General features: G+C 35.4%; 1 long non-coding RNA gene across 2 annotated transcripts; it reads right to left on the minus strand.

Moving 5' to 3' along the window:
* Positions 1-17,113: 17,113 nt before the first annotated feature.
* LOC104646840 (uncharacterized) lies at positions 17,114-52,291 on the minus strand. Of its 2 annotated transcripts, XR_002027590.3 has the most exons (7): positions 52,179-52,291; positions 51,915-52,034; positions 51,167-51,284; positions 48,565-48,738; positions 43,326-43,389; positions 36,186-42,783; positions 17,114-17,401 (listed from the first exon to the last, which is right to left on the minus strand). It is a non-coding gene; the product is annotated as an uncharacterized lncRNA (long non-coding RNA). The 2 variants fall into 2 exon arrangements; XR_741024.4 differs by lacking the exons at positions 17,114-17,401; positions 36,186-42,783; positions 43,326-43,389 and adding an exon at positions 46,502-47,171.
* Between the last annotated feature and the right edge of the window lie 19,798 nt (positions 52,292-72,089).

Consider the following 72,089-nt stretch of genomic DNA (forward strand, 5'->3'; position numbering starts at 1 on the left):
AGTGGGTTTTGGGAGTTTTGAACATTCTGATGAAAAAGGAAGGGGGAGTTATGGAGATATTAAGGGAAATGAAGGAAATAAGGGGAGGGAAATGGTTGGGAAAGAATTTGAAAAGATTTTTTGAGGTTATTTGAATAGTTTTATTTTAATATAATCGAACATGTCGGGTTGGGTCAGTAGTTCTTTGGATTGACAAAACCCTGTCGATGGTCCGTAAGTCAGTTGACGGATCGTCGATTGGACCATAAATGGCAAGAAGACTTAGAAAAAAATTACATGACATATGTGGCATATACAAACACCATAGACGGTCTATCTATGGAACGACATCCCATCGATGATGTCCATAGATTATGCAGAAATCTTTGTTTTGGTCCCTGCACATTGAACACCCATTAAGGTATTATATTTTTGATTTTTTTTTCTTTTTTTGACACTTTTGAGTCACAGACCCTGACGTACTGTGATTTCATAGCACTTTCAATGATTTTTCCTTAAGATTGGTGTGTGTTGAGAGCCTTTTTCTACTAATTTTAATATGTTTTTGTCTTTGTTTTGCAGGAAAGTTGTCCAAAATTGAAATGCTGAAGGTTGTGGAAATTGAGTGAATATTTGACCACGAAGACCATCGACGACCCATCGACCTATCGACGGACCGTAGATGGTGACATCAATTGGAGGTTTAGGAATCTGGAAGCAACTCGGGAAATTTTTACTAAGTGTGGGGCTGCGGAAGGATTGACGGAACATCCTTGAAAAATGTCGATGTGATCAGAGAATGTCCCAGTACCCAATGTTGAAGAGAGCCTAAGTATGGAACAACGAGAAGCATCGACAGACCATGGGTTTATTGACGGATTGTGTTGTTGGTCCGTCGATTGGATTAGAGAAGATGCAAGTTGAAAGCTGAAAAAGATGCTAAGTCTTCACCGACGGAGGGAGTTGACGTTCCATTGTTTGATCAACGAATAGTCTGTGGGGGTCATCGATTGAAGCCGCATTTCGGACAAACTTTCCTTATTTGAAGTCCTTTTAATTTAGGACTCTGTTTTATTATAAATAGGGTGAAAACCTCATTTTTGGGGTTGGATTATTTTACTAGTTTTATACTTTTGTTCTTGGAGGTCTGTCTTTGCAATTAATTCATATTTACGGACTTGGTTTTTAAGATCATTGTGTGATTTCAAGTTGAATTTCTTGATTTTCTTTTAATTTGTCAAAGTAAGTTCATGATTTATTGTTTATCAATTATAAATTGTGTTATTCTAAGAATGGGTAACTAAATCCCTAACTAGGGTTGTTGAAACCATGACAGATGAACAAAATACACCTAGCTAAATAACAATTTTCAAATCTTTTATTGCGTGCATCAATAATTTTTTCGTGTAGAAGTCTTTTTAACGAGTGCATGCACTCAACTCTCCTTATTGCTCCTTATCGGACCAAGGGGGTAGTTAATAGAAAAAAAATTATCGACAGAGATTAAGTGGATAGTATATAATAGGCTAGTTTCGATTGGTGCGAAGTAATGACTAGGCCATACATAGAATATGATGCTTAATATGATTTAAAGGTAAGGGTTAGTAACATAGACACACATAGCCGGACAGAGGTACGAGGTGAAATTCTCTAAATATCAGACCAAGGATGTAGAGATACATAACTTGTCACTTTGCATGCAAAACACTAGGAAAGAATTGTTATAGCTAGGATTATGGTGTTATGTACCTATGGGGAACACTTACACCCTAGTTTCTCTCACAACTTGATAAACACTAATTATTTAAACTTGCTACTTGTTTGATTTCACAACATTACAACACTTTTGTTTCACAAAATCCACTGTTGAATTACTACCTTTCAGAAAGGACTTAACTAAATAGAAGGTGATCATATACTGAAGTTAAGTCTAAATTATTATCCTCGTGGGATCGACCCCATTCTAATAGTTGGATTCTTTACTTGATACGACCGCTTATACTTCTTTAGGGAAGTGTAATTTGAGTGTATCAGACCCTAAACTAATCTCTAGCCAACACATTAAAATATTAACTCATGAACATGAGTAAAAAAAAAATGAAACAACAAAAATGAAACAAGAGAATGCAACTATTCCTACAAAGAAAATAAAAACTATTTTTGGCTAGTAGATACACCTTGGTTTGCCTACGAAGAAGCGCTTGCTTTAACATCGTGGCACGATGCAAGATCCTTGATTACTTATACTTCATCAAGGCGATATGGCTCAACCACTCCATGGACACTTTCCGCATGCCCTAGGTAGATATCCTTTGCCCGTTGACAGTGAACATTGCACCCTCCTTGTTCTCTAACTCAACCGCTCCATGTGGGAGCACTTTAGTGATAAGGAAAGGCCCCGTCCAGTTGGACTTGAGTTTTCACGGAAACAGCGTAGCCTAGAGTTGTATAGAAGCACCAAGTCCCCAACCGCAAATTGTAACTTTTCAATATTTTAGTCATGGTACTTCTTCATCTTCTCTTTATAGATGACTGAACTTTCATATGCTTTTAGGAGAAACTCATCAAGTTCATTTAACTTATTAAGTCTTTATTCCACTGCTTCATTGTAATCCATCTTTAGTTTCTTTATTACCCATATGGCCTTGTACTCTAACTTAAATGGAAAGTGACAAGCATTTACATAAACAAGTTGGTATGGAGACATACCTATGGGGGGTCTTGTATACATTCTGGTAGGCCCAAAGAGCATCATCAAGCCTCTTTGACCAATCTGTTATATTAGCATTTACCGATTTCAACAGTGTTTGCTTGATCTGTCGATTGGACACCTCAACTTGTCCACTAGTCTGTGGATGGTACAGAGTGGCCACATTGTGGCGAACCCCATATTTCTCCAATATCCCTTTCAACAACTTATTGCAAAAGTGAGATCCGCCAAACTAGTAATAGCCTTGTTGTGCCAAACCTGGAGAAAATGTTCTTTTTCAAGAACATGGTGACACTCTTCCCTTCATTGTTATAAAGATATATGGCTTCCACCCATTTTAACACATAGTCCACCGCCACAAGTATATATTTCATCCCATGAGAACTCACAAACGGGCCCATGAAAGAAATGCCCTATATATCAAACAACTCAACAACTAGAATGGGATTTAAATGGAGCTCTTGCCTCTTCGAAATTCCTCTATCTCTTTGGCACCGACAACATGACTTGGCGAACTCATGAGCATCTTGGTGAAAGGTTGGACAATAGTACCCACGCTACAAAATCTTTTAGGCAGTCCGAATACCACAATGACGTGCACCCACAGGCGAAGAGTGGCATGACTCCAAAACACATAAAATCTCCCCTTCCGGCATGCAACGTTGAATAAGCCCATCAGCACAACTACAGTATAAATAATGCTCATCCCAAAAGAATTTTTTCAGATCATGCATGAACTTCTTCTCTGATGGAAAGACAAGTCCGATGGAACTATAACACTAACCAGATAATTCGTAAAATTGGCGAACCATGGAATCAAATCATGAGAAGCGGCCAATACATGCTCATTAAGGAATGAATCATAAATTTCAGCCTTTTAACCCAACTCTCCCATAGCTTCATCTCCAAATAGGACAACTGATCGGCAACTTGATTTTCAATCTCTTTTCTATCTTTTGCCTCAAAATCAAACTCTTGCAATAGTAGCACCCATCTAATCAACCTTGGTTTCTTATCTTTTTTTTGCCATTAAATACCTCAAAGTGGAGTGGTCAGTATACAGGAGTGAAATTTTTCGAAAGAAAATACCACCGCAAAGAGATCTTATTAAGTCACAATGTAGTTCTTTTGTGCTTCATTTAGGGCCTTACTTGCATAATAGATGGGGTGGAGGATTTTATCCCTTATTTGTCCCAATATCACACCAAGAGCAACCCTACTTTATCATCAAATGGCTTAATCCAATCTGGGGAAATAATTTCTACTGTAGAGACCAACTTCTCCTTCAACTCTCCAAGTGCCTTCAGACAACATTCATCAAAATAGAATTTACACTCCTTCTCAAGTAATTTGCAAAGTGGATGTGTAATTTTTAAGATATCTTTGATAAACCTCTGATAGAAGCCCAGATGTCCGAAAAAACATCTCACACCTTTTACAATGATGGGTGGCGGAACTATCTCTATGAATTCAACTTTTGCTCGATCAACCTCTATCCCCTTCTCCAAGATGCGATGGCCCAATACTGTACCTTCTTTCACCATGAAGTGACAATTTTCCCAATTCAGCAAAAGATTGCAATATTCACATCTTTTGAGAACCTCGGCCAAGTGACTCAATCAGCGATCAAAGGAGTCACCAACCACTAAAAAGTCATCCATAAACACCTCAATAGTGTCCTCCAACATATCGGAGAATATCGACATCATACATCTCTAGAAAGTGGTCGGTACATTACACAACTCCAACGTCATCCTCTTTAATGTGAATGTCCCATACGGAAAACTAAAGGTGGTCTTCTCTTAATCCTCTGGGGCAATAGAGATTTGATTATAACCCAAATGGCCATCAAGAAAACAATACAATCATTTCCATGTGAGTCTATCTAACTTCTAGTACATGAAGGGCATAGGGAAATGGTCATTCTCAGTCTATGCATATAGTTTCTGGTTATCCATACTAACTCTCCATCCAGTCATCGGACTCATTGGAACAAGCTCGTTCCCTCTCATTGGGCACTACTGTCATTTCCCCCTTTTTGGGCACACACTGAATAAGGCATACCCAACTACTATCTACAATAGGATATATGACTCCGGCATCAAACCACTTAATGATCTTCTTCTGCACTACCTCTTGCCTAGGTGGATTCAACCATCTCTAGTGCTCAATACTAGGCATGTGATAAGGCATGAGTTGTATTTTATGTGAACAAATATCGGGACGTATCCAATTAATGTCCACAATAGTCCAACCAATGGCTCGTTTAAACCTCTTCAAAACTTCCACCAAACACTCTACTTGTTGCACATTCAGATCAAATGTAGTGATTACTGGAAAAGTGCCATCTCTTCCCAAGAATACATACATCAGATGAGCTGGTAGAGCCTTAAGATCTAATTTTGGGGCCTCCTGAATAGATGGTATTGCGGCTGGAGACTCGCGATGCTTCATATCTAACTCCAAATTCTTTGGTTTAGACCGATATTTGCTTCGTTCATGTGCCGCAACCAAAGACTCATATTCTTCAATACCATCACTCTCAAAATTCATGATCACTGCCGCTAGTGCCTCAACATCAAGGCACTCTTTGATTTGTACGTTAGACTTGCTCTCAACTCTGAAAGATATAGTGGGTACCATTTGGAGCTCACCACTTTGCTTCATGGATCTATAAATGTTAAATGTTTCTTCATCATCGTTCAACCTAAACTTCATCTACCCTTTTTCCATATCAACCAAGGCGCGACCAGTAGTAAGAAATGACCTCCCAAGAATAATAGGGACCTCAAAGTCCAACTCATAGTCAAGAATTACAAAATCGTCCAGAAATATGAACGACTCCACTTTCACAAGAAAAACATGGATTATCTTAATAGGCTTCTTCATTGTTCGATCGGCTATTAGTAACCGCATTGCAGTTCGGTCACCCAAATCCAATCTCATATAAATGGAAAGAGGCATGAGATTTATGTTTGCACCTAGATCACATAGTTCTTTGGCAAAGTGTAGTAATCCAATGGTACATGTAATAGTGAAAGCGCTTGGGTCTTCCTTATTCTTCATAAGAGACCTTGCAGCAATAGCACTACAATGTTGCATTGAGTCATCATCTTCAAGACTTACCGTTCTCTTTTTTGTAACCATATGTTTCATGAACGTATCATAACCGGGCATTTGCTCCAAATCATCCATCAAAGGGACATTGATGAAAAAATGTTTTAATATAGTGATGAAATGTCGTTATTTACCATCCTCGGTCTTCTTAACCAATATCTGAGGAAATGGTGGAGGTGTTAAAGGAATGGGGACGAATTTATAATGTACCTCTACTTCTTTCGCCGCTTTATCTATTTATTCACCACTATTTTCCACCACCTCCTCATCTTTTCGCATCTTATCTTCTACCACAGACGGGATAGGTGGATTAATAGTTTCCTTACATCCTCGAGTAGTGACTATCATACAATGTCCATTGTTTTTAGGATTTTTTATGGTACTGGTAGGAAGAGTTCTATATTGTCGTGGGTTCCTAGTAGCGGACAATTCGTCCATTTGTAACTCAAGATTCTTAATTGAGACCGCATGTGCATCTACCTTTTGCCCAATATAAGCTAAATCACCTCTCAATTCCTCGGCGTGCTCATAGCATCAAACTTTCTCATCATCGTCTGCAACATATCTTCATCTTGTGCCATACTACCTCCACCATCCCTATGAACAACTTTCCAATTTTGAGGTGGAACATAGGGCCCATTTTGATCATTTCTATTACCATTGGTACCCCCATTGTAGTTGTTGTCGTGGTTGTAGTTTTCATGTAAAACATACTGGCCCTCTCTGTTATAATTCCTATTGTTCCGACCTTGATTTCCTTGACCTTGATGTCAATTTTCCTGATTTGAGCCTTGGGAATTTGGTTATACAGCTCCCATATAATCATTACATGCATAAGTATCCTCTTAATAATATTATTCATGCACTGGGAGTGATTATTTAGTCAAGTAATTCACCGCATTTACCTGCTCTCCTCCTATGGTGACATGTTTCAAAACCAACTCAAGCTCAGTTCTCATTTCAGCCATGAATCTGATTTGCGGTCACATTATATGTAGCTTTCACTGCAAATGTGTTTCTCCTAGTATCCGACTTTAAGTTACTCCAAGCCTTATTGTTGCGAGAGAAATTTTCCAACTTCTCTACAATCTCTGCATATGTGCAGTCACCATTAGAACCACCCACAATAGTATCAAGAACCACTTTGTTATTATCATCTTATCCCCGATAAAAGTACTCTTTTAAATACTCATCATAATGAGGTGGTTTGTGACACCTCTCACGCATGCAGTAAATTTGTCCTAAGAGTTACTTACCGAGTCCCCAAGTAATACCAAAAAGTTGTTCACTTTATCTTTGTGGTTGAGATTCTTGGAACCAGGAGTACCATGCTAGGAACACATCCCTCGAGTGATCCCAGGTACAGATAGAATTATAGGGTAACTTAGTAAACTATATTGAGGCCTCTCCTATAAGTGATAGAGGGAGCACTCTCAACCCGATGACGTTCATTTCTAAGTCTGGCCTCCCCACACAATTCTTGTACACTGACCTCAGTTTGGTTATGTGGGCATGGGGATCCTCAAATTGTATCCCAAAAAACAAACCCCTTGCGGTGAGCATCTGGATCAAGCTACTAGTTACCACGAATGTGTTCCCCTCCAGTAGAGGAGGTAGAATAAGCGTTTCATCAAAATCAGTGATATTTAAATTGCCCCTACGGAACACTTGAGGGCATGGGATGGGAGGCTGCATCCTCAAAGCATCATCAGCTGGGTTTTCCGCAGCCACTTGATTGTGAGCATGAAACAGTGGTTGGAGATGGCAATTGATTCCATCACCTAGAACAGCTGGGTTCTGCGAATTATTCATTCTTTGAACTGTACGGTTTCGTTCAGGATAGAATGAAATTATTGGTTCTACTTGACTATGTTTACTTATCATACAATAAAGCTAGAATTGAAAGAAACAAAAAACAAAGAAAAAATAAAAAAAAGGAAATTGTTGACTAAATATCAGTAATGTTATTAAGGTTAATCTAAAAGCCATATTCCCAGATAGCGGCGCCAAAATTTGATATGCTCAAATTACACATCCTTAATAAAGTATAAGTGGTCGTATCAAGTAAAGAACCCAACTATTAGATTGGGGTCGATCCCACAAGGAAAAGGATTTAGACTTAACTTCAATGTACAATTACTTCTATTTAGTCAAGTCGTTTCTGAAAATAGGTAATTAAAGGGGGAGATTTTTTGAAACAAAAGTCTTGAAATATCTCTAAGTGAAATAATAAAGAGATGTAAATCTTTAGTGTTTATCAAATTGTGAGAGAAATAAGGGTGTAAGTGTTCCGCATAGGTTCATAACGCCATACTCCAAGTTGTAACAATTCTTCCCTAGTGTTTTTTATGCAAAGTGAAAGGTTAGGTATCTCTAAGTCCTTGCTACGGAACAAAGAGAATTTCACCGCTTACCTTGGTCTGCTTACATGTTTCTAAGTTACTAACCCTTACCTTTACTTCATATTAATCATCATATTTGATGTATGGCCTGGTTATTACTTTGCACCAATCGAGACTACCTTATTAGATAGTATCCCACTAAATCTATGTTGATAATTCTAAGGCATGCACTCATTAAAAAGTCTTCTAAGCGAGAGAATTATCAATGCATGCAACAACCTATTTGAGAATTGTTATTAAGCAAGGTTTAATTTGTTAACAACCCATGGTTCCCACAGCCCTAGTAGTTGATTTAGTTACCCATGCATAGAAGAACACAATTCAAATTGGTTAAACAATAAATCATGAACTTACTTTGACAAAATCGACAAAAATCCAGAAATTCAACTTGACACAATAAGAACTCACTTGAAAACCAAATCCAAAAATTTAAATTAATTCTAAAGTTGCAAAACACAATCACCAAAGACAAACTAAGAATAGTAGTAATAGAATCCAACCCCAAAAATGAGGTTTTACACTCTACTTATATAAAATATTTTCCTAAATTATAAGGAATTAAAATAAGGAAAGTTTTCCAAAAACGCGGCTTCAATTGACGACCCCCACAGATAATCAGTTGATGAAACAACGGACCGTCGAATCAGTCGATGGACCAACAGCACGGTCCTTCTAAGCGTCTACGATCTGTCGATGCCTTTCATTGTTCCAAACTTAGACTTTCTTCAACTTTTGGTACTGATACTTTCTCTTATATGATCGATGCTTCAAATTTACGTAGTCCCACACTTGGTCAAATTTCCTGAGTTTCTCCAGATGCCTGAACTTTCAGTCGACGGTCACCATCTATGGTTCATCGATTGAACGATGGGTCGTTGATGGACTTCGTGGGTAACCTCTGCAATAAATCTCAGCTGCCTTCTACATTTTGGTTTCAGACAACTGTCCTGCAAAAGGAAGACCAAAACATATTAAAACTTCTACAAAAAGGCTCTAGACACACACCTAACTTATGGAAAAAGCATTGAAATTATCATGAAACCACTGTACATCAACATATCATTTACAATTATAAGCATATATAAACATAAGAACATCCTCCTAAGACTTCCTCAAGGATAACTAGTGCAATTTTTAGGTATAGTCCCAGACCCCTACCTAGACTAAGCTTAAGTTGTCCTAATTAGAGTTCGTTTCTTCAGTTCATTTTACCTTTGGGTAATATTGCCTTAACCGACATATATCACATCAGATAATGTGGAATACGGTGTAATGGAACCCTACACCGAAGGAAGGCGGACTACTTGCCAAGGTTTTACGAAAAAATGCATATAGAAACTATGTGGATCCACTAGCTAGTATTCCTATGGGGGCAACATAGTTCCAGAACTAGGAGATATAGTTGGGACCCGCTTTATGCTTCATGAATTATAGCCTCCAATCTTAGGAGTACATTAGTGATCCTACCTTTGCTATGTAAAAAGGGACACTCCTCACTCTAGTTCACTCGGTGCTAAGCTAGAGTCCCTTTTGAAATGTCTTTAATGTCTTTATTAATCATCATAGCTTAATGTTGGTCATAGGGTCTATGCCTTGTATAATCATCATCATCATAGATCAATAAGAATTGCATGAGTATAGTAATTTCATTACAATTCATACAAGTCAGGTAAGCACATTTTCATAATAACGTCATGATAAGGCACATTGGTAAATTATCACCATCCTTATAACATTTAGATATTATCCAACACCTCACAAACCATAGTCAAGACATTTCAATTCAATATCATACCGACCCTATCAATCTTAATAAAATGTATACATTAATATAACATCATTAGTTAAATCACAATTAACCACAATTGGAATAAAGAGTTGAGATCACAAGAACTTACCAAGTCTCCTTCATAATCCATCATAAAGGTCTTACCATCAAACCTGAAATCAACCCAAAAAGGGTGTAGTATCATCACTCAATAATAACCAACATAATAACAAAGCCAATTGAACCACTACATCACAATCAATCACTAGTTCATAGCTTAAGATAAGAGACTTAGTTCAAAGTCATAATCTATATCTATTAATCAACAAATTACATAATAAGAATATAATTTATCTTAAACTATTCATAGTATATAAAATAACATCACCTAGTAGTATTTCAGCCAATAAACCAGTCAATTCAACCAACATTACACAATTTATATCAATATGATAATCTTGGGTTAAGGGGAAAAGGTCATATTCTACAAACTAGATCAATACATCAATTAATAATGTAATATAGTAATGATTCATCATAATTCAATCAATACAGCCCAAATAAATCATAAACAAATCAGTTTGGAAGATCAATTTCAAGAATGGAAAAGCCCTACATGAAAACTCATCTTTTGAAATCAATTTATTGGAACCCTTTGAGAAAAGAAGTCTCAAAGGTTAAAGGAATCCCATACATTAATGTTTGATAAAGATTAATAGAGAAATATTTGTGATTTATTCCCTAGAACTTCTTTGAATTTTACCTTCTATGGTGTTCTTCCACACTGGAGAGAGAAAGAAGAGAGAAGGAATAGAGTTTTGAATTTGTGAGTTACGAGGGCTTAGGTTAGTTTAATTAGCTTACGGTCTTTATATACGTCAGTAAATGACTTTATTATACCTTCCTTAACCCCTAAATTATTTAACTATAGTCACTTAATATCAAGCAGCCCAAAACAGACCCTCACAGACGACTCCCATCCACACCCGGTTTATCAATCGACGGACCAAGGACCAACCGTCCTATTGGTCCATCGTTGAGTTCAGAGATTGTGAAAAATAGGCCTCTCATGTATATGGATAAGTTTTCATCGATGGTGGCCATCGACGCCCCGTCGATTGACAAAGAATCCGTCAATTTGCACTTGTTTGTGCACACTTCCTTTTGGTTGCTTCGTCAAAATGCAAGGGTCCTCCTCAAGAGCCCTTGGTTGGTCCTTCGGGGGTCGTGCCCATAATTTTTAGACTATGAACTAACTCTAATACGTGTTAGACACCCTTCAAACAATTTTCATTATTTTGCAACTCCTAAAACTTATTCGAATAGGCTAAGGCACGCTAGCACCTCCTTGAACTAGTTTTCGGACGTCATGGCGTTCCTTGACATTTTGATTCCTAAACTTCCTAAATGACTTATATAAATTAAAATAGACCTTAAATCAGTATCTAAACCTTTTTACACTTATGTTAGGATCTAGAACGCATCTTAGACTTTTGAAGTGCTATATATTATCCCCCCCCCCAAGAAAATTTGTCCCCCAATGACACTAAAATCTTTAAAAAGAAAGGAATAGACTCAATACTAACAGCCCAACCAATCAACAATACATAACGACGTGATGTACAACTCAAATCAATATAACTTCACCCATGACTTTTAGACATAGCAATTCAAAACTTCAGTTACCACACATAAGGCTCAAAATCATATTATGAGAAATTTCCTTCTCACACAATGACATGAGCTCAACATACCATATATGATTAAATTATGACAAAGTTCCACTTACCAAATGCTAAATATCATTCCATAACGAAACATCATATCAAAATGCATAACATAACTTAAAATGAGGCAAAGAGCAAAATTGACAATTTTTTAAGTTATATAGGCATATTCCACTACAACTTCACTGTAATAATACCATAAAAGCACACTTTTGCTAAACTTCACCAAAAATCAAAGCAACTTCAATTTTAGTTATTATTTTCATTATTGAGGGAAATAACTAACCTTCATTAGGAAAGAGATGAGGATAACAGGACTTCATGTAAGCCTTGGCCTCCCATGTTGCCCCTTACCTAGGTGGTTTCTCCATAATACTTTTACAGAGGCTAACTCTTTGTTCCTCAATCTCTTCACTTGACAATCAAGGATTTCAAACTCTACATCCTCATAGAAGATATTATTATTTACACTAAGACCCTAAATAGGAAGAATAGACTCGGGATCACGGATACACTTCTTTAGCATGAAAACATGGAAAATTGGATGAATCGAAGCCAATTCACAGTCAATCTTACCAACCCTTTGCAAGATTTAATAGGGACCCACATAACGAGGACTCAACTTCCCTTTCTTGTCAAATCTAACCACCCCTTTCATAGTCAAAATTTTCAAATACACATTATTACCCTCTTCAAACTCTAATTCCCCTTTCCTATGGTTAGCATAAGACTTTTGCCAACTATCGATTGTTTTAAAGAGATTTCTTAGAATATGAACCTTCTCCAAAGTCTTATAAATAAAATTTGGACGCAAAAGTAAAGACTCACCCACTTCAAACCATCCTATTGGAGACCTACATCTACTACCGTATAAGGCTTCATAAGGAGCCATAGATATAGATGAATGGTGGCTATTGTTATAAGGAAACTTCACCAAAGGGAAATGTTTATATCAATTTCCCTTGAAATCAATGATACAAGCTTTAAGTATATCTTCAAGGGTTTGAATAGTACGCTCCGCTTGACCATACTTTTGGGGATGAAAAGTGGTGCTTAACTTCACTTTGGTACCCAACCCTTGTTGTAATAATCTTCAAAACGTCGATGTGAATTGTGCACCCATATCCGATATGATGGACAAAAAATACCATGGAGACACACAGTCTAATATATGAAGATCCTATCATAATCCTTTACCGAGTAAGTAGATTTGACGGGGATAAAGTGAGCGGATTCAGTCAACCTATCCACAACAACCCATATGGAGTCATATTTCTTTTCTGTCCGAGGCAAACCTACCACAAAATCCATATTTATGTCTTCCCATTTCAAAGTAGGGACTTCGATTTCTTGAAGAAAACCACCCCACTTTTAATGTTCGGCTTTTACTTATTTGCAATTTGGACACCTTGCAACAAATTCCGCTATAACCTTTTTCAAACCTTCCCACGAAAACACTTCCCTAAGGTTATGTATATCTTTGTCAAACCTGGATGAACAGATTAACGGGACCCAACAGGACCAATGAGCTTCCTCAAGAATCTGGATCCTCAAACAATCTACATTGGGAACATAAAACCTTCCTTAATATCTCAAGACACCATCCCCCATAAGGAGAATGACTTATTAATCTTACCAAGAACTGATTCCTTCAACTCTGTCAATGGTTGACCAAGGTGTTGTTTGTACTTCACTTTAATCACCAAATATGACTCGGAGTTATGATGGACCATAAAACCACCATTAGGAAAATCTTCCAATCTAACACCCAATCTAGCCAACCTATGAACATCTATCACTAGGTCTTTCTTGGCTTCATCTACATGAGACACATTACCCACGTTCATACGACTTAGAGCATCCACAACCACATTGGCCTTGCTAGGGTGATAGAGAATGCTTATATCGTAATCCTTCAACAATTCAAACCACCTTCTTTGTCTGACATTGAACTCCATTTGAGTTAACACATATTGTAGACTCTTGTGGTCGGTATACACATCCACATGAACACCATAAAAGTACTGCCTCAATCTTCTAGGAAAATACCATTGTCGCTAATTAAAGATCATAAGTTGGATAATTTCTCTCATGCGCCTTAAGTTGTCTAGAAGCATAGGCTACTAATTTCCCATGTTTTATAATACACACCCTCAACCTACTCTGGATGCATCACAATACATAACGAAGCCTTTTATACCCTTCGGTAAAGTTAACATCGGAGCGGAAATAATTCTATATTTCAAGACTTGGAAGATTCTCTCACATGCCTCCGACCACTTAAATTTCTTACTCTTTTGGGTAAAAGTGGTCTAGGGAGATGCAATGGACGCAAAACCATCCACAAACCTCCTATAATAACCCTCTAGATCAAAGAAACTCCTAATGTCAGTTGGAGTCAATAGTCTAGGCAAATTTTACACCACCTCGGTTTTCCTTAGATCAACCTCAACTCCCTTACTAGAGATTATATGACCAAGAAATGCCACCAGCCTCAACCAAAACTCATATTTGATATACTTGGCAAATAATTGGTTCTCTTCAAGCACTTGTAACACCACCCTCAAATGGTCCATGTGATCACTCTCATTCTTCGAATATACCAAGATGACGTCAATGAAAACAATGACAAATGAATTTAGGTAACTTCAAAACACCCTATTCATAAGATCCATAAATGTCGCCGGGGCATTAGTGAGACCAAACGACATAACTAAAAATGCATAGTGACCATATCTAGTCCGAAATGCCTTTTTTTTATATCCTCACCTCTCACCCTAAGTTAGTGATACCTCGATCTCAAGTCAATCTTAGTAAAGTAGCTAGTCATTCGGAGTTGATCAAACAAGTCATCAATCTGAGGGAAAAGATACTTTTTCTTAAAGTGACTTTATTGAGTTGGCGATAATCAAGGAACATTCTAAGGGAATCATCCTTCTTCGTAAAAAATAAAACCGGAGCACCCAATTATGAAATACTTGGTATAATGAAGCCTTTGTTTAGTAAATCTTTGATTTAGGCCTTCAATTCTTTCAATTCAGCCAGAGCCACTAATAAAGAGGAATTGAAATGGGATTTGTGTTCGATAACAAGTCGATACCAAAATCAATTTCTTGTTCGAGAGTAATATCAGAAAAAAACACTAAGAAAGACCTCTGGAAATTCCGTCACTACGTGGACCTTCTCAATGGGAGGAATTTCTGAGGCTAAATCTTGGACTCTTACTATTGGGTGTAAACACCCTTTAGAGACCATCCTACAAGCTTTCTAACAAGAAATGATAAGACCTCTAGGAATAAAAATTTCCCCCTTCCACTCTAAAAGGGGTTCATTTGGAAAGTTAAATTTCATTAGCCTCGTTATACAGTATATAGAGGCAAAGCAAGCGTGTAACCAGTCCATACCCAATATGGCATCAAAATCAAAAACATCAAGTTCTACTAGTTCAACATGAATAACTCTACTAGGCAACATTATACGATTATTTCTATATACCATTTTTGCAACCACAGACTCACCAATCGGGGTAGACACCATAAAAGGTTCATTCAAGATATCGGGAAAAATAACAAACTTTTTAGCTACTAGAGAAGTAACAAAATATAATGTAGTGCATGGATAAAGTAAAGCATATACATAAATGGAAAAGACATTCAACATACCGGTCACAACATCGGGAGAACTCTCTTGCTCACCCTTTGAGTGAAGTGTGTAAACGTGATTCTTCTTAGGAGCATCATTAGAACCACTTGCTTCCCCACCATCCTTGTCTTTCCCCTTCACATTTGGTCAATCTGGCACTTTATGCCCAATTTTATCATAACCAGAACAATTATCCGTTCCCTTAAGGAAACCACCATAATGCTTCTTGCCACTCATTCCACAAGTTGGGCTCTTGGTTGGTGAGCTAGTACATTTACCCTTTTGAGACTGAGGGTTAGACACCCTATCATACCTAGCCTTAGGGAACTTGGAAGGAACTTCGTTCGAAACCCTTTTCTTGAACCTAGGCTTGTCTTGGATATCAAGCCTAACCTTTGAAGAACCACCATCAAATGACCTTGCCTCTTGGAATCTCTATTATTCCTCTTATCCCTTGTATCTTCCACTTGTTGGGCATGAAATATGAGAGGAGAAATGTTCATATTGTCATATAGCGTAGCTAAATGACATTCCTCTTGCAAGTCATCTGATACTCCCGTCACAAAGTTGTTCATTTCATCTCTGGGATCGTAAACCAAAGAAGGAATATACTTTTATAATTTAATGAATTTCAAAGAGTATTCAACTAAACTCATATCTTCTTGACCAAGGTTGATGAACTCCAACACTTTGGCTTCCCTCTTTTCCCTAGGAAAGAGTCTATCAAGAAAAGCCTTCTTGTAAACCTCCCAAGTCACCCGGTCCACTTCTCAAAGTCCTATGTCTCTCCATTAGATGTACCAAGTTTTGGCCACGTATTTGAGTTGGTAAGTGGCTAACTCATCTTTCTCGCTACTAGTCAACCCCATAGAATAAAGGATCTTGTAGATTTCATCCATGAAATATTGGGGGTATTCATCAACCTTGGACCCATGGAAAGTAAGGGGATTCATCCTAGTGAAATCCCTCAAATGGGAGGCCATGGTACCAACATATTTTTTTCTCAGGGTACAATCTCCTGATTAACTTGAGGCGTTATGGCTTGAGCTTCGGTAGTGACGACTTGTGATTTGGTAGTAATGGCTTTGGCCATCTAGAAAAGGTTTGTCCTTATGTCACCATCTATCAAAGGATGAGGATTGACCGAAGCTTCTTCATCATTAACATCTTCTTCAAGAGGAATGAATTGATCATCACTGAAGAGGAAATCCTGCATTGAAAATCTCTTTTTCAAGTCTTCTCGCGTTCCTTCGAGTACTCATTGCCTATAATAAAAATAAAATGATTAGATGCTAAATGTACGTAGAGTCAAGGCTCTAGACGCACGATATTGGACTTATAAGAAAGTGAGAGTTTCCTAAGTATCACATAGGTTTCTATCCATAAGTGTGTAGTGCTTCAAAATTATGAGTAAGAATCCACATAGACGTGGTTGATAAAGACATCGACTCAGAGATAATCAACCTCATGCTCTGACACCAAGTTTATCACATCGCACCCCCTAGATGTAACCAGCGTTGGCGTCCTCTTTGAGGACTAAGAATATCCTTTTTGCTTACATCGTTGCATTCATAAGTTAATATGCGGAAATTCTAAATATTCTATATAAATTCTACATTTAGGTTTACATAGACCTCTACATACACATAATATCTATATCGAGTATACATAGACCCTTCACATAGGAAGATTACTTAGTCATCTACTTTTATTGCACATATATATATATAAAATATAACAATGTCTCAAATGGATGTGTTATCTCATAACCATCTAACACGAGTGTAATAATTTGGGCCTAGCCCATAAATCAATGTAATAAGTCCACATATACGCTATACAATGTTTGGTACTCAAATGAAATAGAAAAAAATAGAAATCTTAAAACTAAAACAACTTCATTAGTTTTATATTAGCATTGCCCTCAGAAACTAAAACAACTTCATTAGTTTTATATTGGCATTGCCCTCAGAAAGTAAGGACCTCCCCAACTTGGATAAAAGATAATTCTAGTCTTCCTTCAAAGTCGTCTCAAAATCCCTTCAAGGGTCGGAACCTAAAATGTTTGGGAAAAGGGAGAAAATGGGGTTAGTACACCACTTGTACTAAGCATGATACCAAATGCACACATATCATGAAATCATTCTATAAACGGAAAATTAATTAAGGTATGCAATTTTGTTTGAAAAAACTTATGCACACTCAAGAAGACCATACCAATCAATAAGAGATATTCATTAAGTCCAAAGCATATACATCACAAGACCAATGATACTAAGTCTAGTCAATCCAATATGCATATCATATAATTGAACACATAGTCAAGACAACTATATCATCAAGTTATTATAGCAACAATCATGGATTAGAGTTCATTACATCATAACCACAACGAGACAATTACCCATGAACCCTCATTAAATCACCTAGTGCAATGACCAAGCAAAGCCCCATAACCTTGCTCAATCAAGTAAACATAACAAAAATCATGGCCAATATCCAACTTCACATAGCATATCATTTAAGAGCACATATCGTCTTACTTTAGAAATAGAGACCAAACACATATTCATAAGTGAAACCAATAAACATGTAGTATCAACAATGTGCAAATTCACCATATACATGTCATATAAAATTATAATCATATATAAAAACAAATAACATCTCCTCAAGGATAACTAGTGCAATGTTTAGGTAGAGTCACATACCCCTAACTTGTCTAATCTAAACCCCTTGGATTCTCCTACTTAGAGTTTATTCCTTTAATTCATTTTACCTTTTGGGAACATCTTTCTTTAACCCACATAGAACACATGACATATGGAATCCGGTGTAATGGAACCCTACACCGAAGGAAGGCGGACTACTTGCCAATGTAGTACAAAACATGAACATAGCAACTACGTGGATCCACTAGCTAGTATTCCTATGGAGGCAACATCGTTCAAGAACTTGTAGATATAGTTGGGACCATCTTTATGCTACATGCATTATAGTTAACAATATCAAGATTACATTAGTGATCCTACTTCCCTATGTGAGAAGGACACTCCTCACTCTAGTTCACTCGGTGCAAAGCTAGAGTCCACTTTGAAATGTTTTTAATGTCTTTTGTTAATCATCATAGCTTAATGTAGGTCATAGGGTCTATCCCTTGTATAATCATCATCATCATAGGTCAATAAGAATTGCATGAGTATAGTCATTTCATTAACATTCATATAAGATGAGTTAGCTCATTTACATAATCACATCATGATAAGGCACATTGGTAAATAATCATAATCCTTATAACAACATTTACATCTTGCAACCACCTCGCAAACCGTAGTCAATATATTTCGATTAAACATCATACCAACTCTACCAATCTTAATACAAGGTATACTTCAATATAATATTATCACTTAAATCACAATTAACCACAATTGGAGTAAAGAGTAGAGATCACAAGGACTTAACAAGTCTTGTTCATAATCCATCATCAAGGTCTTACCATAAAACCTTAACTCAACATAATAAGTGTGTAGTTTCATCACACAATAATAATCAGCATAAAAACAAAGCTAATTGAACCACTACATCACAATCCATCACTAGTTCATAGCTTAAAATCAGAGACTTAGGTCAAAGTCATAATCTAGATCAATTAATCAAGAACTAACATGAAAGGACTATAATTCATCTTAAACTAATCATAATTTACACATTAACATCATCTAGTAGTAAATCAACTAATAACCAAGTCAATTGAACCAACATTACACAATTCATATCAAGATCATAACCTAGGGTTAAGGGGATGAGTTCATTTTCGACAAACTAGACCAATCCATCAATAAATCGTTTAATATAGTTATAATTCATCATAATTAAATTAATAAAACCCAAATAAACCATAAATAAATCAGTTTGAAAAATCAATTTCGAGATTGAAAAAAACCCATATGAAAACTCATCTTTTGAAATTAATTAGATAGAACCCGTTGAGGAATGAAGTCTCAAACGTGTAAGGAATCTCATACCTTAATGTTTGATGAAGATTTATGGAGAAACATTGGTTATTTCAGCCCTAGAACCCCTTTGAAATTGACATTTTATTGTGTTCTTGAATTTGGGAGGGAGAAAGAACAGAGAAGGAAGACAGTTTTGGGTTTGGGAATTATGAGGGCTTAGGTTAGTTTAATAAACTTATGGTATTTATAAAGGTCATTAACTAAATTAATTAGACTTCCATTTACCCCTAACTAACTAACTAACCCCGAAATTAATTAACTCAAGTCACTTAAAATGGAGTAGCCTAAAACAGACCCTCACAGACGACTCCCTGTCCAGGCCCCGTTAGTCAATCGACGGACCAAGGACCAACCGTCCTGTTGGTCCGTCGTTGATTTCAGAGACTGTGAAAAACAAGACTGTCATGGATTTGGATAAATTTTCATCGATGTTTGCCATAGACGCTCCGTAGATTGACACACGATCCGTCGATTTGCACTCATTTCTGCACACTGCCTTTTGGCAGCTTCTTGCCAAAATGCAAGGGTCTTCCTCAAGAGACCTTGGTTGGTCCTTGGGGAGTCGTGATTGGACGTTTAGACTATGAACAAAATCTAATAAGTGTTAGACACCCTTCCACCAGTTTTCATCATTTCCCGACTCCTAAACATAATCAAATAGGTTAAGGCACGCTAGCACCTCCTTGAACTAGTTTCCAGACTTCATGGACGTTCCTTGATGTTTTGGTTCCTAATAAATTTAGATGACTTATATACATTAAAATAGACCTTAATCAGTTTCTAAACCTTTTTACATTTATGTTAGGCTCTAGAACACGTCTTACTTTCGATGTGTTACAATGGGGGTCTTCATACTTGGCCAATTTCTTTGCAAATTTTCTCCTTCTTTCTTCGTTCCAACTCTACTTTTTCCGAGAGTTCGTGAAATCCTTAATCATATGCATAAGTTAAAAATTCATCACAAGTATACCAAAAATCAACTAAATAACTCAAGATCATCCTCAAACATGATCAATTCATCAGCATATTTTGACTACTTAGGCATATAAATATGCCTAAGATTATCAGCCCTGGTCAGACATCGGATATTGTGCATATAAACTCATGAAAAATACCTAAGTTGGTGTTTCTATGAAAAATTAAACAAAAATAAAAAAGGTTATGAAAAGAGTTTGATGTTAAAGAGAGAAAAAGAAAATACCGAAAAAGATGTGACTTTGTGTAGAACAAGCAAAAAGATGAATAACAAAAGTGCTGAAAGAAATAATGAACACTAAGAGCTATAAAGTCAAAAGTCGCACCTGTGAAAAAAAAATCAAGGAAAGAGCATAAAAATAAAAAGATGATAAGAATTCATTGAGAAGAGATGTAAAAATCCAGTGTAATGACCTAGAGGGTAGAAAGTCACTATGAGTCTACATATGAGTCACAATGTAATGTTAAAAAGATGTTGGAATAAATATTGAGAGCTTGTGTGATTTACTTCAACAATAATTTTGATGATCATTTGCCTTTGATAGACTTTTCATATATTAATAGCTATAACACGAGTATTGGTATCGCTTTGTATGAGGTTCTATTCGAAAAGGGGTGCTTTGAAGTGGGTGATGATCTTTTTGTGGATATTGAGTACATGCAAGCTAATGACACAACCACTCAAGACCCTAAATCATATGCTTGGGCACCACCGTCTTTAGTAAAAAGTTAGGCTCTTATATCATCCAGAGCCACTCGCTCTTCAAGGTCCATTAACATTCCTCTAGTTTGAGTTTAAAACCAGGAGACACGGATGGACACTTTACTTCAGCATATGAAGCCATGGATGCAACACTTTACTATAGACTCCAAGGCAAAGATGGATCAGATGATCGACCAAAAGGTTCAGGTCATTCATAATCGCCTGGATGATTTTGTGTTGAGATTCCTCGAGAGGACAACCTCCACCATTGATGTTACCACCTTCTATCATCATTTGTCTAATATTTGTGCTAATGTTGCTACACTCATAGACCCACTAATACTGAGCATGCATCTACCCCATTCGAATCAGACAATAAGCTAGTGATTAGTGCTCTATTTGGTGATACTATGCCACAAACCATATATCTCTTGTGCTGTTAGGATGTGTCACCACTCTTACCACACTTTTTATGCTGATGAGGTTCACAGATTGAAGAAGAAGAAGAACAAGAAGTTGGAGGAGGCCACGAGAAAGTCAATACTTGATGAGGAAAGACAATAATCGTGGGCTCGTGAGGTGGATGTTGTCCAATCTAACACTCTGAGCCCTACTGACGGTGCTCCCATGGTTGGTGATATTGTTACTGATGGCATCCCCTGTGTTGATCCAAGAAATCTAGGAAACCAAACCCACCCACATTTTGAGAGGTTTTCAGCACATATTCGCCACACGTTTGCTTTACCATATGTCTTACTTTTGATTATTGTGCATTGAGGGAAATTTCATCTAAATTTTTGAGGGTGGGTATGGATTGTGAGTGATAGGGTGAAGTCTGAGTAACCAAACTCATAATCCTCTCTTGGGGTTTTCTTGCCTATTTTTTCCCTTAAGAGATTATTTTACTTTCGGTTCAACCGAAATGTTTATGTGGAAGCAAGTACAAGAATAAAGCACGGTGGCACAAAATTCATCAATAGTTCATACCCATCCAACAAAGTTTGAAATGAGTTAGATATTTAGGTTTGATGAGTTGAATCTATTGGATCTCAATATGAAATTATAAAGAATCGATTTGACATAATGACTTAAGCAAAAACATGAACTGCGCAATATAATAATCTGATAATGAAACAATATACTAAGTGTGTGAGAAAATTTTAAATGTTCATACAGTGTGTGAAAATCTATAACTTTCCCTATTGGTCCTACTAAAATACTCAAGGCTAGAAGTTGGAAAATGAGCATAGACCCTTCTTCAAATAAGTCCACTCAAACCTAAATAATTCAAACAATAGAAATAAATGATCCCTTTGAGGAAAATCTTTTAGCCTAATGTATATGACTTCTTTAAATGCCCCTAATTCATCTTCTCTTAAATAGTTGTCTTGGCCCCGGTCCTTTCTTGGACATGTGCGCCTTGACTTTTGCCGAAAACCTAAACTAAGGGTGGATAATTCAAAAATGTACCTAGATCTTGGAGTTGGTCCAACATTGTATATTTTGCACCTCAACTCATGTAAAATATATAAGTTGAGGGTTTCCATGAAAACTAAACCAAAAGAAAAAGGGGTATGAAAAGAGTTTGGAGTTGAAGAGATCATGAGAAAAGATATAAAAAGATGTGACATTCTGCAAAACAAGCAAAAAGATGAATAACAAAAGTTCTAAACAAATAATGAAAAACAAAATCTATAAATTCAAAGGTCACATTTGTGCAAAAAAGTATTAAGGAAAGATCAGAAAAATAAAAAGATAAGAAGAATTGGTTGAAAAGAGAGGTAAAAAAGCCAATGTAATTTCAATAAGGGCAGAAAGACACTAAAAAGTACCCAAACATACCCTAACTAACCCTGGGCCTACTTTACATGTTGAGAAAGTCCTATAGTGATCCTAATGACTAGTTTGTAGAGTCTAAGCAGTGAAAATAAGGGCAAGCCTATTGTATTGAGCATTAATTGTGCTTGAAATCTTTTTTGAGCGTGAGCATTGAATGAATCCTAAACTTGAAATTCATGTCTATTCTGTGTAAAAATGATTTCTTTTGATGTGAGAGAACTAGTTACATTGTTGGAGAATTGATATTGTGGTTATTGTGAGAAGTATATGTTGTGATGCCTATTGGTCGATCTATATCATGTTTTTATCCGTATGAGTTAGCTTGTTAAGTCTAGATGATAAAAATCACACTAATGCAATGAAAAATTATTGAGAATGCCATGTGATTGCTTTAGTTTGTATGTGTAGTTCTACCTATGTGGCATTTAGAGTGTTAATTTGTCGCTTAAGGACAAACAACAAGTTTACCTTTAGGGTGTCTAAATACCGTGAGTTACCGTATTTTTGATATGTTTCCCTTAGAGTTTGTGTGCGTCGTAGGCTATTTTGTTATTAGAAATAATGTTTTGTAAATATATTATGAATGAAATAGATTTGGATGTAGTTTATGAGGTTGCTAGCTGAAAAATACTTTAATAGACACAAACGGTACCATCAACAGACCCTTAGGTCTATCGATAGACCGTGGATGAGAAGTTGTAGGTCTTGTCCTGGGAGATAAATTTGAGTAACTCAAACTATGAAGTGGTAGGACAAACTATATTCTATACCATGGTCCATAAGTGGTGCATTACAGGTAAAATATCAATGAAGTCTGACAAGTGTGGAACCACAGATCAAGTTGATGGACCGTAGGTCTATCCATGTTTGGTCCTGCACATCCTTCAATGATGATTTGAGAGCTAAATGTTCCAGTACCTAATATGTAACGACCATGTTTCATCGTTATATAAATGCCAACAAGGAGAAAATTGCGGGCGGAAAAACTTTTTGTAGTACTTGTTCTGAACCTTGCCAGATTTGGAGGAAATCAAAGTCTTTAAGGTGTAGACAAATTTGGTACAAACAGTTGAAAACGGAATGAGTGTAACTGAGAAATCTAGTAACAGACAATGAAAAATTTGAATGCATGAGATATTAGATAACTCGTTAACAAACCCATATGATTTTACAGAATTGAATTTCAGTGAGTAGATCTTCAAAAATTGAACTTAGCACAAGGGGTAATTTTTTAGCGTAGTTGGTTAGAGAAGTGTTGCAAAATAGAGATTTGCAATTCTTCTAAGAACCTTATGTATCGCCTTGGGCCGCTATGGCAGGGCCGCTGAAGTGTCATACTGACCGTTGTAGTGGACGAGGCGGAACTTAAAATCATAGATAAAATAAGGGAGCTCACTGTTTCGGAAATGCCGTAGTAGCGAGACCTTAGGCCACTGTAGTGTCTCTACTAAAATGGAATGAGTGTCGCTATAGCGAGACAGACATGAATTTAGTCGTCAATAAAATGCCTAAACGACGTTATTTGACACTTTTCGACTTTAAGATCTAAGGAACGACCCCCAAGAAACACTAACTCATTTTCCATCATTCTTGAGGCTAAAGGTAAGCATTTAACTAGAAGAATCCAATTTTTGATCCTTCGAACATAATAGAATGGGTCAACGTTTATGGAAAGGGTTTCTTGATAGCTTCTACAGTTGAAACACCCCTAATATACATACTTGAGACCATGGAAATGATCTAGGGTTTGTTAGAATTGTTAGTAATCTGGCAGAGTGATTAGTTATTAATTTTCGTATGTTATTAACTATTTGTAGATAAAGAACAAGCGGAATGAATCTACAAAGGAAAGAATCAAGTTTCATAGAGTTTCAAGCTTGTTTCGAGGTAGGTGATGATTGTGATTCTATGATGTTGTGATGTTTGTTTGTTTTGCTTCATTATTATAATTCTATATATAGTAGTAATGGTAGCCCGGGCATTCTCCGGGCCCAACACGAACACAAGGTCATTACAATATGTTCTGTTAAAAAGTAAAGAAGAGAAATTTATTATGATTGAGTTGGGTATACCTTGCTTGAGCTGTAGGACATAAAGTATCTCTAGTAGGCATATATTGTGTTCCCCAACAATTATACATACACATTTACATCTAGAGAAGCGTAAGCGTTGCTCAATCTTGTGTGGTCACATCCTGATGAACATCATATCAAGCTCAAAATCAGTTCTACAGAAAACTAATCAATTTTTATAATCAGTTGAAAACAAATGATCTAGTTACCTGAAATTGTAGATGTGGAGAATGAGATAGTAACCAAAAGATTGTATTGTGGGATTGAACTCTGTTGTATGTTTTGTAACAAACTAAGAACACACTATGAGTAACAAACTGGTAAGCTTCTATAAAATGTGCTCAATAAAATTGGAGCTTCATTTATGAATTGATAGAGAAATGTTTCGTTACAAGTCTAGATTCCCATATGACACTTAGATAACAGGGGAAAACTAAATAAGAAAATAAGAACTATAAAACAAAATATAAGATTTACTATGGCTCAGTATAACTATATGGAGTGGAGCAGTTCATTCAAATTTAACAGTTAAGGAGTAAGGATTCATTGTCAAAGAAAGTACACTAAATCTTAAAAGTAAAGTAGTACCGCATTTACTATGAAAATCACAACAAGCTTCATAAATCTTTTTTGTTGCTGTCCGCAGATTCTCAAATAATCTATGTAATAAGAACTAAAATACATGTTGATGTATACAACGAGACCTCTTTGTAATAACACCTCTCATAACCTATTTTATTCTAACAATCAAGTTTTCTGTTGAACTTGTTTAGGTTCCTCCTTTGAAAAAGTAAATATTAAGATGACTAAATTAAATCAACTTATATATACATGCATTGTGTATATATGGTATAGTATGAATTTTAGTAGTAAAACTTCTCGGTTTTGATCACTCATATAGATGTAGAATTTATAAAATTATTAAAATACTTGATATTATACATTAAGAAGTAGAGATTATTATATTTCAGGAGTTCTAAGTGAAAAGCTTGTTACCTTGGATAAGCTTAATGGAAAACATTTGTGTATATTTACCTCTATTCAGACATTAAATTGTTCGTGTCTTTAAAATACTTATTTTTGAAGTAATTTTACTAAATTTAAAGCTATAATAGTTTATAAAAAGCTTGTAAGTAAAAAACAGACGGTCATTTTTAATTTCCTCGAGAAAATTAATAAATATAGAGCTACTATATTCAAATTTACATCCATGTACTAAAGCATTCTTTCAATTCCATCCGAAGCATATAGTCCTTTAGGAGGCAATGCTGAATAAAAAACAATTAAAAGTAAAACGGAGATTCACTCATATAGAATTTGATCAGGCAAAAAAAAGTATCAAAAATTGGAAATTTTGCTCACAGGTATCTATAATACACAAATGTCCTACCAACAAGAGTAATGTCAAGCTTGTGAACTTTGGCAATGAAAACGTATTGAGTTCAAGAAAACAATATAATCTCTTTAGACAAACAAAATCCTTTAAGCATATTATTTAACGTATTGAGTGCATCAGTGTCACTTTGAAACAATAATATTGGTTCTATGATAGAACTACCAATTTAGCCCACTTAAGAAAATTAAAGGTATCGTAAAGTTTCCAAATCAGAATGTTAGATGAAAAATTAGAGAGGTAAAATAAAGACCAAAATTACAAAGAAGTAGAAAGGTAAGAGAACTGACAAATCTGGACAAGTCCAAAGTCAAGAAGAAGAGGAGTCAGATGGAAGAAAAAGCCAAATTCAAAAAATCAAAAACTACAAGAAAATAGTGAAACGGAAAAGCTGAAGAACCAACAAAAACGTGGGACACAAATAAATAACAAAAGAATCGATAAATCAAATAGCTAAAGTAAAGTTAAGCATTCAGAATCAAATTAGCAAAAAGACCCATAAAATTTATGGTACCTGAGATAGGAGGTAGCTATAAACTCCATCAAGGTGTCAGGTTAAAAATAAGAGGAGATGAAGATAAAACAAACATTTAGAAAAAGAAAGCCAACCACTAGAAATAAATTATTTCTGAGAAGGGAGTTAAACTCCGCTGACTACCATGGTGAATGTTTGAGAGTCAGAGAAGCGGACAGAGCAAACAGTTGGAGGTGGAGCTCTTTAGCAGACGCGTTAGGATCGATGGATAAAGATAAAGGTTAGATAAATATTCAAGCGTAGAATGACAAAAATAACCCTTAATTTCAACGTAATTTTGAGTAAGCACACATGTTGACAGAGAGGTGTGTGGTGCATTAGTTAATTATAATTTCTTGTTTAGGCTTGGATCTTTGTTAGATGTTTTGGTATATTTCTTTTAAGATTCTAGGTTTATCATCCGCATTGCTAGATTTTGTAGATCAATTGTTCATGTTTGTGAGATTTGATACAGGGATAATACTTATTCTGTTTTCCTATGATTAATGCTTTAGTTTAAAATTATTTGCTTATGTTTGATTGTAGTAGTGGTTCTACCAATAGAGTGTTAGTGTGCGTGCCACTAACGACGGTCTAGGTCTTGAAAAAGTTGGTATCAGAGCCTAGGTTTGTTGGATCTCGATGTACCAAAATAAGTCTAACAGAGTTTTGCAGAACGGTATGGGGACGCCTTTACTTTTCTTCAAGAGGCTATAGGACTTCAGGAAACCTCTATATTTTCTCGTCTCGTTTCATGCTATAACGTGATTTCAATTGGTATCTTTCTATTCGAATTAGTATCTAATGTCCTTCACTCTTCATTGCAAAGATTGCTAATAGTATTTTCAATGACATCAGGTCCGCAACTCTCGTCAAAGCTTTAATTGAAGAAACTCCAGCGAGAGGTCGCGGTCGAGGCAGGGGTAGGGGAAGAGTTAGGTGTAAAGGTCGTGGAAGAGTAACACCCTTTGTAAATGATATGCCTATTGAGGATGTGCCCAAAAATGAGAACCCTCATATGCAACATGAACCTATGGAAGGGAATATGTAAATTGAGGATATTGGTCAAGAGAGACGGGTACCGGCTAAAAAAATGCAGTTATTCCTCCTTTGGACCAGTGTTTGCTCAATGGTATTGTCGTTTTTAAATGGGTTGGTTGGTCCTGGATTTACATTCGTCCGAGGAAGCAACTCAAGATCTCGCTAAACTCCCTGTTGCCAGCACTGTGCCCAATATGTGTGAAACTGAAGGTAATAATGCTTTCTTCCATTACTTTTTAAGTTCAGTTATGACAAGGAATGACTATGACATGCTGACTAAGTTTCTAAAATTTACTCCTTCGGTATTTCCTCGTTCTAAGACTGAAAATGCGTATGAGTTTGCCTTTGGACTGTTATGATCGAATGTATAAATTGTATATTGTTCACCAACATGGAGTTGAGTTTGTTTCCTTCAAACTTTGTAGGTAAGGCCAACCAATGGTGGAGACCTAATATGGAATGTAATTCTGCTACTTTACCTCCACTTCCTTGGACCTAATTTAATGCCTTCTTCCGAGAAAAATATGTTCCTGGAAGGTTGAAGTATACCAAGAAGGATGATTTTATGGCCTTGGCGCAACTTAGTTTGTATAAGGCTAAGTTTCATTGCTTATCAAGATATGATATGCATTTGGTTACTAGAAAGGAGGAGAGAATCCAGTTCTTTGTTAGAGGTTTTAATTTTAAAATTGCAAGTGACATCTGTCCATATGACTTCTTTTGTTAGGAGCTTCAATGAGGTGAAAACTATGTGAAAAAGTAGAGGGGGTGAAGGGAGACGGTCAGTCTAAGGAAGATCTAAGAGAGTCAGAAATTCTGGATTTATTAAAGGCTCATATTCTAAGAGATCCGGTCGGCCAACGTTGGAAACCAAAACAAATCAGTTTGATACAGGGATTCACACATTCAGCGGGTAGCAAGCCATTATCCGATCCTATATGTTATAATTGTAGATAAATTGTACATACGAGGAGAGGTTGTATTGATCCACGTGTGATAGATTTTATCCAGCGGCAATCTAGAGTAGTGGTACTGATCGGAAATCGTAAGAATGGTCGAGGGAGTCTGCAAGGTGGGCGTGGAGGTAAAAAGTGAGCTCATAGAGGTAGAGGAAATGGTGATGGTAATGAGGGAAAAGGTAATGTGCAACAAGGTAGGGAGGTTGTTTGTCAATATGATAGGGCACAGTGTGACGCCTTTTTGAGCAACAATAATGTGGAGTCATATGATGTGGTGATCATATGTAGTATTCTTATCTCTTACCGGATGGCTAGTGTGTTATTTGATCCGGCTTCTAACTATTATTTTGTTTTTGTGAGAGTTGACTTCGAGTTTGATATGATATGTGCTTTACTTGATGCCCCAATCGATGTTTCGATCCCAATTAGATAATTAGTTATAGGCACCCTGTCTATCATGCTTGTGGGTTTTTAGACTTGAGGTGATTTGATAATGTTGATATGGCTAATTTTGATATTATTTTAGGCATGACTTGGTTGTCCCCCTATCATCATGTATTAAACTTTAATACTAAACAATAACTCTAGAAATTTCGGGAAGGAAAAATTCAAAGGGGAGGGGTGTACAAGCTAAAGCAAAATAAGATCATATCCTCCCTTCGGGCTAGGAAACTTGTATTGGAGGGATGTTTAGTTTATTTGCCTCATATTAGGGATGTTGAGGTTAAGTCTCCATCTATTAAGTCTATTCATGTGGTGACGGAATTTAGAGAAGTTTTCCCAACTGATTTTCTTTGTATGCCTTCGGATAGAGATATAGATTTTTGATTTGTCTTGGAACTGGATACGCGTCCCATTTCGATCCATCTATATCACATGGCTTTAGCAGAATTAAGAGAGCTGAAGGATCAAATCCAAGATTTCCTTGATAAGGGATTCATTCAACCTAGTTCTTCTCGTGGGGGGCCCAACTGTTGTTTGTTACGAAAAAAATGGGAGTATGAGCATGTGTACAGACTACGACAATCGAATAGGGTCTCTATTCACAACAAGTATCCCTTGCTTTGAATAGATGATCTTTTCGACCAATTGCAAGGTGCATCAGTCTTCTCAAAAATTGATATGAGATCTGGTTATAATCAATTAAAAATTAGGCCAGAAGTATGAGCAAGACTACATTTAGAACTCGCTATGGGTAATATGGATTTTTGTTTGTCTTTTGGTTTAACCTATGTACCCGCAGCTTTTACGAGTTTGATGGATGGGGTGTTCAATCCATTTCATGATTCATTTGTGATCATTTTCATTGATGATATTTTGGTCTATTCAAAGAGTGAGGAAAAGAATCAAATCATCTTTGTATTTTTATGGGTGTTCTTGGAAAACAAACATTGTATGCAAAAAATTGCAAGTGTGAATTTTTGTTTAATCCTGTTGCATTTTTGGGGCATGTAAATTCACAACAAGGGGTAATGGTAGATCCCCAAAATATTGAAGCGATAAAAAATTAGGTTTGACCTAGCTCTGTGACAAAAGTGAAGAGCTTTTTAGGGCTCGCTAACTACTAGCATCATTTTGTGGAAGAATTTTGCATCTATTGACACTCGCCTGATTAATTTGACTAAGAATGAGATACCATTTGAATGGACTGAAACATGTGAAAAGATATTCCAAAACCTTAAGACTCTTTCAACCACCGCACTCATCCTACAATTACCAGTGGAAGGTAAGGATTTCATCGTTTATTGTGATGCTTCCTATTCGAGGTAGGGAACTATTTTAATGCAATATAAGAATATGATAGCCTATGATAGCCTATGTGTCGCGCCAACTGAAGGTACAAGATATAAATTAGCTAAATCGTGACTTGGAGTTGGCGACAGTGGTATTTGCTCTTATGATTTGGTGTCATTATCTTTATGGTGTTATGTGTGAAGTGTTTACTGATCGTTGTAGTTTGCAACATGTGTTTGCTGAAAAGGATCTGGATTTTAGATAGCGAAGATGGATCGAGTTACTCAAGGAATATGATGTGCCCATTGAATACTATCCGGGCAAGGATAATGTGGTGGAAAATTTGTTGAGTAGAAAAACAATAAGTATGGGTAGCTTAAGCTTACTTGAGTGTAACCAACACTTTTTTCTAAGGAAATCTTGGCTTTAGAGACTAAGTTCAAGAAATTGGGAATCTCTGAAAGAGGTAGTATGTTAGCTAGCATTGAAGCTAAGGACATATTCATTGAGGAGAGCAAGTCCAAACAATTCGAGGAGGAAATTTGAAAGAACTCAAAGATAAGATGGAGAATGGTAAGGCAAAAGAGACTACTCTTGATGCGGATGGTGCAATTATTGAAGAAGGAACGATTTTTGTACCTCGAGTTTATCGGTTTATTCAAAAATTATTGGTTGAGTCTCATTGTTCACAATATTCTATTTTTCCGAGCGTGAACAAGATATATAGAGATCTGAAAAGAATTTATTGGTGGTAAGGCATAAGGAAGGACATAGTAGAGTTTGTGACGAAGTGTCAAAATTGACAACAAGTGAAGTATGAACACCAAGGGCCTGCATTTTTACTTCAAATAATGTTGATTCTAGAGTGGAAGTGGGAAAGAATAGTCATGCATTGCATGGTTGGTGTTCCCAAGACTTTGGGGAAGCTTGATTCTATTTGGGTTGTTGTTGATAGATTTACTAAGTCAACCCATTTTATTCCAGTAAGAATAGGTTATAAAATTGAAAATTTGGCTAATATTATGTGAACTATATAGTGAGGTTGCATTGAGTTCCCCTTTCTATCATTTCGTATCGAGCCACCCAATTCACCTCCAAGTTCTGGAGTAAATTGCATGATGAATTGGGCACATAACTCACTTTTAGTACACCTTTTCATCCACAGGCGGATGGATAATTCGAGAGGACTATCCAAGTGTTGGAATACATGTTGAGAGCGTGTGTGATTGATTTGAAGGGTATTGGGATAATTTTTACCTTTTTGTTAATTCTTGTATAATTACATCTATCGCTCCAGCATTGATATGGCCCCATTTGAGGCTTTATATGAGAGGTGATGTAGATCACCCATAGGTTTGTTTAAGGATGAAGATGTCAAACCTTTGGAGGTTGACTTAGTAAAGGATTCTCAAGACAAGGTAAACAGTATTCAAGTTAAAAATTTAGCAACCCATTGTAGGCAAAAGGTATGCAGATCATAAGGTAAGAGACATGGAGTTTCAAATTAGGGAGAACGTCCTATTCAAGGTATCACCCATGAAAGAGGTGATGAGATTTAGTAAGAAAGTTAAGCTAAGTCGTAGGTACATTGGTCCCTTTGAGGTTCTTGAATGTGTAGGGTCGGTGACATATACATTATCTCTACCCCCTAATCTACCCGGTGTTCATCTAATATTTCATGTCTATGGAGGAGACGTACCATGGTGATAGAGACTATATCATTAAGTGGGACTCAATTGTTTTGGACAAGAACCTTCAGTATAAGAAGGAAATGATTGCCATTCTCTATCCTGATATGCATAAGCTAGCAAGGATATTAAATCCTTGAATGTCTAATGAAATCATATACCGGTGGAAGAAGATATTTAGGAAAACAAGCGAGATATGCGAGACAAGTATGTCAATTATTCATCGAATGAGATACTACTTTATTACTCTCTTAGATTACTTTTCCTTCGTTATTCCTTCGGGGACGAGTGACGGATAAATTGGTGTCTATTGTAACAACCGGGTTCAATCGTTATAGAAATGCAAATGAGGGAAAATTGGGGCTGAAAAAACTTTTTGTAGTATTTAAATTTTTCTAAACCTTGTCCAGAGGTGTAGGAAATCAGATCCTTAAAGGTTTAGAGAAATATTGTAACAAATGTATTACTTAATTATTAATTCGATTACATGACGTGTTAGATAACTTATTAACAAAACCCTACAAATTTACATATTTTAATTTGAATAAGTAGATCTTCGGGAATTGAACTTAGTGTATAGGGTAATTTCAGAGCATACCTGGTGAGAATTGTGCTGCGAAATGGAGATTTGAAATTCTTCCGAAAAGCTTCTGTCTCGTCTTGATCAATGTAGCTGGATGATGGCCAATGTAGAGGGATCGGTTTAGCAGCATAGTGATTGTTGTGGCAGACGAGACAGGACTTTAAATCATAGATGAATGATTGGAGCTCACTGTTTTGAAATGTAACTGTAGAGGGACCAAGGACACTTATGCACCTCCAGTACAACGGTTTGTGTTTCGCTTCAGTGAGTCAGACATGAATAAATCGTTAATAAAATTCCTAAACGACCTTATTTGACACGTTTAGACTTTTAGAGCTATGAAACGACTCATAGGCGACTCTAACTCATTTTCTACCATTATTGAGGTTAAATGTACGCTTTTAACTTGATAAATCCATTTTTTCATTCATAAAACATAATAGAATGGGTCAATATTGATGGGTAAGGGTTTTTTGATAGATTATATAGTGGAAACAGACCTAAACTAGATACTACAAACCATATTTATGATCTAGGGTTTTTTAGAATTGTTATTAATCTGGGTTATTAGTGATTGATTATTGATTTCCGTATGTTATTAATTCTTTTTATACAAAGAACAAGCGGAATGAATATGGAAAGCGAAGAATCAAGTTTCTTAGGGTTTCAAGATTGTTTCGATGTAGGTGATTGTTGTAATTCTTTGATTTTGTGATATTTGTTGGTTTTGCTTCATTGTGATAGTTGTGTGTGTATGCGTGTGTGGTGTGTCTATATATATAAATGTTGCAATATTGATCACACTTGTGGTAAATGACTGTAATATTGATCACACTTATGGTAAATGAAATAGCTGAATGATGGTTTCCATGAAATCGTGATGTAAATGTACGATCTTAAATATATGCTTGTGATTATTATCATTATTATGATTGTTATTGTGGTGTGTATTTGGGGATCGGAATTCCACGCTCCGGCAAGCTAATTTAGATCGAGTTACCATGTTCTGGCAAAACTATTGGATCAAGTTGCCATGTTATAGTATAATTGTGGGATCGGATTACCACGTTCCGGAAAGCTAGATTTTTGGATTTGCATTTCGTGAGAGGAACAATGATATACGATGATTGAATGTTGATAAACATGTTGATAATATTGTAGATGTGTATATATCATGCATGTGATTATAATGTTGTTGACTTAATTATGTTACACTAGCGGGATAGCCGCGTGATCCTACCAGTACACGGTGGTTGTGCATTGATTATACATTTGTTGTTATTTTTGTTGAGTACAGGACATATTCAAGTGGATATTGACAAGCCTTTCATAAGAGATTAAAAATCATCGCATCGAATTCAAGGGTGAGCCAAATGTTCAAGGTTGCCATGGGATTCTCTTTTGTCTATGTCCACCAATTCTGGACTTAGACCTTTGTTTTAGAGTAGTACATTAGTTCATTAATATTTCTTGTTTAGACTTGAATCTTTGTTAGATGTTTTGGTACATTGATTTTTATATTTATTAGGTTTATTTTCCACATTTTTAGTTGTTAGATCAATTGTTTTCGTTTGTGAAAACTTTGGGTCAATACTTATTTTGTTTGCCTATGATAAATGTCTTAGTTTTAGATCATTTGCTTAGCTTAGATAATAGAAGTGTTTCTCCCACCAGAGTGTAAGTGTTGGTACCTATCATGATAGTATGGGTCGTGACATGATGAAAGTTTCTATGTGTGGAGCCACAAAGGGAATCTATGGATTTTAGGTAGACCTATGGTTCATAGGTCAAACCATCGTTTTAAAGAGCGCCAAGCACTTATTTCTTTATTTTTTTCATGCTTTATTTGGGATTTATTTACTTAAATAGGATTTATTAACCTCTTTTTGGGAGTTATACATTATTGTATACTTTTAATCTTGGTCTTTTGGGAATGATTTTCCAAACTTTTGCCATTCTATATTTCAAAAGTTGGTTAATACGATATTCGCTTTGAATTTCAATTCAATATTTTGGGTTTCATATATTTTCATTGTAAGTTCATGAATTGGATTTATTCAATCATGAGTAGCTAAATACACAACTAAAGTTGTGTGAACCACGAGCAATTAAAGAAGTGCGAATAATAATTAAGTAATTCTTGAATAGAGTTTATGGATGTATTGTTAATCCTTTTGTTTAGAAGTCTTTTTAACGGTTGCAAAAACATTAGGACTCGTCTCATTCCTATTTTCCGGACCAAGGAGGTAATGAATGAGAAAAGAATTAACAATAGAGATTTAGTAAATGTTACCTAATAGTCTAATGTCGATTGAGGAGAGGGTGAAAACAAAGTCATAATTGATGTGATATCTAATCTGTGGTAAAGTTACGGGTTCTTAAAGAATACACCTGTAGCCAGACCAAGGTGCGAGGTGAAATTCTATAATTGTATGAAAAATCATTTAGGTATACTTAACTTACTAACTTTGTATGTAAAAAACAAGGAAAGGATTACTATTATCAGGATTAGTGCGTTAAGAGCTTATGGAGAACACAAGTCTTAGTTTCTCTCTTATATTTATTTCTCAGACTAATAAACTTGCTTACTTGGTATTTGATCAACAATCTATTTCATTCTTAAAAGTTGCTCCCCATTTATTTACTTGCCTCTGAAATAGGTTAACAAAAAGGATATAATAGTGAGTTAAGTTTACGTTTGAACCATATTCCTCGTGGTATCGATCCCAATCTGCATATTGGGTTCTGTACTTCATAATTATCAATTATACTTCTCTGGGGACGTGTAATTTGAGTGTATAATCAAGTCTTATGAGTTATTTGTGATATTCTTTAGGCTAACTAGTTCTCGTTAAACATTTCTGACTTTCTGTTTCTGGAGCTTGTCACGCCCCGAGCCTACACTCTGGACGTAGCCAGCACCCAATGACCATTGCTAGCCTTGTACGAACCCTTGTCTTGGATTACTTAACTCATCGAAAGACTTAAACATAGAATATAACTTAAGAATGACTTTAAAATTGTGCTTAGCAAAAATGGAAACTTCGAGAAAAGCATGCAAAGCACACTAACCTAACTTAATGAAGGCAATTGTCCACACTAACTCAAACACACACATGGGAGCTTGAGTAGTGGTTTGATTTGATTAAAAAAATTCTTTACAATAAAATGAAAGACCAAAGAAAACTAACATTATCTATCTATGAAGCCTCTAAAAATAAAGATGGATGTTGGGACAGGACCCCCAATCATCATAATATTGTAAACTAAATCAAATAGTTAAATGATAAGGATGTCCTCCGGAATGAAGGGAGACTTACCAACTGATTCTCCGTTGCTCACTAGATCAACGGTGCGCCAAATGCTGATCCAAGTTACCCGCGTGTACATCATACAATGTAGGGCAACTGGCATCGTATGGGTGTTGGAATTCTAAAAACACTAAAGCTTGAAAAGGAGTACGAAGGAACACATACCTTTGACTCAACTCAAGAATAACTTGACTCATTACACATAATGCAATTTAAAAATATGTGCAATATAAAGAAAATTGTCAGAAACATTCTAAAATCACTAAATTTATGGAAGATACAATTAACTTTAACATGTAAATTAAAAAAAACAAGCTAAAATGATGTATATAAGAATATAATAACTTCTGTGGGAGTTTCTCTAACTAACAACTGTCACATAAGAGCTACAGTGATGATATATCGATCAACCTAGCTCCCAGCGCATCCTATACCCGGCCAAAGATATAAGACCTTAACTGCCTAATGGATCCACTAGTCTACTGTGAAAAGGGTTGATCTAAAAATTTTGAACCTTTTCTACCCATGGTTACTACATGGTTTTGGGGGCTGTGAGTAGTCTGAACTCTCCCCCGCGTCGGTGCTAAATAATGCTCCCAAAAATGTGCTGACGTTTATGTTGTAAAAACATGTCGAATTTGTGGTTATGAGATTAGTTCTAAAAATACTTAACTCAATTTTATCTTGGAAATCATAATATCCCTGCTTGCTTCTTTTTGAAATCTTTAGTTATTTTCGGAAAACTCTCACTAAGGCTCCTTGGAAATCAAAACTTCCTTACTAATTAAAAGTTAAAACATTTTAAGTATCTTTGGTAATACTTAGTCCCCATATACCTTTGAAGAAAAGAACTTCAACTTACTCTTTACTTAGCTTGAACTTGAGTCTTATATCAAAGTTAAAATGTTTAAATAAGATCCTTGAAAACCTTTAAAGACATTACTTTAACTTACTTCTTAGCTTTAAACTTGACTCCTTAACTTCCTTGACTTTGACCTTAACTTTTCTTGAATTGAATTATGGTTCAATATTATGATTTGAGTTATTTGATGATTTCTAGGTGTTTAGAAGTTTTCAACTCGTTTTTCATCTCCAAACCTTCCTAGTTCTTTCATCAAACACCTTGGACTATTGGTACTCTAAATAACCATTGAATTCAACTAAAAATAACCCATAGAAACAAGAACTCAACCAATTATGGCAGCCAACAATTCAACAACAAGAATGCAAAACGTTTCTTCAAGAACTGAACTTCTAACACGAGATCAACTCAAAGATTGCTTAACTGAAAAAAATTGGTGTGTGGGTGATTAAACTCCACACGAAATATAACACATACTTTAATAGTGATCACCCATGACGAATTCCACACGAAGATCTTAGTGTTCTTGATTAATCATTGGCCCTTTCTCCTTTCTCCTGCTTCTCTTCTCTTTTCTCCCAAGCCTTAAGGGGGTTCTAATTTTCTAAAACTGACTTAACGCTTAGTTTTACCCCTAATAAACCTTTAAAATGACTTGGGAAATAGTTTGGTGAAAAGACCCTTAAAATCCAGATTGGGACCTTTCTCAATCCAATAACCCAACTTTCGATAGGCATACCTCCGTTATATGATATCGAAAATGCACAAACTTGACTTTTTGGAAAGATCTATCTAACGGATTTCCAACCATATAAAGAACTAAATCTAACTCATACGCTAGAAGTTATGGTCATTTGAAAATGACAAAAAACTAACTTTTTAGACATAGGAAATTTTCCAGATTTTCCTATTTGTTTCCTTAAGTGATAATTTTTTGTTTCTTAGCTTATTCTTGGATATTATGAGTTACGAGATGTTACAATATCTCCCCCTTGGTAACATTCGTAAATGTGATTTCTTTCACTGCGCTAAAATAAGTAACATCAAGTTCAACACTTTACAATCCAAAAGCAAGTAATAACATGCTTACACATAGTCTTATAAAGTGATAAGAGGAGAATTTATTACCTTGATCAGCATTCTCTCTGGATTCAAAGAGATGTGGATATCTCTTCTTCAAATCCTTCTCATCTTCCTAAGTTGCTTCTTCAACAAAATTGATTCCTATGGAGGACTTTGGCTGATGCAACTTCCCTTGTTATCAACTTGCGAACTTGATAATCCAAAATTTGAATCGAAATCTCCTCATATGAAAAGCTATCCTTGATCCCAACATTCTCAGTTTGTATAATCAATGAAGGATCACACATTCACTTCTTCAACATAGAAACATGGAATACCAGATGATCAGTTGCTAACTCTTGTGATAGCCTCAACTCATACGCTACATTACAACTCTCTTGGATATTCTATAAGTTCCAATATATTAGGGACTAAGCTTCCCCTTCTTACCAAACCTCATCACACCCTTCATGGGTGAAACTTTTAGGTACACCCAGTCATCCACCTCAAACTCCAATGGCTTTCTCCTCACATCTCTATAGGACTTTTGATGACTCTACGACGTTTTGAACGTCTCTTGAATCACCTTCACTTTCTCCATGGCTTGGTGAAATAGGGTTGGTCCTATAAACCTTGCTTCACCAACCTCCAACCACCTAATAGGAGATCTGCATCTTCTCCCATAAAGAACTTCATATGGACCCGATTAGATTCTCGAATTGTAAATGTTGTTGTAAGCAAACTCAATAAGTGGTAGATGATCGTCCCAATTCCCCTTGAAATTGATCCGCAAGCCCTCAACATATCTTCTAAGTTCTTGATAGTATGCTCTACTTGTTCATCCTTCTGAGGATGAAAAGCAGTGCTCAAGTACAACTTCAAACCCATACATTTCTGGAAAGGCTTCCAAAACTGTGCAGTAAATTTTAAACCTCTATCTAAATGATTGAAATTGGAATTTCACGAAGTCTCACAACTTCTTGAATATACAGATTAGCATAATCCTCAGTCGAATAGGTAATCTTCTTGGGTAAGAAATGGGTTGACTTTATCATTCTATCGACAATCAAACAAATAGAATCATGCTGCCTGGGAGACATTTACAAGAATCTCATGAAATTCATATTAATCATGTTCCACTTCCATTCAAGAATTTCTACATTCTGATCTAAACCTCCTAGATTTTGGTGCTCCAGCTTCACTTGTTGGAAATTTGGCATTTGGAAACAAACTCGGCTTCATATCGCCCCACTAATATAGCTCTCTCAGATCAAGGTACATCTTTTTGAAACCCGGATGATGAAATATCTTGACCTATGAGCTTCCTCCATGATGCTCTCTTGGAGTCCATCCACCCTGGGTACACACAACCTACCTTGACACTTTAACACACCATGTGCCCAATGTTCAAAAGCCAATACTCTTTGCTTATGAACATTTGTCTTCAAGTCAAGCAAAATGGGGTCTTGGTCTTGCTTCTCTTTCACTTTTGACGCTAGTAATGACTCATCCCCATTGGTCACCACTATACCTCCTTCTACGGAATCCATAAGCCTGACTCCCAAACGTGCAAGTCTACGCACATCTTTGTCTAAATCTCTCTTTTCTTCTTCAACATGGGCGGTACTCCCTATGGATAAACTGCTTAATGAAACAGCAATCACATTACCCTTACCTGGGTGGTAGATAATACTCATGTCATAATCTTTGAGTAATTATAGGAACCTCCTTTGTCAAAGATTGACATCTTTCTGGGTAAACACCTATTGTAAGTTGTTGTCAGTGAATATATCCACATGAACGTCGTAAAATTAGTGACGCCATATATTCAAGGAAAATACAACATTAGCAACCTTTAAGTCATTGATTGAACAATTCTTCTCATTAACCTTCAACTGTCTTGACACATAAGTTATAACCTTGTCATTATGAATCAACACGCAAACCAAACCAAATCTTGATGCATCACATTACACCATAAAACCTTGAGTACCCTCCGGTAAGGTCAAAACCGGAGCAGTAGTCAACCTCTTTTTCAATTCCTAAATTCTTTTCTCACAAGCTTCGGACCATTGAAACTAAACTTTTTTTTTATTTAAATTGGTCAAGGAGACGAGAGAGATGAAAATCCCTCTACAAACCTTCTATCATAGCCATCCAAACCCAAGAAACTCCTAATATCAGGTGGAGACATGGGTCTAGTCCAACTCTAAACTGCTTCTATGTTTTTGGTATCCATCCTAATTCCATCACCTAAAATTATGTGCCCCAAGAATGCCACAGACTTAAGCCAAAACTCACACTTGGAGAAATTGGCATATACTTCCTTTTATTTTGAAGTTTGAAGTTACTATTCTGAGGTGACTAGCATGATCTTTTTCACTCCTTGAATAGATTAGTATGTTATCAATCAAGATGATAACAAAAAAGATCTAAATAAGTTTTGAAGACTATATTCATAAGATCCATGAATGTTGCTGGTGCATTGGTCAAACCAAAGGACATGACCAAAAACTCATAATGCCCATATATGGTTTGAAAAGTTGTCTTTAGAATATCACATTCCCTTACTTTCAACTTATGGTAGCCTGATGTGAGATCAATATTCGAGAAGAAAGAAGCCCCCTGAAGCTGGCCGAAAAGATAATGTATCATTGGGAGAGAATATTTATTCTTGATGATCACCTTATAAAACTGGCGATAGTCTATACACATTCTAAGGGACCCATCCTTCTTTCTTACAAACAAGACCGAAGCACCCCAAGGTAAGAAACTTTGTCAAATAAAATCTTTATCTAACAAATCTTTTAGCTAATCTTTCAACTCTTTTAACTCAGCTGGTGCCATTCTTTGTGGTGAAATAGATATAGGATGAGTATCTCGAATGATATCTATGCCAAAGTCTATTTCCCTCTAAAGAGGGACTCTAGGAAGATCATACGGGAAGACGTGCAGAAACTCTTTCACTATTGAAACTGACTGAATAGGAGGTATCTTATCATGAGAGTCATTAACACAGACCAAGTGATAGACACAACCTTTAGAATCTAACTTCCTCACCTTAAGATACAAAATGAATCGACACATAGGCACTACTGAACTACTTTTTCATTATAAGATGGACTCATTTGGAAACTAAAACTTTACTACTCGAGTCCTTCAATCAACTGAGGTATAAAAAGAATGAATCCAGTCCATACAAAGAATGACATCGAAGTCTACCATGTTTAACTCAACTAAGTCAGCCATTGTACTCTTGTGACTAACAAAAACAAGACAATCACAATAGACTATTTCTGCTTGAATGGATTCACCAACGGGTGTGGAAACACTGAATGATTAACTGAGTTTCTTAGAGATAATATCAAAGTTCATGGTAATATATGGAGTTACAAAACATAAACTCACTCCTGGGTCTAGCAATGCATAAAAAGTAAAGTCAAAGACTTGAATCATACAAGTGACAACGTCTGGCGAATTCTCCTATTCTTGGCAATTGTTGAGAGCATACAGTTGTTTCTTTCTCTGCCAGCACCAAAAGTAGTACCCCTTGGTGCAACGTTGTTTGGTGAAGCAAGTGATGAAGACTGAGCTCTATCTCCCCCGTAACTACCTCCTTACTTGTTCTTTGGGCACTCCCTCATGAAATGCCCGGTCTGACCACATTTGAAGCCACCCTAGAAGCCCTCACGACAAAAACCGAAGTGATTCTACGACATTTGGTTCAGGCAGAGGCTTACTACCCCGTGAGCCACACTACCCTGTGACTATACATGTTTAGCTCGGGAGTTCTGACCATGATGCTCAACCTTGTCTCTGGGTGCAGGTGCACTAGCAGATGATGGTGCAAGCCCCTTTTGTCTTTGAAACTCTTGCCGGTCTGAGCCCCCTTTCTACTGCCTAGACTAGTCGGCAGTCTTGGCTTTCTTATTTTTGTTCCTTCTCGGTCCCTCAGATTTTCCTCTTCTACTTGTTGCACATAGATCATCAACCTCAAAATGTCCATGTCTCCAATAATCATTGCCTCTTTTCCCTTTTTGCTTGAAGAACGCCCCAAACCAGCGACGAACAAACTCATTCTTCTCCTTATATCTTTAACAATCTCTGGAGCATAGCAAGATAGTTGGGTGTATTTCAGCCCATATTCATTGACACTCTAGGTGTCTTGTTTCAAAGTAAGAAACTCTCGTACCTTTTCCTTCTTCAGTTCTCAGGGAAAGTAACTCTCCAATAAAGCCTCTTCGAAATAAGCCCAGCTCGGAGGTGTTGCATCCTCATTTCTTCCCTCCTTCATCTGGTCAAACCAAGTCCTAGACACATTCTTATGTTGATATGCAGCTAGCTCAAACCTTCAATATTGACCAGGTGCATTACCTCAAACAGCTTCTTCAGCTTTTCCAAACAAATCTCCAGATCCTCAGTAGTGCTTGAACTAGACAAGCTTGTGGGATTCATCCTCAATAATTCCTGAAATCCTCTAAGTGTCTGATCCTTATTTTCGAGATCCTCTTTGCTTTCCAACTTGGTTAGTCACCGCCTGGCTCAGCATTTTATTAGCCTCACGAAATTCACATTGGTAACTTCCACTTAAGGTTGCACTTTTGATGTATTAGGTATCTCGGACTCCTCTACTTTTCTTATGGTTTGCCGACCTCTGACTACTCTTAGTATAGGAATGGTTATCTGAAACACGCAAAAGAATGAATTAAAGAGGAAAGATTTTTAGAGATAAACTCTAACTCACGAAAAGGAACATGAAAGAAGTTAGAACTTCTTAAATGTTGTAGCCTCCTAATCAAAGATGTGGGAAGTTTCAAACCGATGACTACGACTCTACAAACACGGGTTCATAGACTCCCTAGAACTCTTTAATTGTGCTCTCCAATACCAAGTTTCTCAAGCCCCGAGCCTACACCCTAGACATGGGCGACACCCAATTACCATTGTCGGCCTTGGTCAAACCCTTGACTTGGCTTACTTAACTCAGCAGAAGACTTAACACATGGAATATAACTTAAGAATAACTTTTAAATGGTAATTATCCAAAATAGCAACATCAAGTTGTTACAATGAAATGAAAGACCAAAGAACTAACACTATCAATCTATCAAGCCTCTAAAAATAAAGATGGATGTTGGGACATGACCTCTAATCATCCTAATAAATGAAAACTAAATTAAATATTTAAATGATAAGGATGTCCTCCAAAATGAAGGGAGTCTCACCAATTGACTTTGAGCTTCTCACTGGATCAACAGTGTGTTGAATGCTGATCGTAGTTACCTGTGTCTGCATCATAATACGATAAAGGCCAACTGGAATCAGAACATTGAATGTACGAGTATGCGAGTTGGAATGCTAACAACACTTAAGCTTGAAAAGGAGTAAGAAGCAAAAATTACCTTAGCTCTGCTCAACTCATTAATAACTTGACTCATTCAATATAATGCAATTTTAAACCAAGAACAATATAAAGAAAACTGTTCCAAACATGGTGAAATTTCTTAATGTATGCAAGATACAATTAACTCTGACATAGATATAACAATACAAGTAAATTGATGTATATAAGAATATGATAACTTATGTAGGAGTTTCTCTAACCGACAACCATAACTGAAGTGCTACTGTGATGATACAACGATCTACCTCACGCTGCTAGCGCATCGTATACCCGGCCAAAGGTATAAGCTCTAAACTGACTAATAGATCCACTATTCTACTGTAAAAAGGGTTCATCTAAAAAGTATGAAACTTTTGTGCCCATAGTGGCTACATGGTTTATGAGGGTTGTGAGTTGCTTAGACTCTCACCCCATATCGGTGCTCAATACTGCTCCCAAAAATATGTTGGCTCTTATGTTTTATAAACATACTGAATTTGTGGTTTTGAGATTAGTTCTCAAAATACTTAGCTCAAGGTTATCTTTGAAATCGTAGTTTCCTTGCTTTCTTATTTTAGAAATATAATTCTTTTTTGAAAACTTTCCCTAAGGCTCCTTGGAAATCAAAACATCCTTACTAGTTAAATGTTAAAATATTTTAAGTCTTTTTGGGAATACTCAGTCCGCATATACCTCTGAATAGAGGAACCTCAACCTACTCTTTACTTATCTTGAACTTGAATCTTAAAATAATGTTAAAATGTTTAAATAAGATCCTTGAAAACCTTTAAGGAGTTTACTTTAACTTACTTCTTAGCTTTAGAATATACTCTTTAACTTCCTTGACTTTCGTTGAATTTAATTATGGATTAAACTTTATGATTTAATTTCTTTGATGATTTAGGTGTTAAGCAATCATTTGAAGTAATTAGAATCATTTGAAGTTGTTAATATACATTGGAAGGACTTAAAAAGGATTAAACTACGAAAACTAGACTAAAAATGTTGGGTTGGGTGTAGTGGTGGCGCGCTACACCAACCTCAATTAATTGAGGCCTTGTTCTAGCACACTGCTGGCGTGCGCGCCAGGCCTCTGTTGACTGAGGCCATATTCTGGCGCACTACAGGCGCGGCGCACCTGCACCTACGTAGATGCGTCTAACAAATTTTCTAACACTTTTTTCATCTCCAAACCCTCCAAGCCTTCCTAGTTCTTTTATCAAATACCCAGGACTACTGGTACTCTCAATAATCATTGAATTCAACTCCGAATAACTCGGAGAAACAAGAACTCGACCAACAATTGTAGACAATAATTCAATCAACAAGAATTCAAAACTTTTCTTCAAGAACATGACTTATATTATGAAATCAACTCATAGATTGTTGAATGTAAACCAATGTGGTGTGTTGCTGAATTAACCTAACACAAAAGATCCCATATACCATAAAAGGGATCACCACCAATGAATTTCACTCAAAGAACTTGGCTTTCTTGATCAATCCTTGGCCCTTCCTCCTTTCTCTTTCTTCTCTTCTGTTTTTATCCCAAGCCCTAAGCGTATTCTAAGTTTCTAAAATTGACTTAAGGCTTTGTTTTACCCCTATAAACTTTTAAAATTAATTATAAAATAGTTGGGTGAATATACCACTTTAACCTTACTAAAATCCGGGTTGTGACCTTCCTCAATCCAACAACCCAACTTTCCATAGGCATATTCCCTCATACGATATCAAAAATGCACAAACTTGACGGTGATGGAAAGATATCTCCAATGGCATTCCAACCATATAAACAACTGACTCTAACTCATCCTAATCTAGATGTTATAGCCATTTGAAAATGACCAAAAAATCACTTTTTACACTTAGGAGATTTTCTGAATTTCCTTTTTCTTTTCTAAAGTGAAAAATTTTTGTTTCTTAGCTTATTCTTGGGTCTTACGGGTTATGAGATGTTATAGAGTTTATGAATGAGTGTTTCACAAGTACTTAGATTCCTTTGTGATTGTATTCATGAATTATATGTTAGCGTATTCCAAGACTCAGAAGGATCATGTTCACCACTTCAGGATAGTGCTTCAGAAGTTCAAGAAGAAGAAGTTCTATACAAAATTTTCCAAGTGACAATTCCATATTGATTTAATGGCAATATTGGGAAACATAGTGCCTAAGGAGGGTATTTGAGTGGATCCAGCCAGATTGAGGCAGCTACAGGTTGGACAAGACCTACTTTTCCTATTAAGATGCATAATTTTGTGGGGTAGGGGAGATAGTACAGGAGGTTTGTGCAGGGTTTCTTAATTGAGATCACATTAATAAGATTGACTTTGAAGAGTTTGGGGTTCTAGTGTGAGGAGAGCTTTCCAGAGCTTAAAACTTTATTGACCTCATCTCTTATGTTGACTTTACCCAAGGAGGGTTGGGTTTTACTGTGTATTCCGATTCTTCAGGACATGATCTAGGTGGACTATTGATACAAAAGTTTTCAATAATTTCCTATGCTTCTAGATTGTTGAAGACTCATGAGAAGAACTATCCTAACCAAGACATGGAGTTGGCAACAGTGGTCTTAGTGCTTATGTTTTGGCGTCACTACTTATATGGTGTTCATTGCAAGGTCATCATCTATCATAGGAGCCTTCAGTATATGTTCATCGTAGAGATCTGAAATTGAGGAACCATTGGTGGCTTGAGTTTTCGAAGGACTATGACATGACTATGTTGTATTACCCATGGAAGGCCAATATTGTAGCAGATGCACTGAGTAGGAAGACTTGTTGCATGGGAGTTTTGTCTCGATATGACTGGATGAGAGACCATCATTTTGGGATGTTAAGAGATTAGCCAACACTCTTGTCCGGTTTCTGATTTCAAAAGATGGTAGTGTTATTGCCTTTGTTGAGACACGGTCTTCTTTGACTAAGCAGATTAGGGAGAGACATTTTGATGATGAGAAATGGTGTATTATTTGTAAAGGTTTTGAAGGGTGAAGTTAAGAAAGTGACACTTGATTCATAGGGAGTGGTGAGGTGTGGAGTTAGGATTTGTATGCCTAAGATGGTATCACATTGTTCGAGGTACTTTACTATCCAGCAGAGGCCAAGATTCATGATTTGAGTCTAACATTAATGGTTGTGCGGTATGTAGAGAGATATTGTGGAGTTTATGGATAAGTGCTTTACTTGCCAACATGTCAAGTGTGAGTATCAGCGGTCTGATAGTGTGACTTAGAGGATGTCCATTCCTACTTAAAAATGTGAGTGATAGTGTGACTTAGATGTCCGTTCCTACCTTAAAATGTGAGTGTATCACTATAGACTACGTAGTGGGTTTGCCAATCACTGTGGGAATAACATATCAAACAATGGCAAGTTACTACTGAAAAGCTAAACACAGCCCTGAAACTCAATTCCAAGTTTATTGGCCATTTTTATTTATAACAAAACTAATTCCTATCAATATAATGTGAAACCATTCAACAAACTAAGAAAATAGTAAATTTAAGAAATTTAAGGCCAATATATATAGGCGAAAAAAAAGATTTCACTGCAAATTATGTAATGCATTGTACTGCCAAAACTCTCGGATAATAACATTAGTAAGGTAACTCATGCCCTTGTCTACTCCACGAGTAGTTGTGACTCTAGAAAGCTTCTCCTCCTAGCAGAATAGAATACCAAAGAATCTGCAACAGTTCGATCTTTAAATTTGGAAATTTATAGAAGTTGAAACGAACACCACGACATTAAATATGTATATGAAAATGAAAAAGAAGTCACTTTGGAAGCAACAAAAAGGTTGAATAGCCTGCAGTAATTGTAGAAAATTAACTCTACTTATATCTATTTGTGTAGTTAATTATTGTAACAACATTATTATGAACAATATCGGCACAAAAACTAAAAAAAAAAAAAAACTCTCATCTTTATACTAAATCATTATTTGATAATAAGTTAATTAGACATATTATAAAATTTTAATTTAGTTCAATGGTGAAATGGTAATTCAATTTCATACTTTAGAGTTTTTCACTTTTAGTATAATATATTAATTCTCGAAACATGAGTGTTGCACGCACATGTCATACTAAACAGACAATAACATAAATATTTTAAAAGTTCAAGAATTTGAACTAATATTTTTAGTCAAAATATAAATACAAAATTTTATACAAAATATAATTAAAGAAGTCTCATAGGGAGAAAACACACAAAATATCACAAATATTCATTTCAATAATAATAATTATAAAAAAATCAAGGGGAAAGAGTAAAAATATCGAGCGCATTAAAATCCTCCATACATAGATTAAAAAGGATAGTATAAACATATATTTATCATGACCTATCAAAAGACACATTTTGTTCAATGTTAAAAGATGTATGATTTTAATATAATATAGTATAAAATATAAAAGATATATTAAGCTGAGTGTTTTAGATTTTATATACTATAGTAATATGACATTCAAGTTGTGGAGTTCGTATTTTTAAAATAATATAGATAGATATAATTAGATAGATAGATATAATCTAAAGAGACTTGACAGTTCTAATGAGGTTTCCCATTAACCCATAAATGACTTTAGTTAGTATTATTCAATGAAAAGCTCATCCCTTTTAATTTTGCATACGTTTATGGCCTACTGTTATTTACTAACTCTATGAATAAGATACTAAAGGAAATTACATGTATGACAAAGGTACCTAGACAACTTCTCAGCGAAGACTATGACCTTCCCAAATATATAGTTTATAGTCTAAGGGAGGCTACTAGTTCTTTAGCATAAATTTTCTTCTTTTTTTTTTTTTATATTTGCGAAAGAAAAAAGACAAATATTTGTTATAATTGAATTATCAAGATTGTCAATAGGATTATTGTGGCCGAGAATTTTCTTTATACCCATTTATTAATGTAGTGACTTTACTTTAAGACTACCCGAAAACTCGTTCTCTAAGAATGATTTTTTTTTCTACAAGCTTACTTTTCTTCATGCAAAAAAAGTACACTTAATTTATCTCTGATACATATAAGTAATGTTTTCCAAGGAAAAAAAAAAGAATAAACAAACGGTTTACCTCATTTGTCAACCTTTGACTTTCTGCTTTCAAATTTTCTAAATTTCTTGCTCTTTCACAATCACATTGTGCGCATATAATTTTCTTCATTGCCTCTTTCATTGCTATATTCTCAGAACGAATTCTTTCATTTTCTATCCGGAGAGTCTTGTTGCTTGATTTCTCAATTTGTGTCTGATGAAATACATATGACAAATATTTATCTCATTCTTTCACACACACACATTTTATATATGAACTAATTTAATGTAGAAAGAGAGTGAAATTAATAGTTGCTAGGATAATAGCATTTTTTTACCCTAAAGTATAAGCCTGTTTCGACTTTCCTCCTTTTGAAATTTGACGAATAACTTTTACATTTAACTAATCAAAAAATGCATTTGTAATCTTTTTTATGTAAGATATGTATATCATATGAAGCACTTCCAAAATTATTTACCATTAAATATGAAACAGAATGACACATGTAATTAGGTGATAGCGATCAATAATTACTAAATTTGTGAGCAGTCACAAGAAAAGGATTCAAAATGTACATTCAAATTAAGTAAAGATCTATGTGCTTAGTTAGACATTGCAAGTATTATAATTAGAAATTGATAATAATTGAAGGACCAAATTTTTTACTAAGACTTTGTTATGAAATGTGTGAAAACTATTTTCTTCCTCCATCTTTGCTTAAAACATCACATTTCCACCAATATTTTGAACAACGTACATTTTCTTCCTCTTATGAAATATATATTTTATAGGATCGACTTCTACATGGGTAAAAAAATAATTCATGTTTAAGACTAAGTATTTTCACGGGGATCAATTTTGACGCAACTAAAGGTAGCATGTTAAAAAATGTTGGCTTATATAGACTAAGTATAAAACTCAAATTATTCATAGAGGTCTTGTTAAAATATTTTTTTAAGAAAATGTTTGAGATCTAGAGTGTGTTTGGTATGAAGGAAAACATTTTCTGGAAAATATTTTCCAATTTTCTCATGATTGGTTGGAACAAAAGTTTTGAAAAATATTTTCCAAATCAACTCATTTTCCTCTAAATTAACGAAAATGACTTCCTTTCAAAAATTAAGGATAACATTTTCCATAACTCTCCTCCAATTTAAAATTACTTTTTTTTTTGGGAAAAACATCAATTTAAATAAATATTTTTAATTTCAAAATTTTATTTTTTCACCTAATCCTTGACCCTAGCCCCACCGGCCAGCCCCCCCAACCCGAACCCCTCCCCAAAAAATTAATTTTGCTTTTTAAAAATATCTTCAACTTTAAATTTTTATTTTTAAACTTCTACCCCTCCCGGACAGCCCCCTACCAGCCCCCACCCACCCCAATCCCCAAAAAAATTAATTTTGTTTTTTTAAAAAATACTATCAACTTCAAATTTTTATTTTTTCGCTCCACCCACCCCCACCCAAAAAAATAATAATTTTGATTTTGAAAAATATTTTCAATGTCATAAATTATTTTTTACTCTAGTAAAAATAAAAGATGTCTCTCAAAAACATTTTTCATTCATAATCAAACACTAAAAATCATTTCCATAAGATATTTTCTACTCACCAACCAAACATGAAAAAATAAGTCCAAAATCTACTTGTTTTCCAGGAAAACATTTTCTAGGAAAACATTTTCCACCATACCAAACACACCCCTAAACATAGTCAAAGTTAAAGAAAAGCCACTTTGCTTGGTAATGAAGCAAATAACAAGAACAAACTAATCGAATTAAATTTTTTAGAGATGGGAAATTGGGTTGTGATCAATTTTAGCTCAAAGTCATGAGTCCCAAAAAACTGATCTTCTCATTTATTTATTTCAAATCATTTTGACTAGCCTACACTTTGTTTAGTCACCACCTACGCTCCAAGATTCTTTCATTCATGAAATAATTCAAAAAGGAAAATCATTAGTTCTTAGTTACAAAATAAGATTTTGTTTAACTTTGAATTCTCAAAATCAAATAGAAACATAATTTTTTGTCCATTTATTAAGTCCTTGATAAATTGTGGATCTCCTTAGAGATTTCATGTCTTTCAAATAATTTTTACATGATTTTAACATTGGTTCTAATGAGTTGCACCTCAATCAAATTGGAGGCCGAATGAAAATACTTAAACTTCTTTGATAAAATTCATTTATTTACAATGCAAAGGACTTTCGTCAAAATCTTTTGATCAATTCAAAAAGACAAATACATACCTGATTTAAAAATTACAAAGTGAGATTGTCAATAATAGAATTGATAGTACATAGATAGAATTTTTTTTTTAAAAGAACAAGGAAATAAGTGTGTCAATTAAAAGAAAAAGACAATTTTTGTATCAAATCACACATTCAGCAAACTAGCAAATGTAGATAAGAAATTTGGGGATGCAAGTTAAGAGCTTCACTAACATGGAGGTAATCCTACTTTTAACTAGTTATTTGTTTTTTAGATTCTTGCATAATCTAACAAAAATACAAATTATTATTGGACATATTGTTAAAATTAAAAAATAACAACAACAACAACCACAACAACAATAATAATAATACATTAATTAAATAGAATTAAATTAATAGAAAAGGGACTAATTAATTAAAATACCTTTGTTGTAATCTTATTGTTACAAATCCAAGTCTTGATCTTCTTAGGGTTAAGCCCTACTTCATTACCAATTTCAATTAGCTGGTCCGTATCTGGATGTGGACATTTCTTCAAAAATCTTCATCTCAAAATTCAACCAAAAAACACCATTAATAACCATTTTATAAAGAACTATAAAGCCTAAAAATGAAATAACAAAAGACCTCATGTTCGTGTCCTGCTTTTTTCAATAAAAATTTGATTAGTGAAACTTTTTTATGGGAATTGAAATTTTTTGAGCCCAAAAAAGGTAACAAACACCAACCATGGGTTCTGTTTTATTGCAAAAAGGATAAACATTATAATTAAAGAAACTCATAGCCTTATACTAAAGTTATTAATGAAGAACAAATTGATTCATTTATCTGATGCATATATATGGGGTAGATGAACTAGACAAAAAACCTATTTTGAACCATTTTAGCAACTCAATTAGAAACATTGATTAGCAAAATAAAACGTATTAGATTTTTGGACAAATATGGATTTATTAAATAACAATGGAAAAAAAACAATAAATTAAATAAGAATTAAACATAAATAAATTCACAAAAAAACACACATAAAAAGATAAATTATTATATGGATAATAATTTTTTGTTGTATCTGTTAAAAAAATAACATAAATCGTTTTAAACGAGCAAATCAAAAATTAAACATATATTAAGGTTCAATTTCCTTTTTTATCTGTAAATAAAATTGATCTTACTCTTTAAGCAGTTGAACTTGTTCCACAGTGTGTCAAACGCACTTGCTTTGCTTTTTTGCAGAGGTTGATGAATCCCCAACGTGTTTCCCTCGTGAATTTGTCATTTTATTTGGTAAATTCCTTTTGGATGAAATAAAATGACAAAAGAACACAAAAAATCAATTAATAACATGTTTGATATGTTGTTTACCTAATCATTTTACATAAGAAACAACCAAAATAAATCATAGAGAAAGGAAATATATAGGAGAGATTTTTACCCACCTTTTGATTGTTGAACAGAGATAGAGAGATATCTTATAACTTGATAGAAAGTTGTCTATTTATATAATAGAAAATAAGTTCGACTTGATATGAATTACGATCTTTTTTTTTCTTTTTCAAAAATAATAATAAGTTGAACTTGGAATATATGGCTTCCTTTTAATTTTTTGTCGATACAAGGTGCATTTATATGTCAAATTTCATAAATGGAAAATTAACTATGACTTTTTTCTTTAAAAGTCACACAATTATGGTTTTTTAGTAGAGAAATCTTTATCTTTTTTAATCCTATTATGATGTCCTAACATGGAAATAATTTTATTAATTATTCTAAGTGATTCTTTCAATTAACTTATTTCTTTAATTAGTGAGTCTACCATTAAAACTATGACAAGAAGCTCCATGTCATGTTTAATAATCTGTTTGATCAATCTTTTAAGACTAACTTATTTTGAAATATAACTTTTTTTCAAAAGTGTTTTACAAAACTATACTTGGTGAGAATCTGTTTATGTTTGACTAATAAAATTAAAAAAATTATATTTGAGAAGAATTAGTATTTGACCAAACTTTTTAAAAGTGTTTTTAATTTAACTGTTCACCATCACTAGCAAAAGGGGATATGTATACTCGCAGTTGAATAGGGTTACCATTCGGAACAAGTATTCATTGCATCGGATAGATGACATTTTTTACCAATGGCAAGGTGCATCTATATTCTCTTCGATTGATTTAATGTTTGCTTACAATCATTTAAAGAATGAGGCGGTTAAGAATTGGGTTCGACCAAGTTTTGTTATTGAAATTAGCAATTTTATGGAGCTCGCTAGCTACTAATGTCGCTTGTGGTATGAGTTGAGTCCAATTGGTATCTACCGATTCCAATTGGTATCTAAACAAAGTGGACTAGATGGAACACAAGCAAGTTAATTCAAACTTAGAAGTTTCCAATTGACATTTGGACTTACGAACTGTTTAAGGCATGGCTAATGGTCGTTTATGGAATGAGCTAAGTAAAGAAATTGGACTCTATGTGAGTTGTAACTGGAAAGGTGAAGGCGTTCTTTTAGTTGTCTAAATTAACTGTGAATGTGAAGTTCTAATTGCTTGAATGTGATGAAGTGATTATGTGCACAAAAATTTATGCATGAACTTTGATATGTACAATATGTTGGCCTCTTCGTTGAAGTTATGCAAGTTGTAAATACTTGAGTATAGATGATATTAACTAAGGATCTTTCGAGTAGTGTATCCCGGGGATGTGTGGGTTCTGGTGCTGAATTAGTAAGTATGATTTTGTTCATGTATCGCGTATCATGGATTGGTTATTGATTTGAAATTGTATGGTAATAATGGGGAGCTTTGGGAAAACTTTAGAAAAGAGAAGAACCCCTAAACAACCTTGGTCGGGTTCTGTTTCTACATTAACTGCTAGGTCGGAGTTATTTCTGCTAGGGCGGGACCGCCAGAGTGGGATGAGGTGAGGCAGAACCTTAGCTTGCGTCCCGTAATTTCTAAACTATCCGATAAGACCTTAAATTGGATCCAAACTAACCCCTGCGACCTAATTTACTGCTCAGCAATCAAATATAAGTTATTAAATGTCTTAAAATTGTGGAAAACCTTGAAAATGAGGTTCGGATGTATTTATCACAAGTATTATAATTGTTGTAGTCGAATGATTAGTGTGTTGTTTTATATGGATTCTATTTATTTGTACATTTCAGTTCAATTGACTTGGGATTTGATGTGGTTTGTGATAAACTTGATTCCCCCATCCATCTTTCTACTCAAGTTGAAGAGTCAGTCGTAGTTACCCATGTGTATCGTGTTTGTCTGTTGTGTTTATAGATTTTCAGATTTGGGTTGATTTGATTATGCTGGGTATGATTGATTTGATATAACCTCAGGCATGACGTGGTTATCTCGCTATTATACTGGCTTAATTATAATTCTAAAGGCCCGTTTGGATGAGCTTAATAAAAGCAGCTTTAAAAAAGTACTTTTAAAAGTGCTGAAACTTATTTTTAAAATAAGCTGTTATGCGTTTGGATAAAAGTGCTGAAGTTGTTATGTCAAACGTGAAAAGGAAAAAATGGAAGAAAGAAATGCTAGGGTTATATGGGTAATTTGGAGATTGTATAAAAATATGAAGAGCAAAAAGATAAAAATGTGGTCAACTTAAAACAGCTTATAAGCTAAAAAAAAAGCACTCCTATCCCAGCTTTTAACTTTTGGCTTAAAATAAGTTTTTTTTAATTTAAAATAAGTTATTTTCAGTATTGCCAAACAGCTAAATAAGTCAAAAATCAGTTTTTAAGTCAGTTTGACCAACTTTTATGCTGAGCCAAAAAGGCTCTAAGTCGATAACTCTAGAGATCCCGGTATGGAATTATTAGAGTGGGAAGGGGTGTACAATCCTAAGAGAGCTAAGCTCATATTCTTCATTCGGGCTAGGAATCTGAAAGGGCATGATTTTTGGTGTAATTGGCTCATGTTCGGGATGTTGAGGTCGAATCCTTCCTTTATGGAGAATTTTTCTGTAGTGTCAGAATTGAGAGTGCTTAAAGCTCAAATCCAAGGTCTTCTTGATAAAGATTTCATCCCTCCTAGTATTTCTTTGTAGGGTGATCTTGTCTTTTTTTTTAAAAATAAGGGATAATGCACAAGTATCCCCTCAACCTGTGCCCGAAATTCCAGAGACACACTTATACTATACTAAGGTCCTATTACCCCCCCTGAACTTGTTTTATAAGTAATTTTCTACCCCTTTTTAGCCTACGCTGCACTAGTTTGAAAAAAAAGTCAACCTTCGTTGGGCCCACAAGATAGTGCCACGTAGGTGGAAAAGGGGTGAAAAATTATTAATAAAATAAGTTCAGGGGGTAATAGGACCTTAGTATAGTATAAGTGTGTCTCTGAGATTTCGGGCATAGGTTGAGGGGGTACTTGGGCATTATCCCTAAAAATAAGGAGGGTAGTATAAGGGCTGGTGATTTTATATTAAGCCATAAAAGATGGAAGTGATACCGGAATGACAAGCTAATGAATAAAGAAAGTCACATTGAGTATACTTGGGTGAAGGTAATTGTAGTATTATACTAAGAAAGCGCGTATAAAAATTGGCCTTGGCCCTTTGAATTTGATGGGTATACTTGATCATCAAGGTTGACTTTTTAGTGATAGTCAAGGTTGACTAAGCATAATAGTTGTAAGAAAGTGTTATGGATTGTTGTGAAATGCAACTATATAATAAGAATGTTACTACGCGAATTTGGTGTGGTAATTATGACTTGCGAGTATCTAAGAATGTGGTTTTCTAATATTAATCAAGTAACGGGGTTGTATGGAAAGTTTTTAAGAGATGGGGGGACACCATTCGAATAGAAATTAAAGAGCTAGAGTCATAATGAAGAAAAATTGTGGGATGTAGTAGATCCTTTAGAGAGAGGCGTGAGCAAGAATCCTTTTATTTTATTGCTTAGGCTTAACATATATCTTTATAGGTGTAGATAATTAGGTTCATGGACGCATGTTTCATTCATTTTGTTCTGACTAGGTAATTGTGTCTCAAGTCCGTCATATTGGTTATTAAAACTATTAGAAAGGAATTACACCTGAGTTGGTTGGTAAAGTTTTATTGTTGATTGTTGAAGTACCACCTAAAGTTTTTCAATTAAAATGTGTTGGTCTAAAGTAAGGTCAATCGTAGGAGAGATTATGACAGTTCTTAGTATTAAGAGTGTTGGCTTCAGTCGAAGGATGTGAAAAGTATGTTGATCCAAGTTAATGGAAATTGTTGGTATCGACTCATTAAAGGAAAACCTTTAGTGTTATTCGATAAATTCTTACGTGACGATATATTTCATTTTGTACATCATTGTGAGTGTGATGAACTACCTATGATGACGTGTTTTTTATTTTATAGGTGATCCTCTAGTGATAGATGAGGTTTACCAATCATGCGACAATCTCTTGATTCATTTGGGATGTTGGGAAGAGTGATTATTTTGAATGACATAATTGGTGCTTTCTTGGACTTTCGAAAGTATTTTAGTGGTCCTACATGTACCACCTCGCTTATGAGAAATTTATATAAGAGCTACCATATGTACTTTTTGTTGTCCAACAATCTAATATTTCATGTTGTCATCGAAGTCATGTATCAATTATGTTTGATTGAATGTGGAGACAATTAGGTCAAATTTTATTGTTCTTAAGAGGAAATCTGCAATTACTAAATCTAGAATTTCGATAGTTTTGCTGGAGGGGTTGTATTCTTGGACATATTCCTCGATGATTATCTCATTTCTAAAGATCAAAATTGTTATAAATTAAGCACATGGGAATTTATGTTGTAAGATGGAGTTTTTAAGAACATTAATGTTTGGTTATTCTGAATGTGTGTTGGTTTGTTCCGGTTCACTTCTAATTCTAGAAAGTATTGATTTAGAATTTTATCATTGTTAAGTTATGTCAAAGTCCTTTATACGTGTTGCAGAAATAGGTGCGATCAACTTTGGGGGTTATTAAGAATCTTTTTTTGTTGTTAGTTAAGTTTACATACAACAATAATTATCACTCGAGTGTTGAGATGACTTCATGGAGGCATTGTAAGGGAGGATGTGAAGGTATTCAATTGTTTTTTTTGGGGTTAGTGATGTGAAACCCTTTGGGGAGAATATGATTCGATAAGAAGCGCATGTAAGACAAGTATCCCTAGTAATTTGATGATTCACTTAATACTCTACCCTTACTTTAGCTGGTCTTCTCCTATTTGATCACTCAGGGACGAGTGATGGCTAAATTAGTATCTACTCTAACAATCTGATTCAGTCGTTCGGGAAAAGACAATGAATAATAAATTGAGGATGGAAAACATTTTTGTAGTAACTTGGAATTTCACAACCTAGTTCAGATATGGACAAATCCAGAGTCATTTCGGTGTAGGAAATATAGTGATGAATTAGAGATATAAGTGTGAATTTGATGAGATGAGTAGATACATAAGACGATAATGAACTCATAGGACTTCAAAGAATTGATTTGGGCGAGTAGAACTCCTGAAAATGATCTCAGCATGAACGCAGGATTTTAGGTGCCAAACCAGGGCTACAATAGAGTGATGTGTCTTCTGTGGAGAGCCAAACACGACTTAAAGTCGTTAAGAAATACCTAAACGACCTTATTTGACACTTCCTAATTTTTAGAGCGAAGGAGGCAACCCATGACGAGTTTTGAATTGTTTTTCACCATTCTTGAGTCTAAAGGTAATATGTTAACTCCCCCAATCCATTTTTTGATCCGTAGAACCTATTTTATTGGGTTATTATCGATGGAGAAGGATTTTGATATGAGAATATGGTAGAAAAATCCCAAAATTAGGTATTAAGATCTTGGGTTGGTCTAGGGTTCTTGGGTTTTTTTTGTAATCTGGATAATTAGAATTTGGACTGTTGATCGTTGCTTATAATAATTGTTTGTAGACCTAGAACAAGAGAAAAGAATATGGAAAGAAAAAATTCAAGTATCTTAGGGGATTCTAGCTAGGATTCTAGGTAGGTGATGATTGTGATTTCATGATTTTGTGATATATGTTTATTCTTGCTTCATTATGATGCATGTTTGTATATGAAAGTTGCATTATTGAACACTATAATTGTAATAAAGTATGAACTAATTACTTCTTGATTGTATGATTATTGAGAATATACCTGTAAATGTGATTGTAATGTGTTGATGGGATGAGATTTCCACATCCTGGCAATCTAACTGGGATTATTTGGCACGTTGTGGAATATCAATGGGATTGGATTTCCACGTTCTGACAACCTAACTTTGGATCAGATACCATGTTTTGGTGAACTAACATTTTGGGTTTAGGTTCCCTCAGAGGACCATTGAATTGGGTCCCCTACGAGGACCATTGAATTGAGTTCCATGAGAGGACAAAATGTTAGGTTGTGGAGCCTGATTAATATTAGATGTATTGTCATATATTAATGTTTTAGGCTGTACTATTTATTCTCCATTTATTCTCTGTAACCAAAAATACTCTGATTTATTAATATATACACCACCGCCGTGGAAGTCTACTCATGGGGTGTTACCACAAAATATTTGTTTCACTCTTTCTCTCTCTAGATCTCTCATCTCTTTCTCTTGAAAGTTCTTGTGTTCTTAATTCATCAAGTGTGTGTGTAGATTCGATCCTAACAACTGGTATCAGAGCTAAGGAGATTCAATACGATCACTGAAGATGGATAGTTCGAAGCTTTGAATCGAGAAGTTTGATGGATCCAATTTCAATTTCTAGAAGATGAAGATAGAAGATTATCTGTAATAGAAAGATATTCATGAACCGTTGACCGGGGTGAAGCCAGAATCCATGACGGAGGAGAAGTGGAAGCTCAAGGATCACCAGGCTGTAGGGTTGATCCGGTCGACTTTGTCAAAAAATGTGGCGTTCAACATCGTGAAGGAGAAGACTACGTCCGATCTGTTGAAGGCACTGTCAAACATGTACGAAAAACCATCGGCAATGAACAAGGTATATTTGATGCGTAGGTTGTTCAACTTAGAGATGTCTGAGAATGGATCTGTTTCTTATCATATAAATGAGTTCAATATGATTGTGAGTCAACTCAATTCTATGAATATTAATTTCGAAGATGAAATTAAGGCATTGATTTTGATGTCATCTCTGCCCGAGTGTTAGGATATTGTTGTTGCTGCATCAGCAGTTCCCGTGGATCTGAGAAATTGGATGTTCTTAGCAATAGTATCCGCAAACAAGAAGTGGAAGATTCATCGGGCAGTGCTCTCAGCGTTGACCGAAGGGGAAGAAGTTATATGGAAGGCCAAAATCAACATGGTCGATCAAAATCAAAGAATCGAGGAAAATCCCCGAGTAGATCAAACATGACTTGTTGCAACTGTGGAGAAAAAAGGCACTTTAGAACGAGCTGTACAAAGCAAAAGAAGAAAGAGAATCAGAAATCTGGAGATGACAATGATTTTGTTAATTCGGCAGAGGACATTGGAGATGCTCTAATACTTAGTGTGAACAGCCCGATTGAATCATGGATTTTGGATTCTGGTGCATCTTTCCATTCGTCTCCAAGCAAGGAGTTGTTCCAAAATTTCAAAAAATTTGGAAAAGTGTGTCTTGCTGACAATAAAGCCTTAGAGACTGAAGGAAAGGGGGATGTTTGCATAAAGACCACCTCGAGAAATCAGTGGATAATTGAGGATGTCATATATATTCCAGGGCTCAAGAAAAATTTGATCTCTGTTGGTCAGTTGGATAGCACGGGATATGCAGCAGAGTTTGGGAAAGGTTCGTGGAAGATTGTGAAAGGTGCTATGGTAGTAGCTTGTGGCACCAAATCTGGAACCTTGTACACCACTGCAGGGTGTATTAACATGGCCGCTGTTGCTGAAGGTGCTTCCGGTTCATGTCTGTGGCATAACAGACTTGGACATGTGAGTGCTAAAGAAATGAAGATGATGGTTTCAAAAGGAGCATTAGAGGGTCTAAAGTCTGTTGATATGGGTCTTTGAGAGAGCTATGTTATGGGCAAACTGAAAAGAGTAAGCTTCACAAAGACTCCTAGAGAGACAAAGAAAGTGCGGTTGGAAATTGTCCATACAAATGTTTGGGGACCATGTCCAGTATCATCACTTGGAGGATCCAGATTCTATGTTACCTTCAGTGATGATTCCAGTAGGAAGGTATGGGTTTACTTCTTGAAGCATAAGTCAGATGTGTTTGCAACTTTCAAGAAGTGGAAAGCTAAAGTTGAGAATCAGACCAGTTTGAAAGTCAAATGCCTAAGGTCTGACAATGGAGGAGAGTATAACAAATCAGAGTTCAAGGCATTCTGTGCAGCTAAGGGAATCAGATTGATGAGAACAATTCCTGGTAAGGCAAAGCAGAATGGAATTGCTGAGATGATTAACAGAACATTAAATGAGAGTGCAAGGAGTATGAGGATACACTGAAGGCTACCCAAAACATTTTGGGCGGATGCTGTGATCACAACTTCATACTTGATCAACAGGGGTGCATCAGTTCCTTTAGGGTTCAAGATTCCAAAGGAGGTGTGGACAGGAAAAGAAATCAAGTACTCACACTTGAGGACTTTTGGTTTCACTGCTTATGTTCATGTTGATCCAGAAAAGAGAGACAAGCTCGATGCCAAGGCTGTGAAGTGTTACTTCTATGGTTCTGATTTGTTTGGTTATAGGTTATGGGAGGACAAAAAAAGAAAAATCCTGAGACATTGTGATGTGACATTTGATGAGTGTGTCCTGTACAAGGACAGAGAGCAGAAGGTTCTAAAGATAACAAAGCAAGTGGGAGTTGAGGTTGAGTTAGAGAAGAGTTACCCCAGAGATGTCGAAGCAGATACTCAACCAACTCCTACTGAAGAATCTGAAGTGGAGCAAGTTACACCTGAGCAGGTGTTAAGGAGATCATCAAGAACCATCAGGGCACCAGATAGGTATTCACCTTCATTACACTATCTATTGCTGACTGATGAGGGGGAACAAGAGTCTTTTGATTAGGCCCTATAGGTGAAGAATTCGATCAAGTGGGAGCAAGCCATGGATGATGAGATGAGGTCACTTTAGAAGAACGACACAGGGATGTTGATTGAGTTACCTGCAGGGAAGAGAGATTTGCTAAGAAGTGGGTGTTCAGAATCAAGATTGAGACAAATGGAAAAAGAAGGTTCAAGTCTTGTTTAGTGGTTAAAGGATATTCACAAAGGAAAGGTATAGATTATGCTGAAATATTTTCTCCTATTATGAAGTTAACCTCTATTCGAATTCAGTTGAGTATTGTTGCATCGGAGAATTTGCATCTAGAGCACATGGATGTAAAAACAGTGTTTTTACATGGAGATCGGGACAAAGAGATCTATATGAAGTAACTAGAAGGATTTGTGGTTGCAGGAAAGGAACACATGGTGTGCAAGCTTGCCAGGAGCTTGTATGGACTAAAGAAAGAACCAAGGTAGTGGTATGATAAGTTTGACTCCTTCATGACAAAGAGTGGATTCTGCAAAGCTGAAAAGGATACTTGTTGTTACTTCAAGAAATACACTGATTCATATGTCTATATACTCTTGTATGTGGATGTTATGTTGATCGCAGGATCTATTATGAGGGAGATTAACAATCTGAAGACAAGGTTGTCTGCAGCGTTTGAGATGAAAGATTTGGGTCCAGCGAAGCAAATTTTGGGGATGAAGATTTCTCGGGATAGATGTGTTGGCTCCTTCAATCTATCTCAGGAGTTGTACATTGAGAAGGTGCTGATCAGATTCAAGGTTAATGATGCTAAACCTAGGACTACACCATTGGCAAATCACTTTAAATTGTCAAAGAGCAGTCACCCAAGACTGCCGAGGAGCGTGATCATATGGCACTTGTTCCATATGCTTCAGCAGTTGGGAGTTTGATGTATGCTATGGTATGCACTAGACATGATATAGAACATGTAGTGGGAGTTGTTAGCAGGTACATGGCGAACCCGGGGAAAGAGCATTGGGAAGTTGTTAAGTGGCTTCTGCGATATCGGAGAGGTACATACAGTACTTCACTTTGTGTTGTCAAAGGCAAGGTGACTCTACAGGGTTTTGTGGATGCTGATCTTAGTGGGGATGTGGACTCGAGCAAGAGTACATCAAGGTAAATTTACACCATAGGTGGAATAGCAGTGATTTGGATATCCAGTTCTTCAGAAATGTGTTTCTCTTTCATCTCTTAAAGCTGAGTATGTGGCAATAGTTGAAGCTGGGAAAGAGATGATATGGCTGGCAGATTATCTGGAGAAATTGGGAAAGAAGCAGAGCGAGAAGATTTTTTACTCAGATAGCCAGAGTGCCATACAGTTGGTGAAAAATCCAGTCTATCATTCGAAAACAAAGCACATCAGAAGGTGGTACCATTTCACTCGCAGGGCAGCGGATAATGATGATATATGTTTGAAGAAGATAAAGGGTGAAAAGAATCTAGCATACATGTTGACGAAATATGTTTATGTTGGGAAACTAGGTTATGCAAAACCTCGGTTGGTTGCAGGATCTATTATGAGGGAGATTAACAATCTGAAGACAAGGTTGTCTGCAGCGTTTGAGATGAAAGATTTGGGTCCAGCGAAGCAAATTTTGGGGATGAAGATTTCTCGGGATAGATGTGTTGGCTCCTTCAATCTATCTCAGGAGTTGTACATTGAGAAGGTGCTGATCATATTCAAGGTTAATGATGCTAAACCTAGGACTACACCATTGGCAAATCACTTTAAATTGTCAAAGAGCAGTCACCCAAGACTGCCGAGGAGCGTGATCATATGGCACTTGTTCCATATGCTTCAACAGTTGGGAGTTTAATGTATGCTATGGTATGCACTAGACATGATATAGAACATGTAGAGGGAGTTGTTAGCAGGTACATGGCGAACCCGGGAAAAGAGTATTGGGAAGTTGTTAAGTGGCTTCTGAGATATCGGAGAGGTACATACAGTACTTCACTTTGTGTTGTCAAAGGCAAGGTGACTCTACAGGGTTTTGTGGATGCTAATCTTGGTGGGGATGTGGACTCGAGCAAGAGTACATCAAGGTAAATTTACACCATAGGTGGAATAGCAGTGAGTTGGATATCAGTTCTTCAGAAATGTGTTTCTCTTTCATCTCTTGAAGCTGAGTATGTGGCAATAGCTGAAGCTGGGAAAGAGATGATATGGCTGGCAGATTATCTGGAGAAATTGGGAAAGAAGCAGAGCGAGAAGAGTTTTTACTCAGATAGCCAGAGTGCCATACAGTTGGTGAAAAATCCAGTCTATCATTCGAAGATAAAGCACATCAGAAGGTGGTACCATTTCACTCGTAGGGCAGTGGATGATGATGATATATGTTTGAAGAAGATAAAGGGTGAAAAGAATCTGGCATACATGTTGACGAAATATGTTTATGTTGGGAAACTAGGTTATGCAAAACCTCGGTTGGTCTTTTGTAGTTGTTGCTACAAATGTTGCGGTGTGGTAAAGATGTTGATGATGAAGAGATTTTGTTTTTGAGAAGGTATTTTTTTGGATGACTGAATTAGTCTCCAAGTGAGAGAATTGTTAGGTTGTGGAGCCTGATTAATGTTTGATTGAATGTGGGAACAATTAGGTAAAATTTTATTGTTCTTAAGAGGAAATCTGCAATTTCTAAGTCTGGAATTTTGATAGTTTTGCTAGAGGGGTTGTATTCTTGGACATATCCCTCAATGATTATTTCATTTCTAATGATCAAAATTGTTATAAATTAAGTACATGGGAATTTATGTTGTGGGATGGAGTTGTTAAGAACAATGATGTTTGGATATTCTTAAGGTGAGTTGGTTGTTTCCGGTTCACTTCTAATTGTAGAAAGTATTGATTTAGAATTTTATCTTTCTTATGTTATGTCAAAGTCCTTGATACATGTTGCAGAAATATGCGCGATCAACTTTGGGGATTATTGAGAATCCTTTTTGTTGTTAGCTAAGTGTACATACAACAATAATTATCACTCGAGTGTTGAGATGACTTCATTGAGGAATTGTAAGAGAGGATAAGAAGGTATTTAATTGCTTTTTTTTTAGGTTGGAGATGTGAAACACTTTGGGGGGGGGGGGGAATATGAATCGATAAGAAGCGCATGCAAGACAAGTATCCCTAGTAACTCGATGATTCACATAAAACTCTACCCTTACTTAAGCTGGTCTTCTCCTATTGGATCACTCAGGGACGATTAATGGCTAAATTGGTATCTACTCTAACAATCTGATGCAGTAGTTTGAGAAAAGCCAATGAATAATAAATTGAGGCTGGAAAACATTTTTGTAGTAACTTGGAATTTCACAACCTAGTTCAGATATGGACAATATTAAAGTCATTTTGGTGTAGGAAATCTAGTGATGAATTATAGATATAATTGTGAATTTGATGAAATGTGTAGATAGATAAGACGATAAAGAACTCATAGGACTTCACAGAATTGAATTTGGGCGAGTAGAGCTCCTAAAAATGATCTCAGCATGAAGGCAAAATTTTAGGTGCCAAAGTAGAGCTACTTTAGAGGGACAGGTCTTCTATGGAGAGCCAAACACGACTTAAAGTTGTTAATAAATCCCTAAACGACCTTATTTGACACTTCCCAATTTTTAGAGCGAAGGAGGCAACCCAAGACGAGTTCTTAAATGTTTTTCACCATTCTGGAGTCTAAATGTAAAATGTTAACTCCTCCAATCCGTTTTTTGATCCGTAGAACCTACTTTATTGGGTTATTATCGATGGAGACGGATTTTGATATGAGAATTATGGTAGAAAAATCCCAAAATTAGGTATTAAGATCTTGGGTTGGTCTAGGGTTCTTGGGTTTTTTGTAATCCGGATAATTAGAATTTTTATTATTGATGCTTGCTTATAATAATTGTTTGTAGACCTAGAACAAGAGAAAAGAATCTGGAAAGGAAAAATTCAACTATCTTAGGGGATTCTAGCTAGGATTCGAGGTAGGTGATGATTGTAATTTCATGATTTTGTGATATATGTTTATTCTTGCTTCATTATGATGATGTTTGTATATGAATGTTGCATTATTGATCACAATAATTCTTAAAAAGTATGAACTAATCACTTCTAAAGTTGTATGATTATTGAGAATATACCTGTAAATGTGATTGTAATGTGTTGATGGGATGAGATTTCCACATTCTGGCAAGGTAACTTGGATTATTTGCAACGTTCTGGAATATAAATGGGATTGGATTTCAACGTTCCAACAACCTAACTTTGGATCAGATACCACGTTTTGCCGAACTAACATTTTGGGTTTGGGTTCCTTGAGAGGACCATTGAATTGGGTCCCCTAAGAGGACCATTGAATTGAGGTCCATAAGAAGACAAACTATTAGGTTGTGGATCCTGATTAATATTTGATGTATTGTCATATATTAATGTTTTAGGATGTACTATTTATTCTCCATTTATTCTCTAACCAAAAATACTCTGATTTATTAATATATATACCCCACCGCCGTGGAAGTTTACTCACAGGGTGTTACCACGAAATATTGGTTTCTCTCTTTCTCTCTCTAGATCGCTCATCTCTTTCTCTTGAAAGTTCTTGTGCTATTAATTCATCAAGTGTGTGTGTGGATTCGATCCTAACAAAAACTACTTTACATAATTGGGATAAATGTGAAATTATTGAAGCATGAGAAATTGTAGGGTCCTCGTAAATTATAATTTATAATGTATATGTTCATTGTGTGCATGTTTATGATGTTGCAATGACTATATATGTTCACTTAGTTGATGGTTGTGTGATCCTACCAGTACATGGTGGTTCTGTACTGATACTGCACTTGTTCTTATCTTGTTGAGTACATGGTATCTTCTGGCGACTAATGATAGACCTCAGTTATGTAATTATTGATCGTGGCCAGATTCAAGGGCGATCTAGTTATTTCAAGTTTCCATGGATCTCTCTTGTTTAAGTTCACTCTCTTCGGACTCAGATTATTTGGTTAAGGTGCTTGTTTAGTTGTTGGGTTTTACCCCTTGTTCTTTGACTTGTCATTGTTAGATTTTTTGTACATTGACCTTCGGGTTCTAAGGGTTGTATTTCCGCATTCATCTTAATTCATTATTTTATTAAACTTTCAGATTTTATGAGAACTCCTTAATAAATAATTCATTCATATAAACTTGCTTCCGTATCTTTAAATGCCTTAGTTCTTTTAGTTGCTTGTTTGGGTTGTTTTAGGGATTCTCCTACAGTAGATGTAGTGTGGGTGACAATCAGGACGGTTTGGGTCGTGACAATATGGAACTCAAAACTACTCATAAAAACTCATTTGGAAATTGGTGTTTCCTCTTGTATTAAATGTGAAAATACTTATTCTTATGTATTACTTATTTCCCATATTCATTTAACTAAATAAACGTATATCTAGTCTTTCTCGAAATCAAGGCTCAAGTCTTGAAAACAAGTTTAAAATAATTGTGTAAGACTTTTGAAAGACTATAAGAACTCTTCTACCTTGAATTTGATTTATGTATTCAAGGGTAATGATCTTGTGTTACAGACAACATCATGATGTTTAGACGTACAATAGAGGGTAGAATAAACTAGGAAACATAGGTATGATTCAAGGAAACTCGAATGGAAAGAAGTAGGAAAAATAGAAGACCTGGCGTCCCAAACATTATAAGTGGTGTGGGGCGCCAAATGTAAAACTTCAGAAGCTGGGTTGGGGCGCGGCTGATCCTTCACAAGTCTATGTCTCGTGATCAACGACGCTAGCCTACAGTCTGTGTGTCTATAAATCGAAGCGAGTATAGTAACCCATCCAAGGGTTAGAATCGTGTCCTAAGGGAGTGGTAGAAAAAATAGTAAACTTGAATTTTGATCTAGTAAATAGTACTTCAAGACATTATCCAAGAAAAACAAAAATAAATTCAAGTTGTGACACGAAAGTGTCAAATATCAAAAAGGGGTTTTGTCACAAGTTATATAAAATGATAAAAATAAAGGGAAAATTAAGTATGGGGAAAGTTCTTGGGGTTTGAACGCAATATATGTTGATGTAAATCAATGGGTACTTGCTTTTGATACGAAAATTTACAAAATAATAGTAACTAGGCTAACCTTTAGGTGAAAGTAAATTCTCTCTCACACAACTTGCCCCATATCAAATGGGTTTCTCTCATACACCCATCGTCTAATTAAGACCAGCCTACGCCTTATTCATATCCTCCCTTTCGATGAAAGGTGTTTGGATATGAAGCTAGGTCTCACCCTCTCGGGTTGAGCCTCTTGCCACCTCACACCTTAGGACATCAATCTAGCGGTCTTGGTTTCGCGACCTCTCTCTTCAGCAAGCTGAAAACACATAGGTGGTTTTGTATTTACAAATACAAACCCATTAATTCAAACCACAACCACTAGGTGAAATCACCATTAAAATAAATCTAATCCTATCTTCAAGAAAGACCCAACAATAATATCAACACATTTTTGCTAAATCTCACAACAAGAATGGGGGTTTATAGACACACATCAAGCAATAATAAAAGATTGGAACACGTGAATAATACATTATAATTGTTTGTGTGAGGGATAAAAATAAATAGTCATGATGGATAATATTGTGATTTCTTGTTTGATTGTCATGTTTGGGATAATTTATCCTACCATTTATACAATAGTGATGGGATAAGTTATGGTGACCAGGATACTTAGTCCTAGAATAATTTGTTCTCAACCAAACGACCACAAGTCTTATTTGATAATACCAAAGGAAAATATGCTAAAATAAATCTCAATCCTACATAACATTCTTTATCTTTTCTTTGATATAAATAGTCTTATTGATAGAAGAAGTTATCATTTGAAGACATTCAGCTTCATCAAATTGGGCTATCGATGCATCAATCAAGTTGTTCTCACTTGGTTTTTTCAATGTTCAATTTCTTTTTGTTTTTTGCCTCTTTTAATGTGTGGAATTGGTTCCAACACAACGTCTTCTTTTTTCTTTCTTTTTTCGTATTTTGAGCAAAAGAAAATATTTACCTAAAGGTAAATTAACGACGAGGTTAATATGAGGACATATAGTGATTACCATGAGGATATTTCAATATTAAAATATTATTTCTAAAGAATCTTATTATTTAGATAACAATTAAAAGAAGTTCTAATAAAAAAAAAGATCTTCATATTTTTACAAATTGAAGTAGGATTAATATTTTCTAATTAAAAAATCATTATTAGAAGAAAGAATGTATTCTAAAAGAAATATATATATATATATATATATATTTATTTGAAGGACATTTTTGGATCAAATTGTTGAACTAATCTATCGACTAGTGACATTTTTATTCATTTACCTCTTGTTGAGAAACCAATCGAACCTTGTAGTATTTCAGTTAACGGCATCAATTAGTACAAACAAGCAAGTAATTACAATTATGAGAACACATAGTTTCTATTGGTTGAGAAATCAATGCAATCACCATTTTATTTAAATAACTACTTGAGACACCTAAATTTGAAACACAATATAAATACTAGAAATTAAGCTATAGTAATACAAAAAAAAAAACATGGATTATTCTGTTTTAAACATGAGAGCTTTAACAAGTTTTATTATTATTGGATTTTTTGGGTTTACTAGTTTTGTGAAAAGTGAACCAAATATGAAAGTTGTGAGCTATATTTGCAATGGTAATAAATATGATATGAGTGGTTCATTTGCAAATAGTTTGGCTTATGTTCTTGAAGCTTTACAAAATGAGACACCAATTAGTCAAGGTTATAACTATTATGTAACATCTCCTTATCCTAATGATGCTTTAGCTTATGGACATGCTACATGTAGTTCAAGTTTAATAAATTCTGATTGTGCTATTTGTGCAAATTATGCAAAATCTTACTTGATGACTGCTTGCGATCGTGGTATTGGAGCACAAATTGAACTTATTGATTGTTCAATGAGGTACGAGCAATACTCGTTCACATGAAAAATCATAGAGAGGATTTTGACCTTTCTTGATCGTCTAACATGTTAAAGTGTCAATTTTCCGAGCTTGGGCGAGCTTCAAGACTCTATTCGGACTTTTCGTACAATAAAGATTTGGATATATCTATGGGGTGTAACAGCCCCTTTTTTTTCCTCTTTCGTTTTTCTTCATTTTTCCTAAACTTTTGAGTCATAGTGTTATTGCCAGTGTTTACTATCTACTATTGTTTTCTTGAATTTTTAGTTTATGTTGTACTTGCCTCTATATTTATATGTGGTGTATTGGACGTGTGATAGAGATTAATCTTTCACTTCTCATTGATGTTGGGGTTTTCAGTTTCAAGTATTCATGTACTTGATGTTTATATTCGTGTGCCACTATAGTGGAAAATAGGAATCAGTCTAAATTATTTCTTTCCTTTCATTTCTCTCTTAGTAATTAAGTACTTGGGTTTTAGTCTCTTTAAGTTGTTGAGTTCAAACTTAATATTTTTACAGCTCCTTTTTGTTTAATTATATATTGTTATAAAACTTAAGAACAAAATAACAAAATAAAGATGATTATAAGAGCAATATAAGACGAGGAATAATATAAGATAACTTTCTTTCTTTCTTTCAAGTATGTTAAACATTATTCTCAACACCACTAATAATAGGATTACATAGAGGAATATCAAAGGTTATCATAAACTTTACATTAAACCTTGAGAACTACTACCCATTAAGAGAAGAATTCGATGTGGAAAAATAGGGGTGTCAAATGGACGGGTCTGATTGAATTGGAGATATTAAAATGGATTGAAATAGAAATCGGGTTGGATCTTGACCCGCCCCCAAGTTTACTTTCGGCTCGAATGGGTTGAGCTCAAATGGCTAAAAAACAGATTGGATCTTGACCCGCCCAATTGGACCCGATTAATCTCAATAATTTAACATATTGATATTTAACTTTTATGATCACAATTTGAATTTTCGCTCATGAATTTTTGTTAAAATGTAACAAATTGATAGATAAATTCTAAAAGTTTTATTTTAGTAAAAAGTTTTAAAACAAATTATTTTGAGCTCAACCCTTAAAACTCTTGGCAAATTACCTATGTTTGGGTTCATTTTTACACCCCTATGGAAAAATGAGAGAAATACTCAACTATTTATAGTCAATAAAGGGTAAAGGTCACAACTATTTGGAAAGAAGACAACCTTTCAGAAAGGTCACAACACTTTGGAAAAGGCACAACCTTCTAAAAGGTCACAACCCTTTAGAAAGGACACAACCTTTCATAAAGTTCACAACCCTTTAACGTAGTCACAACCCTTCAGAAGAGTCACAACCTTTCATTTTCTGTTCACACCTTTAAAATTTAACAATCTCCCATATGAAGAGGGAATGACTATTGTTAAAACAGACATATGCATGAAAAGTTGTATAATTTGTAAGTAAGGATTGATTGCATTTGGATAAGTGGGTTTCCCTTTGAACTTTTCATAGTGAACATATATCGGATATAGTCAGTCAATCAGTAGATTTGATATCTTTGAACCGTCGAGTTTTGGCGTATACCTAGACAACATAAGTCACACAATTAACCCTTGAATGTTTTTGGTTCTCACTGTTTTATTCGTTTCGGCCATGAACATGTCTTGATTTATAAGTGCGTGAAAAACTAGACTTACCGGATTCTTCTTAAATCGACTTACACTTAACACTTACATAGGTAATGTCTAAATGTGTTATCTCGTTGATACATTATTTAGTATACCTTGTATCAAATTTAGAAGGGATAATGCCCAAGTACCCCCTCAACCTATGCCCGAAATCTCAGAGACACACTTATACTATACTAAGGTCCTATTACCCTCCTGAACTTATTTTATTAATAATTTTTTACCCCTTTTTAGCTTACGTGGCACAATCTTGTGGGCCCAACGATGGTTGACTTTTTTTCCGAACTAGTGCCACGTAGGCTAAAAAGGGGTAAAAATTACATATAAAATAAGTTCAGGGGGGTAATAGGACCTTAGTATAGTATAAGTGTGTCTCTGGGATTTCGGGCATAGGTTGAGAGGGTACTTAGGTATTTTCCCAATTTAGAAACCATTAAAAAGTCCTAATGCATTTATCCTTGTTACTGAACCATTTTCTACTGTCTTATCATGTGAATGAACCATAAAAAATATTTTGACAATGTTGAACCCTCATCAATTATTTTGTTTGATTTACTGGAACCTAGATCTTGGGATCTCCAGTCTTCTAGGTAGAGTTACTACCACAATGACTTGTCATCAGCCATAGTCTCATTCCCTTTGATAATCGATCACTCCCTCTCTATTTAGTTATTTTGTAAGTGGGTCCAACACATTATCCTTTGACATTACTTAGTCAATTATGATAATTCCACTAGAGAGTGGTTCTCTAACGATATTATGTCTACATCATATATGAAGAGACTTTCAATTATATATCATGCTCCATGCTCTATCTATTGCAAATTAACTCTCACACTGTATGCATACTAGAGCTAAAGCTCAGATTTCATAGTAGAGTGAGCGATGTATTTCTGTTTGAAAGATTTACAAGATTCTGCTCCTCCACAATGAGTAAATACATATTCACTCGTAGATTTTACTTCATTTGAACTGGTAATTCAATTTGCATCACTATATTCTTCTAATACTGTTGAATATTAGTTATAATCAAAGCAATATTTTTTTAAGTAATCTTTAAACACTTCAAAACTCTTTTCATTGTCATCCAATGAGTTTTATTGAGATAACTCGTGAACCGACTCAGTTTACTAATAGCACATGTTATATCTGATCGCATACACTTCATGATATATATCATACTTCTCAATACTCTAGCATAATTCAATTGTGAGTCAATTTCACCTTCATTCTTTTGAAGTACAAAATTCACATTTATTAGAGTCTTGAAAACATGGAAAGACAAATACTTCAACTTGTCAAGTACTTTTTAATAACATCAATAACTTCAATATCTTTCATATCGTAGTTACTCTCTAGCATATGTTTAGTAGCATTTATGTCAGAAATGTCTCTTTTAATGATCAACATGTCATCAATATAAAAACAGATAATGAACTTAATATTTCAAGTGTCTTTGATGTAACAACATTTATGGCATTCATTAATCTTGAAGTTATTTGCCAACATAGTTTGGTCAAACTTCACATGTCATTATTTGAGCACTTGTTTTTAGTCCACAAAGTGACTTAACAAATTTACAAACTTTCTTTTCTTTACCATGAACCACAAATCCCAAAGGTTGTTACATGTAAATTTCTTCCTCCAATTTTGCATTTAAAAATATGTTTTGACATTCATTTT

Source organism: Solanum lycopersicum, chromosome 4 (assembly GCF_036512215.1).
Source record: "Solanum lycopersicum chromosome 4, SLM_r2.1".
Taxonomy (NCBI): Eukaryota; Viridiplantae; Streptophyta; class Magnoliopsida; order Solanales; family Solanaceae; genus Solanum; species Solanum lycopersicum.